Below are 63,310 nucleotides of genomic sequence, written 5' to 3'. Positions count from 1 at the left end.
CTCCCAACTCCAGAGATTCTCCCAGGAGGCAGGCCGGCCTCTGATCCAGTGCTTGATCCTGGGTCTGTAACAGGCATTTAAGAAGTAGAGGATGTCTTTCCTGCACATAAAAGTGGTGGTCCGCAATTTAGTTTAAATCAATTTTGATCATACTTGTGTTCGTTATGGAAGTAATGGCAAGATTGTGGCCATGTCATGTGTCACCTCAGTTTCTGTTGAAAAGCAGAACAAGTGACAACTTTTACTTCAGAGCCACTGTCCACTGTCACGAGGCAAGCTTTTGAGTCTGTCCGTCTTGAGGCTGTGGAATGAACTCGAGCATGATTCTGGCAGGACCAGTGTTCGCTTTCTACCAAAGCATGTGGAGAATGTGCTTCTGGCGGAGGTCGGGTCCCTGTCTTCACCCCTTCAAAAATGTATACGATTAGGAGGAGTTTGAAACTTACTTGGTAGAAAGAAAAGGAGGACATTATTGTCATACTATATGTCTTAATATTTAACTTATTCTGAAATGTGTTCCACTCTGTTATACATGTTTGCCACTGTAGAAAGGAAGTCTCGTCTGCCGGTGGCGTGGGACCCTCTCCTGCACTGTCATTCACATTATTCTAAAAGAAATTGATTTTGTACTCAGAATTCAAGTTAACTTGTCTTTTAAACTCTGGTTGACTTAATTTAAAAAATCCTTAAAAACAAAGGTGAGCAGTATTACTCTGGTGGAAAAGACCAACAACTGTTACCAATCCTTTCAGGTTTTTTATTTTAATAAATGTGACCACTTAAAGCGTATCTCTGCTTAAAGCAAGATGTATGTTTCAACTGTTTTGTTATCCAGATGTTTAATATTCAAGTTCCCCTCAAATGAAAAAATTTGTATACAGGTGTTTTCTATGATTTAATAAAAATGTATGGCACCTCTTTTGTTTAAAAAGGCAAATGTTTGTAAGAATGATTTTTGTTGTATGTGTTGGCCTTTTGAGTCCTTGTACATGCGTGCATATGTGCACACACACACACTGTCTTTTTTATCGTTCCATAGCTTTATTATTTCTGATATGATGCTAAGGTTTTACAGTATTTTATAACCATTAAGAGGACGTTAAATGAACCACTGGGATTATGACAATTTCTGGAGAAAATAAAGTCCCTAACACAAACAGAAGTCATAAAGGTGCGGTCAGCCCCAGGTTTCTTTGCAGGATGTTATAGGGCCAGTTGACACACTGTAAGTTTAGTGCAGCTGAAAACCACAGGCAGTCTGGTGAACAGGGAATAGTGTTGGTAACTGCTGCCACACTCAAGCGGATTGCTGCCGCCAGTGAGTTCAGAAAGATAGGAGGTGCTGCTTCGTCGATGAGGAGGGCAAACTGCAGATTGATCCTGTGCACATAACTTGATTATTCTTATAAATACAGTGCTGTCCAAAGATAAGTCATTCAGCGAATGCTGAGAATACACAGAGCTTTAAACTTGCGTTTCTATAACTTTTTAAAGTAAGTTTTAAATATACAGATATTTTGACTTACATTTTTATAATTTTTCTATTTAAGTTTTTCTGCCGTCCTGAATCCAGGGTCCTGGTTACACAGGTTATTCCCTGGAGATGAGGCCCAGGAAACCACCTGTCATTCAAATGGTGGCGCTGAGGACTGTGTCACTTTGCTGGTCCTTGCTAATTTCTGACAAGCAGTGGAGGCCCATGGGCCACTGTCCACTGTGGAGAGGAGAAACCAGATCCTGTGGACCCGTGAAGCCCCTGCCCTCCCCTCCCCTCCCCTTCCTGTCCCTCCCCTCCTCTCCCCTCCTCTTTCCTTTATTGCCTTGAGTGAAGGAGGGAGGGAGGGAAGGTTGGGTGGAAGCATCACGATCCTTGCTCAGTCTGGGAGGGGTCAGCAAGGCCCCGGAATCCATGGCTCAAGGTCAGCCCTCACAGGAAAGGGCAGCAGCTCTGTGCAAACAAATCTGGGAGTTCCCCTCTGAAGCCCCTATGTCCTCTTCCAGTGAGTCTGGACCTAGACTCTGAAGAAAGGTTCTAACGCTGCGAAGCCAGTTTGCCCCCCCTTGCCCTCGGAGTGTCTCTCTCGCTTCTCTCTCCTCCTCAGTATCACACTCATCCTCCTCCCACCCCCAGCTTTTCAGTCCACACGTTCCAGTCTCATCCTGATGATTAAAAACGAGATGTCGGGGCTGGGCAGGTGGCTCAGTGGTAGAGCACTTGCCTTGCATGCTTGACGCCCTGGGTTCAATTCCTCAGCACCACATAAGCAAAAAGAAAAAAGCCGGAAGTGGTGCTGTGGCTCAAGTGGTAGAGCGCTAGCCTTGAGCTGAAGAGCTGAGGGACAGCGCCCAGACCCAGAGTTCAGGCCCCACTACCAGACCCAAAAAATAAAAAAATAAAACGACACGTCGTGCATGGTGGCCCACACCTGTAATCCCAGATTCTTGGGAGATGGAAATCTGAAGGATCTGCGAGACAGGCCCGGGCAGAGGCCAGATTAGTGACCTAACAGAAAAGTTAGGTGTGGTGGTATGCGTCTGTCATCCCGTATGATCTGAAACAGGTCCAGGAAAAAACATGAGACACTACCTAAAAATAAAGCAAAAAGCGGGGCTGGGAATGTGGTTCAAGTGGTAAAGCACCTGCCTCGCAAGCATAAGGCTCTTGAGTTCACAAACTCTAGCACTTTAAAAAAGGAGTGAGGACGGTGGGAGAGGGAAGAAGCCCCGGGCTCCCCTTCGGTGTTGTCTCCCCTCTACCAGCAAGTCCTCTACACTCACGGCTCATCCCTTACCCCGACGAGGGCTCCATGCTCCAGTGGGGCCCCGTGTCCACGGCCCTGTCCTCCCCTCCCCCCCCCCCCCCCCCGTTCCTCCCACGGCGCACTCATCTCCATGTCTGGCCCTCCAGACAGTAAATAAACACCCTTAGCTGTCGGAACAGCCCGTCTCCAGTCCAGCTCAACTCTCGCCTCCTCTGCCTCAGGCCGAAGGAGAAGTGCCATCCCCAACCCAGATGCACAGCGCAGACCTCCTAGGCACCCCCCTTCCCTGCACCCACACACCCAACAGTGGCTGTCTCCTCGTGATCCTCCACATCTCTACCTCCTGAGGGGCTGGGATTACAGGCAGGAGCCACCATGCCCAGCTCAGACTTTAATTGAGAGAAAATTGTATGTTGGAGGAACTGCCAGACTGTTGTCTAAGATGGCTGATTTATTTTTTGGTCAGTCATGGCACTTGAAGTGAGGGCCCGGGCGCTGTCCCTGGGATCTTTATGTCAAGGCTGGCGCTCTACCACTTTGAGCCAGGCCACCACTTCCAGTTTTCTGGTGGTTAATTAGAGATAAGAGTTTCATGGACTTTCCTGCCCTGGCTGACTTTGAACCACCATCCCCAGATCTCAACCTCCTTAGTAGCTTGGATTACAAGAATGAGCATTGGCGCCTGACCAAAATGGCTGATTCTTAAACATAGCCACCCATTGGAATTCCCTTGGTGGCTTTCTATGTATTTATCTTGGTGGTATTGGGGTTTGAACTACATTAATTTGCTAGATGTTTTTATCAACTGAGCCAGACCCTTCAACACTTTTTACTTTAGTTATGAAATAGGTCTCAGGATTCTGCCCCATCTGGTCTGAATCCTGATTCTCCCGTTTACCCTTCCCACCTATGTATGCAAACATGCCCAGTTTTTTATCGGTTAAAATGGGGTCCCAAGTCCCTTTTCTCTAGGTGGACCTTGAGCCCTGATGCGCCTGATTTCTGGCCCCTGTGTGCTAGGGTTATTGATGGAGCCATGTGGCTGGCTTGGAAGCCTCATCTTAGGTGAATCTCAAACATGTGGTCCAGAAGCAGCATAGCAAATCACCTGGAACTTGAAATGCATCCAGATCAGAATCTACATTTTAAAAATTCTGCAGTTAGTGTGCGCGATTATCTCAGAAGCACAACACCAGACTGCAGCGTGTCTCTAGACAGGTGTCTCGGGCTGGAGCACGTGTTGCATTGCCCGGAAGACACAGGGACACACAGGTTGCTCCGGGAGCTCTGACTTGGTGGGTCCGTGGTGGGCCCTAGCGTCTGTGTGGGTAATGAGTCCTCAGGGGATGCTGACACAGTAGATCTGGGGACCACACTTCGAGAATTGCTTAGTCCTATGTCTAGACCGTAGTTTCTGAAATTCAGCCCTATTGATATTTTGGATCAGCTCCTCCTGCCTTGTCTGGGGCACTGAGGGAGGAGTCCCACGGTGCAGCTTATGCCTCGTTCCCAGCCTGGACATCTCTGCCTCTCCTCTTCCCCCCTTAGATCATGGGACAACTACAGATGAGCTTGAGATCCACGGTCATGCCTGGGAAAGCTCCTGCCAATGATGGGCTGAAGAAAAGCATGTGACTGACTGTCGGGACACCGTCCGTGTGGTCCTGGCTCCTCACCCACAGCCTTCTTCTGAGAGGTAAGCTTTGCTTACTCATTAAAACTAAATCTGCTCAAGAAACTTGAAGCAGCTGTAGAGAAATTTGATGGAGGAAGATCTGCCTATGGTCACCTGATGCTTTCAAAACTGCGCTCTAGATATTAGTACAATTGCTAAGGCGTAACTGGCTGTAATGGCACATGTCATGTTCTTCACGGAGACCTAGGAACACTCTGGTTCTAAAGCAGCACTGGGCTTGCCATCTTGGAGGGTTTCGTTTCAGATTGTTAGGGTATAGTGCCCTCTGCTGGAAGTTTTGGCTATTGCAGCAGGCATTGTGTGGCACCACAGCTCCACCTGCAACTTTTTTGTGGTTACTTGGTATAAGTCTCACGGACTTTCCTGCCTGGCTGGCTCTGAGTCTGGATCCTCAGATCTCAGCCTCATGAGCAGCTGTGAGCCACTGGTGTCCAGCTCATCTCTCTCTCTCTCTCTCTCTCTGATCAGTTGTGGGGCCCAAACTCTGGGCCTGGGCACTGTCCCTCAGCTCTTCACCTCAAGGCTAGCGCTCTACCACTTGAGTCACAGTGCCACTTACTATTTTCTGGTGGTTTACTGGAGATAAGAGTCTCACGGACTTTGCTGCCTGGGTTGGCTTTGAACCAGGATCCTAAGATCTCATCCTCCTGAGTAGCTAGGATTACAGGGATAAGCCACCAGTGCCCGGTAGGTTCATCTCCTTTTAATGTATTGTTGAGTTTAGCTTACAGGCAATTTACTGAGAATTTTGCATCTATGTTCATCAAGGAAGTTGGCCTGTAGCTTTCTTCATTGCTGCATTCTTCTCTGGGTTTGGCACCAGGCTTTATAGAATGTGTTTGGAATTTGTTGAAGCGTTCTGAGGAACTCTGGGGTTGTGGTGAATCTATCCAGTGCTAGCCTTTTCTTGGTTGGAAGACGTTTTATTCCTGCTCCTTATTGATCTGCTTAGGTTCTGATTTGAGTAGGTTGTTTGCATTTGGAAGTTTCTCCATGCTCTTCATGTCTGCTGGGGTAGCACTGGGAAGGGCCGAGTCAAGCGACTAAGCAAGCCCACCTTCAGAGACGGAAATGCCACCTCCCCCCCCCACACACAGCCTGGCTCACCCACGTGCCAGGGGGACTCCCTGGGGGCTCTCTGACTTTTCCCCAAAAGCAGCAGTACCCCGCTCTGCAGTGGCCTCCTTCTCCTCGCAGGCGTCCGTGCGGCGGCATCCCCCAGTCCTGTGAGGTGCTCCAGCCACAAAGCCTCCCGCTGTTCTCCATCTCTCTTCTGAGGACCCTGCTTTGCTGGATTTGATGCCCTTTTGAGGCCCTGAGAACGCCCACAGTAATGGTGGCTGGACAGTGCTTTCCGTTAGCATTTCCCATATCTATTTGAAGTTAATTTTGCCCTACTCTGAAGACTGTGCCAGGGACAGACCCAAGCAGAGAAACTGGCCCACGGGTAACAAACAAAGGCATGGTTCCCCTTCGTCCCCAGACCCAAAGGTGACCTGTCTCCCTCAGCTCTGCTCAGCTGGCCTCAAACCATGATCTTCCAGACCTCCACCTCCTGCGTGTCTGGGATTACGGGCAAGGGCCACTATGCCCAGCTTAAACTTAAATTTTAGAGAATTTTTTTCTAAATCAAAAGGAACTTTACATGAAGTACATACTAAAGGGTACACTCCAATCAAAATATAAATAAAACATCAGGACACCAGAATAGGCTGAGAGGATGGTGCACACCCAAAATCCACTAGGTAGTGGAGGCAGAAGGATCTCAAGTTCAAGGCCAGTCTATGCTTCTCTCAAATATGTATGTATGTATGTATGTATGTGTGTGTCTGTTGCTTTCAAATGAAAGTTACTTATAATTTTCCAATGCAATACTTTTTTTTCTTACCCTATTTTACAGGTTAAGAACTCTAGTACAGTCATGAATACAAGATATCCTTGTCAAAGCCAGGCACCAGTGGCTCACGCCTGTAATACTAGCTACTCAGGAGGCTGAGATCTAAGGATCTCGGTTCAAAGCCAGCCCAGGCAGGAAAAGTCCATGAGACTCTTTTTTTTTTGGGGGGGGGGTCCAGTCCTGGGGCCTGAACTCTGGGCCTGGGCGCTGTCCCTCAGCTCTTCAGCTCAAGGCTAGCGCTCTACCACTTGAGCCACAGTGCCACTTCCGGCTTTTCTTTTTGCTTATGTGGTGCTGAGGAATCGAACCCAGGGCCTCAAGCATGCAAGGCAAGCGCTCTACCACTGAGCCACCTTCCCAGCCCCGTGAGACTCTTACCTCCAGTAAACCATTAGAAAACTGGAGTGGCACTGTAGCTCAAGCAGTAGAGCACTAGCCTTGAGCTGAAGGGCGCAGGGACAGCACCCAAGCCCAGAGTTCCAGCCCCACGACCAACAACAACAACAACAAAAAAAAGATATCCTTGTCTTATTCACAATTATGGGAAATTTTTCTAATACTTCACCGTTAAGTATGATATTTCCTATAGGTCTTTAGAAGATAACTTCTGTTCTAAGGAAATCCCTGGGCCAGGTGTTGTGATAACTGCCTGTAATCTCAGCAGATCGAGAGGCTGAGGTAGGAGGATGGCGGTCAGGGGCCAGCCTCAGATAAAAATGCAAATTAAAGGAAAAACTGAGAACAAACTAAAGCAAAAAGGCTAGCGGGCTGGCTCTCATAGCAGAGTGCCTGCTGAGGAAGCAGGGCCTTAGCTTGACGCTCAGTACCTCCCCTCTCCTTTTGCTGGCGTGTGTGAGTGTGTGTGTGTGCGCACACGCACGCACACACGCATGCATACCTTATTTCAAAAGAAGTTAGGACATGTCCCCTCTTCTTCCACCCTGCATTGTGACGTAAGGGCTCTCTCTCTTCCTAAAAACGTTTGATGTGATTCAGGTCTGAAGTCATCTAAGCCTGGGACTCACAGAGGCAACTCTCATCTACAGGACTATTCACATTCATGTCTGCTGCTGTTCACGCAGCGAGACCCAGAACGCAGCTTCTGGAGGCAGAAAGGGGCCATACCATGCGGGTATAGACAAAGTTTATTGAAACATCGTCTGCTTTTATACGGCATAGGGCATAGAAGGTACATCTGTTGTCACGGGACAGAAAGTTGACCTTAAACAATTTTGGGGAAATGTAGACAGTTAGCCACCTTAGTCGGTGAGCGAGAAGAGTTGTCAACAAAGCTGGAGCAGTTCTATGTGATCAAAGATAATAAAGAGGAAGCAAAGCCGGGCGCTGGTGGCTCACGCCTGTCATCCTAGCAACTCAGGAGGCTGAGATCTGAGGATCATGGTTCAAAGACAGCCTGGGCAGGAAAGTCTGCGAGCTCTTATCTCCAATAAACCGTTCAGAAAACCTTGAGCTGAAGAGCTGAGGGACAGCACCCAGGCCTAGAGTGTAAGCCCCACGACCAACCCCCCAAAAAAAGAAAAAGAGGAAGCAAGGTGCTGGTGCTCCATTGAAAAACATGAAAGGAATCCTGAGGCATTGTTCTGCACGGTTAACCAGGAGGAGCCCGACGGGCACTGCCCGCAACCCTCACCTGAGTCTGGTGCCGGGCACAGGACCTTTGCCCTGACTGGGAGGAAGGGCCGGCCCCCCTCCCCCAGCACACACCCCCTCGGCACCCAGGAGCTCAGATGGGTCACGAGAGTCGAAGCCTTGGACAAATAGATGAACGCAAGGTGGCCCTGGTAGCCTCTCGTCGCTTCAAGTATCTGACCGTCTAACTTCTTGAGATGGCCTGTTCATGGTTTTGTCCCCCATCATACTCACAAGTCTCTAAACAGCTTTCATTTTATCTAACAGGCTTATAGACATTGAGTTTCCAATATAATTCAATTCAGAGAATATCTTAATTTCCATTGTAATTTCTTCCTTGAATCGCAGGTTATGTAAAACTGGTCATAAAAATACTGTTTAATTCCCAAGTATTTGGGAATTTCCTAGTTAAGTTCTCAGGGTCAAGTCCAATTTTAATCCTTGGGAAGCTATTGGGACTTTCCAGCACATGGCCAGTTTTGATAAGTGTTCTTTTGTATTTGGAAATAATGTATCTTCAGTAGATGCTTGGTACTGCACTCTAAATGTTTCCATAAGGGTTTCTGAGTCATCTATAGTCTTGTTTTCCCCCCACTGCACTAGGGTGTGAATTCAGGGTTCTGTGCTGAACCATTTGAGTTATGATCACAGCCTTTTTAAACTTCATGTTGAGGAAGTGGCGCTGTAGCTCAAGTAGTAGAGCGCCCGCCTTGAGCTGAAGAACAGCGCCCAGGCCCAGAGTTCAAGCCCCACGACCGACAAAAAAAAAACAAAAAAAAAAAAACCAACTTCGTGTTGATTTTTAGTCATGTTTGGATGGGGCCTTACAGTGTTTTTGCACGGGATAGCCTCAGACTCCTCTTCCCTCAGCCTTCCCTCTTCATCCACATACCGGGACAGCAGGCACCCAACTTGCAGTTAAGGAGAGCCTTACTAGCACTGTCCCCACCATCAGCCTGATCTCCATCTCCAGAGTGGGACCAGGGTGTCTGGGACTACAGGCATCAACCACTGAGCCTGGGTACACACTGATTTTAAATCCATCAGTTCCTAAAAGAATGATAGTGGTGAAATCTTGTGGATTTGTTTCTTTTAGCTCTTGTCTGGTGTGTGTGTGTGTGTGTTTCAGTCCTGGGACTTGATCTCAGGGCCTGGGGGCACTATCCTTGAGCTTCTTTGTGCTCAATAGCGCTCTACCACTTGAGCCAGAGCAACACTTCCGGCTTTTTCTGGGTAATTTATTGGAGAGAAGAGTCTCAGGGACTTTCCTGCCCATGATGGCTTCAAACCGTGATCCTCAGATCTCAGCCTCCTAAGTAGCTAGGATGACAGGCGTGAGCCACTGGCGTCTGGCGCAAGCTTCGTTGTTGTTTTATGTGTTTTGAAGCGATGCTGCTAGTGTGCCCAGGCTGAGCACTGATAAACTGGCCTGCTTCTCTATTACCCCTCTTTGCAGCAGTGTTTCTTAACCGTGTCCTGCTGACCTTTAGGACAGGAAGTTCTTTGTTGGATGGAGGTGCGGTCCTGGCCTGGGAGGAGCTTCATCCTCTGCCCACTGGATGTTCCCACGGCTCAAGATAAATGTTCACCTGAGGGAAAAATAGCTCTTGGCTGAGAGCCGCGTATACTGAACCTTGTGTCTTTATTTCTTCTTTTCGTTTTGTTTTGGGTTTTTTGTACTCAAATCTGGTACCTGGCTGGCACTCTACCAACGGGGCCATGCCTCCAGCCCCAAGCTCCTGTCTTCAAGTCTGTCTACTGTAACATACACTAGGCTCCTTTAATGATATCTCCATAGAGTTACCTATGACTGGGAAAGTAACCAGTCTTGCATAAAGCAGAGGAACTAGCCTGAAAGCCGGAGGACACTGCTGCATCCCCAGCAGTGCTGGGTGACGTGCTCAGTATCTAACCTGGCTGCAGGCACAGGTGACTTTGTGCATGTGCCAGAACCTGGGCCTTGGATGCTGTCCCTTGACTTTCTCTGCTCAAGGCTGCAGCTCTACCGCTTGAGCCATACCTCCACTTCTGGCTTTTTGCTGTTGAGGGACTTCCCTGCCCAGGCTGCCTTCACACGTCCACCCTCAGATCTCGGCCTTCTGAGTAGCTAGGATGACAGACAGGAGCTGGCATGCTAGCAGGCTCCTGGTGCTCACTGGAGGGCGCCCGAAGGGCTGTCAAGTCAGTCTGATTTGGTTAGTGGATGAGTCAGGCTGAACTGAAGCATGAAACTGAAGCCAGGACAGAGTCCACCTTCTCCCAAACCCCATCAGCTATCCCTGTCTAGCCTCGTCTGTAACCCTTACGCATCAGATTTCTCCTGAGTGTGAGTGTGTGTGTACACACACAGATAATCATCACAATGGAGTTTGCTCCCCTCATGCTTTCTTGCCCTCTGCGATGCCGGGAAGCTGTCTGCCCTCCCTGCCTCCACACAGGCTTCTTCTCTTTCCAGCAAGGTCACGGTGACCTTGACCCCTGCTAGTCACCTCCTCCAGCGGACCAATGGGCTTCAGCATCTGCCAAACACCTCCTTTCTTCAGGAAGTGTTGTAACTTGGGTCCTCTGACACTGAGCTCTCTCTCTGACCCTTGACCTCTTCATGTTGGGCTACTGCCAATCCTGGCCTCTGTGCTCCTGCTGCTCCAGATGTCTGGAGGCGTCCCACGGATCTCTCTATGTGCTCTGCTCACTTCCTCTACACCCGCTGCACCGCTACTGATGGAGCTCTCAGCGGCTGCCTGGAAACCTTCCTGTGTCCCGACCACACGCCTGACCTCCCCTCCCCTCCACACGCCTGACCTCCCCTCCCCTCCACACGCCTGACCACCCCTCCCCTCCACACGCCTGACCTCCCCTCACCTGCACACACACCTGACCTCCCCTCCCCTCCACACGCCTGACCTCCCCTCACCTCCACACGCCTGACCTCCCCTCACCTCCACACGCCTGACCACCCCTCCCCTCCACACGCCTGACCTCCCCTCCCCTCCACACGCCTGACCTCCCCTCCACACGCCTGACCTCCCCTCACCTCCACACGCCTGACCTCCCCTCCCCTCCACACGCCTGACCTCCCCTCACCTGCACACACGCCTGACCTCCCCTCCACACGCCTGACCTCCCCTCACCTCCACACATGCCTGACCTCCACTCCCCTGCACACGCCTGACCTCCCCTCCCCTCCACACGCCTGACTTCCCCTCCCCTCCACACGCCTGACCTCCCTTCCCCTCCACACGCCTGACCTCCCCTCACCTCCACACACGCCTGACCTCCCCTCCCCTCCACACGCCTGACCTCCCCTCCCCTCCACACGCCTGACCTCCCCTCCCCTCCACACGCCTGACCTCCCCTCCCCTCCACACGCCTGACCTCCCCTCCCCTCCACACGCCTGACCTCCCCTCACCTGCACACACGCCTGACCTCCCCTCCACACGCCTGACCTCCCCTCACCTCCACACACGCCTGACCTCCACGCCCCTGCACACGCCTGATCTCCCCTCCCCTCCACACAACTGACATCCTCTCCCCTCCACACGCCTGACCTCCCCTCACCTCCACACGCCAGACCTCCCCTCACCTCCACACACGCCTGACCTCCCCTCCCCTCCACACGCCTGACCTCCCCTCCCCTCCACACGCCTGACCTCCCCTCACCTCCACACGCCTGACCTCCCCTCCACACGCCTGACCTCCCCTCACCTCCACACACGCCTGACCTCCCCTCCCCTGCACACGCCTGACGTCCCCTCCCCTCCACACGCCTGACCTCCCCTCCCGTCCACACACCTGACCTCCCCTCCCCTCCACACGCCTGACCTCCCCTCCCCTCCACACGCCTGACCTCCCCTCACCTCCACACGCCTGACCTCCCCTCACCTCCACACGCCTGACCTCCCCTCCCCTCCACACGCCTGACCTCCCCTCCCCTCCACACGCCTGACCTCCCCTCACCTCCACACGCCTGACCTCCCCTCACCTGCACACACGCCTGACCTCCCCTCCCCTGCACACGCCTGACCTCCCCTCCCCTCCACACGCCTGACCTCCCCTCCCCTCCACACGCCTGACCTCCCCTCACCTCCACACGCCTGACCTCCCCTCCCCTCCACACGCCTGACCTCCCCTCCCCTCCACACGCCTGACATCCCCTCCCCTCCACACGCCTGACATCCCCTCCCCTCCACACGCCTGACCTCCCCTCACCTCCACACACGCCTGACCTCCCCTCACCTCCACACACCTGACCTCCCCTCACCTCCGCACGCCTGACCTCCCCTCACCTCCACACACGCCTGACCTCCCCTCACCTCCACACGCCTGACCTCCCCTCACGTCCACACACGCCTGACCTCCCCTCCCCTCCACACGCCTGACCTCCCCTCACGTCCACACACCTGACCTCCCCTCCACACGCCTGACCTCCCCTCACCTCCACACACGCCTGACCTCCCCTCACCTCCACACACGGCTGACCTCCCCTCACCTCCACAAGCCTGACCTCCTCTCACCTCCACACACACCTGACCTCCCCTCACCTCCACACGCCTGACGTCCCCTCCCCTCCACACACCTGACCTCCCCTCCCCTCCACACGCCTGACCTCCCCTCACCACCACGCATGCCTGACCTCCCCTCACCTCCACACACGCCTGACCTCCCCTCACCTCCACACACGCCTGACCTCCCCTCCCCTCCACACGCCTGACCTCCCCTCACCTCCACACACGCCTGACCTCCCCTCACCTCCACACACGCCTGACCTCCCCTCACCTCCACACACCTGACCTCCCCTCACCTCCACACACACCTGACCTCCCCTACCCTCCACACACCTGACCTCCCCTCACCTCCCCACACTCCTGACCTCCCCTCACCTCCACACACTCCTGACCTCCCCTCCACACGCCTGACCTCCCCTCACCTCCACACACGCCTGACCTCCCCTCACCTCCACACACGCCTGGCCTCCCCTCACCTCCACACGCCTGACCTCCCCTCACCTCCACACGCCTGACCTCCCCTCACCTCCACACACGCCTGACCTCCCCTCACCTCCACACACGCCTGACCTCCCCTCACCTCCACACGCCTGACCTCCCCTCACCTCCACACATGCCTGACCTCCCCTCCACACGCCTGACCTCCCCTCACCTCCACACACGCCTGACCTTACCTCCACACGCCTGACCTCCCCTCACCTCCACACACCTGACCTCCCCTCACCTCCACACGCCTGACCTCCCCTCCCCTCCACACGCCTGACCTCCCCTCACCTCCACACGCCTGACCTCCTCTCACCTCCACACACGCCTGACCTCCACTCACCTCCCCTCACCTCCACACACGCCTGACCTCCCCTCCACACACCTGACCTCCCCTCCCCTCCACACACGCCTGACCTCCCCTCCCCTCCACACACGCCTGACCTCCCCTCACCTCCACACACGCCTGACCTCCCCTCACCTCCACACACACCTGACCTCCCCTCCCCTCCACACGCCTGACCTCCCCTCACTTCCACACACGCCTGACCTCCCCTCCCCTCCACACGCCTGACCTCCCCTCCCCTCCACACGCCTGACCTCCCCTCCCCTCCACACGCCTGACCTCCCCTCCCCTCCACACGCCTGACCTCCCCTCCCCACGCCTGACCTCCCCTCACCTCCACACACGCCTGACCTCCCCTCACCTCCACACGCCTGACCTCCCCTCACCTCCACACGCCTGACCTCCCCTCACCTCCACACACGCCTGACCTCCCCTCACCTCCACACACGGCTGACCTCCCCTCACCTCCACAAGCCTGACCTCCTCTCACCTCCACACACACCTGACCTCCCCTCACCTCCACACGCCTGACCTCCCCTCCCCTCCACACACCTGACCTCCCCTCCCCTCCACACGCCTGACCTCCCCTCACCACCACACACGCCTGACCTCCCCTCACCTCCACACACGCCTGACTTCCCCTCCCCTCCACACGCCTGACCTCCCCTCACCACCACACATACCTGACCTCCTCTCACCTCCACACACGCCTGACCTCCCCTCACCTCCACACACGCCTGACCTCCCCTCACCTCCACACACGCCTGACCTCCCTCACCTCCACACACCTGACCTCCCCTCACCACCACACATGCCTGACCTCCCCTCACCTCCACACACGCCTGACCTCCCCTCACCTCCACACGCCTGACCTCCCCTCACCACCACACATGCCTGACCTCCCCTCACCTCCACACACGCCTGACCTCCCCTCACCTCCACACACGCCTGACCTCCCTCACCTCACATGCCTGTGGTTCGGCAGGAGGAAGCTTCATGTTGACACTGTGCCACCACTTAACACGGCCTGGGCCCTCTCTGGCCTGCGGGTGCCCAGAGTTGGGCTCCCACGTGCCTCTCCCCAGGGCCTCTACTCCTGCCGCCCACGGCCCCGGACCAGGCCGTCCACCCTCACTGGACCCCCTGCCTGTGCCTGCAGGGTGGAGCAGGCCAGGGAGTCGGGCTCAGGGAGATGCCCTGGGACCGCCCGAAAGGCACGGGTACCCCGCCCGGCCCGGGGAGGCCGGGGACCCTGGCAAGGCGGGCGGGCCGAGGCGAGGGGCAGGAACCGGGAACTGCGCCCTGTGCCTGAGGACGGCGGGGCATCTGAATCCTGGCCGTCCACGGCCCACGCGGCTCCTCACCACGGCAGGCACCGCGTCCAGGATGGCACGGGCCCCGTGCGGGTGAGAGTTCGAAACCCGCAGAGCAGCGCGGCCCCTGCTGCTGTCCCCCTCCCGCGTGGTGCTGGCGGGGGGTCGCTCACTGGGTGCCCTGCGGGAGGTCAGCCGGCGGGGCGCGGGGTCGGGCGCGCGGGATCGGGCGGGAGGCGGGGCGCGGGGCCGGACGGGAGGCGGGGCGCGGGGCCGGACGGGAGGCGGGGCGCGGGGTCGGGCGCGTGGGGTCGGGGCGGGACGCGGGGCGCGAGGCCGGGCGCGCGGGGTCGGAGCGGGAGGCGGGGTGCGGGGCCGGACAGGAGGGGGGCGCGGGATCGGGCGCGCGAGGTCGGGGCGGGAGGCGGGGTGCGGGGCCGGACGGGAGGCGGTGCGCGGGGTCGGGCGCGCGGGGTCGGGCGCGCGGGGTCGGGGCGGGAGGCCGGCGCGGGGTCAGACGCGCGGGGTCGGACGCGCGGGATTGGGCGCGCGGGGTCTGGCGGGAGGCGGGCGCGGGGTCGGGCGGGAGGCGGGGCGCGGGGCCGGGCACGCGGGGTCGGGCGGGAGGCGGGGCGCGGGGCCGGGCACGCGGGGCCGGGCGGGAGGCGGGGCGCGGGGCCGGGCGCGCGGGGTCGGGGCGAGAATCGGGGCGCGGGGTCTGGCGGGAGGCGGGGCGCGGGGCCGGGCGGGAGGCGGGGCGCGGGGCCGGGCGGGAGGCGGGGCGCGGGGCCGGGCGCGCGGGGTCGGGGCGGGAGGCGGGGCGCGGGGCCGGGCGCGCGGGGTCGGGGCGGGAGGCGGGGCGCGGGGTCGGGCGGGAGGCGGGGCGCGGGGCCGGGCGCGCGGGGTCGGGGCGGGAGGCGGGGCGCGGGGCCGGGCTGGAGGCGGGGCGCGGGGTCGGGCGGGAGGCGGGGCGCGGGGCCGGGCGCGCGGGGCCGGGCGGGAGGCGGGGCGCGGGGCCGGGCGCGCGGGGTCGGGGCGGGAGGCGGGGCGCGGGGCCGGGCGGGAGGCGGGGCGCGGGGCCGGGCGGGAGGCGGGGCGCGGGGTCGGGCGGGAGGCGGGGCGCGGGGCCGGGCGGGAGGCGGGGCGCGGGGCCGGGCGCGCGGGGTCGGGGCGGGAGGCGGGGCGCGGGGTCGGGCGGGAGGCGGGGCGCGGGGTCGGGCGGGAGGCGGGGCCGGGCGCGCGGGGCCGGGCGGGAGGCGGGCGCGGGGCCGGGCGCGCGGGGCCGGGCGGGAGGCGGGGCGCGGGGCCGGGCGGGAGGCGGGGCGCGGGGCCGGGCGCGCGGGGTCGGGGCGGGAGGCGGGGCGCGGGGTCGGGCGGGAGGCGGGGCGCGGGGCCGGGCGGGAGGCGGGGCGCGGGGCCGGGCGCGCGGGGTCGGGCGGGAGGCGGGGCGCGGGGCCGGGCGCGCGGGGTCGGGCGGGAGGCGGGCGCGGCCCCCGCGCGGCGCGGACGGCGGGCCGGGGGCGGCCGGTGGTGATTGGCTGGGCGGCGGCCGGCAGTCGGGCTGAGAACAAAAGAGAACCGGCGGCGGCGGCGGCGGCGGCGGCGGGCGGGAGTGGGCGCTGCCTCCCGCGCCCGCGGTTCGGAGCTGGGCCGGGGCACGCGCACCGCCTCCCGCCCCGCGAGCGCCGCGGCGCGCACGGTTTCCCCGCGGACGCCGGCCGCGCACCCGGCGTTAGCGCGGCGCGGGCGGGCGGGCGGGGCGCGAGGACGGCCGCGGGGCCGCGTGTGCGGTCGCTGCCCGGGGGGATTGCGCGGGGCGCGGCCCGGCGGAGACTCGCGGCCCTCGCGGCGCCCCCGCCCCCCGGCCTGCGCGGCCACCGAGGACGATGGCGCGGCCGCGGCCCCGCGAGTACCGAGCGGGCGACCTGGTCTTCGCCAAGATGAAGGGCTACCCGCACTGGCCGGCGCGGGTGAGTACGGCGGGGCCTGGCCCGCGGGGCGCCGCCCGCGCCGTCATTGTCCCCGCGGCCCCGCGCGGGCGGGCGTCGGCGCGGGCCCCGCGCGCGGGGCGGGGCGGGGCGGGCGCGGCGGAGGGACCGGGCCGCGCCGGGCGGTGTCCGCAGTGCCGGGGACCGGGGAAGCTCGTCACTGGAGGAAGTGACATCACGCGTGGCCGGCCGGGGCCGCGCGGGCAGGGTGCGGGCGGCCTGCGCAGCACGGTGTCGCCCACGCGTGCGCGCGTGGACGGAGAGGTCTGTACTGCGCGTTGCGTGCGCGCGCGGCGCTGCTCACGCCGTGATGCCGGGACACAGCCAGCCCGCGCGAGCTCGCACCACCAAGTCATCACCCCGGGGCTCTGCAGCCCGCACCTCAAGACGCAGCCCCGTGAGACCAGCAGGCCCCGAACCCCCCTGAGACCTGCAGGCCCCGAACCCCCCTGAGACCTACAGGCCCCGAACCCCCCTGAGACCTGCAGGCCCCGAACCCCCGTGAGACCTGCAGGCCCCGAACCCCAAGTGAGATCTGCAGGCCCTGAACCCCAAGTGAGATCTGCAGGCCCTGAACCCCAAGTGAGATCTGCAGGCCCTGAACCCCAAGTGAGATCTGCAGGCCCTGAACCCCAAGTGAGATCTGCAGGCCCTGAACCCCCCTGAGACCTGCAGGCCCCGAGCCCCCATGAGACCTGCAGGCCCTGAACCCCCCTGAGACCTGCAGGCCCCGAACCCCCGTGAGACCTGCAGGCCCCGAACCCCAAGTGAGATCTGCAGGCCCTGAACCCCAAGTGAGATCTGCAGGCCCCGAACCCCCCTGAGACCTGTAGGCCCAAACCCCAAGTGAAATCTGCAGGCCCTGAACCCCCATGAGACCTGCAGGCCCTGTACCCCCCTTCCAGACCTGCAGGCCATGTAACCCCTCCCCCCCCCAGTGAGACCTGCAGGCCCTGTACACACACACACACACACACCCAGACCTGCAGGCCCTGTACCCCAGACCTGCAGGCCCCGAGCCCCCGTGAGAACTGCAGGCCCTGTATCCCCCCCAGGCCTGCAGGCCCCGAACCCCAAGTGAAACCTGCAGGCCCTGTACCCCCCTGAGACCTGCAGGCCCTGTACCCCACATGAGACCTGCAGGCCCTGTACCCCACATGAGATCTGCAGGCCCTGTACCCCACATGAGACCTGCAGGCCCTGTACCCCACGGGAGATCTGCAGGCCCTGTACCCCCCTGAGATCTGCAGGCCCTGTACCCCCCTGAGACCTGCAGGCCCTGTACCCCACGGGAGACCTGCAGGCCCTGTACCCCACGGGAGACCTGCAGGCCCTGTACCCCACGGGAGACCTGCAGGCCCTGTACCCCACGGGAGACCTGCAGGCCCTGTACCCCACGGGAGACCTGCAGGCCCTGTACCCCACGGGAGACCTGCAGGCCCTGTACCCCACGGGAGACCTGCAGGCCCTGTACCCCACGGGAGACCTGCAGGCCCTGTACCCCACGGGAGACCTGCAGGCCCTGTACCCCACGGGAGACCTGCAGGCCCTGTACCCCACGGGAGACCTGCAGGCCCTGTACCCCACGGGAGACCTGCAGGCCCCGAACCCCCATGAGAACTGCAGGCCCTGAACAAGACAAAGATCTCCACATAGAAACACCAGAGTTGTGGGCTTTTGTTGCTTTAAAATAGGCTTGAAAATAGTATATGTCGCTTAAAGGGGCAAGATTGGCGTTGAGTCCTTAGGGAATCTCGGATATACTTGCCAAGTAAGGAAACTAAACGGCCCTAGAGGCCATGTGCATATATTAGAGCTGTTGGTCATACCGCCAGCACAGGGCTTCCCTGCATCTTACCTGTGAAAAATACCCCGAAAGAGCATAAGCTTACGTTTTCAGTGCCACGCTGCTGGCACAGGTTGTCCACCTGTGGTCGTTTGTGAAGCAGAAAATCGCTGCAGAAGTGATTCTTGTAAATCTTGGAAGTTAAGCCAGCAGCTCACACTTGTAATCCTGGCTCCTCAGGAGGCTGATATCTGAGGGTTGTGGTTAGAGGTGTCTGGGCAGGAAAGTCTGTAAGATCCTTATCTCCAGTTAGCCAGCACAAAGCTAGAAAGCGAGCTGTGACTCAAGTGGTAGAGCACCAGACTTGAACAAATTTTCAAACTAAACTCTAGTACACACACGCACAGTGATACTATAAAGTTGTTCCTGGAAGTTACTATTCCAAGGCAAAATGGAAAATAAGATGAGAAAGCAAAATGCATCACATTTTTACATAAAAGAAAAAATAGGCCTGTTTCTATTTAACATGAACTCAAAGAGAAGGTTCTGAGACTTTTTAAAATTGCATGTTGCAGTTCCCAAGGTAAAGGTTAGAAGAAAGTATGTGAGTCCCTGCTCTTGATTATAGATGCTTCCCATATGCTTGCAATGCAACTCGGTAATTTGAGGTACTGTCCTCATTTTAAGCTATTACAATCAAATCTTAACTGGAAAATAAATCCTACTTGCTCAGCCCTTACTTCATGTGAAGTCAGTCATGGAGTGTAGACTCTCTGCAGCCCCAAGAATTAAACCTTGGAGGAGAAGTGGGGAGATGGCTTGCATTGGTTCTGTAGGAAGGAGTTTTCCCACAGTAAAGGGCCGGTCCTCCCAGGAGTGGCAAGCACCTGGGAGGAAGATGCTGGGCCTCTGCAGCCTGGTGCGATGTGGGTCAGGAGGGGCCCAGGTCGAACTGGTTGGATCCAGCTCCTGGCTGGGCTTCCCACTTCTGACCCAAGTACATTCCTTAATCTTCCTTACACATACTCACCAGTCTGTGCCATGAGGGTAACTCCCACCACAAAGAGATTGCAGAAGGCCCCTCTTGCCCGTGGCATTACCTTCCATAGTCCAGCAGTACAGTGCCAGAAGAGACCACAGTCAAGTGACTACCACCTGTAGCTTTAATACTTAATGTCTCACTGTGCCTGGTTTGTAAATAAGACCTTATCATAGGTATGTATGTACAGGGAGCAAAAAATCATGGTATTGCAGTTTGGTAATAAACAGTTTCAGATTCCCACGGAGGGCTTGGAGGCTCCTGGGAAGGGCCGGCCGTCCCCGGACAGCCCGAGTGGCCTTGCACACCCCTCCCTGCCTTTTCCCCTTCCCACTCTCCAGTGTACTCCGCTGTATGACTACACCGCTTTTATTTGTAGATTTTCAGCGCGTGACCAGACTTGATACTGTTCTCAGTGTGCGGGTTGAGGAATCTTTTACTACCTGGTTGTAGAATAATAGGGAGAATGGACTTTTCTTTCTTTTTTCCTTTTGTCAGTGGTAGGGTTTGAACGCAGGGCCTGGGTGCTGTCCCTGAGCTTTTCTGCTCAAGGCTAGCACTCTCCACTTTGAGCCACAGCTGTACTGCTGGTTTTCTGGGGGTTAGTTGGAGATGAAGAGTCTCACAGACTTTCCTGCCCAGACTGGCTTCAAAGCACAGTCCTCAGATCTTAGCTTCCCGAGTCACTGGGATTCCAGGCGTGAGCCACCAGCAACCAGCTTCCTTTTCTTCTACAGGATCAACTATTATTCATGAAAGAATTGTTGTCTACTTAAGAACCTAATAATTACCTCCTAAGGACACTAAACATTTATACCACGCAAGGACCTCGTAAAGTCTGAGTGAGTGCTTGTGTGGCTTGGCAAATGCTTTCCAGCAGTTTCCTTATGGTTTTGGATTTTTGGTGGTTGTTGTTTTAGATTGACTCTAGGTTCTGAGAATTGTTGATTGAGGTTGATTGTTTGATTCCCAAGAGAAATAGGCCGTTTCTTATGATTCTCCATAGCTTGGGGGTTTGTGGACCACTTGGCACACAGACCAGACGGGTGTGGGCCACATCCTTTCCTGCTTGCTCACAGGGACTCTGACTCCACGGATTCTGATCATAGCGTCTAGCTTCAAAGCTGTTCGGAAGTAGAGATTTCTGGTTTTGGGTAGCACCAAGGTTGCCTCCCTGGGGATTAGGAGATTCTTGTTAGCACAATAACTGCAGTTCCTAATACAACAATATGTTTAAGATAAGACTTGTGCCAGTGGCTCACACCTGTAATCGCAGCTACTCAGGAGGCTGAGATTTAAGGATTGGGGTTCAAAGCCAGCCTGGGCAGAAAAGTCCCCATGAGACTCTTTATTTCCAGTTAACTACTCAAAAACCAGAGGTGGCGCTGTAGCTCAAGTGTTAGAGCTCTAGCCTTGAGCACAAAGAGGCTCAAGGGCAGTGCCAGGTTCTGAGTGTAAGCCCTACAGCTGACCCCCCCCCCCCCAAAAAAAAAGAGTTGTTATAACTGACTGGTTCAGTGGTAGTTAGCAGTTATAAAAAAGTTTCACCAAAGACTAAAGAATTTCGTGTAGATTAGTCAGAGAATAACAGTTTTCAGTCTTTCCTTTTTGATGCTGACATAGAACTTTGGTACCAGTGACATCTTGAATTTGGAAGGAAATGTATATTTACAAGGAGCAGTATTTTAAGTTCTTATTTTTGGAAGTCTTTCAAAATGAGATCAACTCTTAAGGTTAAAATTTTCTTCTTCGTGGAACTATTACATGCATTCAGTAATTTTGAAAAAGTATTTGAACCTGGAAATGAATAATAATGAATTGATTCTAATACGGTAGCTTTCAGACTTTTTTGGGGGGGGGTCCGGTCGTGGGGCTTGAACTCTGGGCCTGGGCGCTGTCCCTCAGCTCTTCAGCTCAAGGCTAGCGCTCTACCACTTGAGCCACAGCGCCACTTCCGGCTTTTTTTTCTTTTTTTGCTTATGTGGTGCTGAGGAATCGAACCCAGGGCCTCAGGCATGCAAGGCAAGCACTCTACCACTGAGCCACCTTCCCAGCCCCTCAGACTTTTTTTTTAATAACCCACAGTAAGAAATAAATATGAGGAATAAGAGTTATTTTATTTGAAAATAAATACATCCAGGAAATATCTCGGGACACAAAGACTCGCATTGGATTTGTGTCTGTGTGGCTAGGTGACCCTGGCCATTCGCCTCTTGTTGCTCTCGGGGTTTGCTGGTGAGCCTTTGATCAGAGCTAGGAAATAGGATGGTATCCCGTCTTCATTTCTAATAAGCTCCTGTCTAAGGCAAAAGTTTATTTAGCCACACAGAACCCATGTGCTTCTTGTTCTGCTGTTGTGGAAGCCAGGGGCATAAGTAGACCTGGGAAAGCAGAGTGGCAGTTGAAGGGGTTTGAAGTACACCGGGCCGAGGGTGCCCAAGTGGCCGCAAAAACCGCTTGTAAACTCAGACGAGACCCTGACACCCCATTCTCTTGTGGCATATTAGCTCCCTTCGCCCCGCTCCGGACCCATTAGACCTCGTGGCAGGTCAAACAGCACTCGCCCCGTCTCCCTTTTACTTTGATGCGTTCACCCTACGGCCTCTGCCTCTGCTCCCGCACGGATGGGCCGCGCTGCCAGCCAGCTTCTGGCAGAGAAAGTAGATGCCAGTGCGTCCCGACTACAGCTTCCTGTCTCGCTGTACATGAGAATCCTCTTCCTCCTGCCCTTCCTCTACTCTCCTCCTCTGCCTTTCCTCTCTCCCTGGCTTCTAGGACGCAGGTGGGGCAGCGAAGAAGTCAAAGCCTTGTAGGCAGAGGAGCTTCTGCGTATCGCCTGGCCCTGGCAGATGCCTGGTCTCCCGCAGACTAGCTGTCCCCTAGCTGTCCCCACAAAGCTCCGTGGGTTCCCCAGCCAGGACAGAATGCCTCCTTTCAGCCTCATTCCGAGGATGGTTAGTTTGTCCCCTTCACCCCTTCCTTCTCCCTTTGATGTTTGACCCTACCTTTTTCTTCCTCCATTAAAAGTCAACAGATTATTTTGTTGTTGTTTGGGGGGGTTGTGGTTTGGTTTGGTTTTGTGCTGATACTGGGTCTTGAACTCAAGGCCTCATGTTCCAGCTTGGCTTTTCCACTCACTTTTTTGCCAGTCCTGGGTCTTGAGGTTCTTTTGCTCAGTGCTGTCATGCTACCGTTTGAGCCACAGCACCACTTCCGGCCTTTTCTGTGTATGCGGTGCTGAGGAATGGAACCCAGGGCTTCATGCATGCTAGGCGAGCGCTCTACCTCTGAGCCGCCTTCCCAGCCTTCCACCTTTTTTTTTTTTAATGCATTCTAGTGCTAGAGCCAAAAGATGACCTGAAAAGGTCTTTTTCTCATTTGTCAGCCTCTTCCTTGACTCACCCTCTCTCTGCAGACTAGAAATGACCTGGCGCTGCTCACCGCCCTGCTTCCCTTGGTAGCCAAGCCTCCATGGGGCCTGGCCTTCTTGTGCTCCTTCACCTGCTCTCAGAGGCGTCTGTGACCTGCTCCTATGGATTTAACACTGCACTTAAAAGTCTCTCTTGTCTCCCTCCTGTGCTGCTTTTTTGAAAGGTTCTTGCACGTCTCTGACGGTGCTTCACAGGTCTTTCAAACCTGCTTCAGGCCCAAGGGCATGACTGAGAGGCTCCAGTTCGTGAATCCACTCTCCTTAGAGACAGGTCATCTGCCTGTCCCTTGGGTAGCACAGATTCATGGTTAAACATGATCTAGCAGCCAGGTGCCGGTGGTGCAGGTCTGTAGTCCTAGCTACTCAGGAGGCTAAGGGCTAGGGGCTGTGGTGTCAAGCCAGCCTAGGTTAAAAAAAATGCAGGAGACTCCATCTCCAAATTAGCCAGCAAAAAGTAGGGCTGGAGGTGTGACACAGTGGTAGAGTGCCAGCCGTGCTAACACACTGAGAAAGCCAAGCAAATGCAAGTCTCTGTGTGCAAACCACATTACCCCTCCAAAAATACTAATCTAACTACCCCTTCCCACCCAAGTATTCTTAGTAAAAAAATATTGTTCAGCCAGTTACCTACCCCTCCCCCCAAAAAGTTGGTGAGTCACCCCCGATGGCCCTTCTCTGCACGTCCCACAGCTTACTGCACACCTAATGGTGTTGCGTGAGCTGTGCAGAACCAGCATTGTGGTTTTACTCATGAGCCCTGATTCATCACACCACTCAGGGCAGTATGAGCATGCCAAACCCAAAAGCAGATGAGGCATATGCACATGGGACTGGAAGTGGCTTCAGTTGAACAATGTCAGTGCCACAAGAAAGTATTAATTTTACCAGCTTGATTTTTTTTTTCTCTGTCATGGGATTGAACTCTGGGCCTGGGCACTGTCCCTCAGCTCTTCAGCTCTAGGCGAGCACTCTACCACTTGAGCCACAGCACCACTTCCAGTTTCCTGACTGGTTTATTGGCGATGAGAGTCCCACAGACTTTTCTGCACTGGGTGGCTTTGAACCTCGATCCTCAGAGCTCAGCCTCCTGAGTAGCTAGGATGACAGGCGTGAGCCACCAGCACTTGGCTTTTGAATTTTATTAGTCATATTTCCATTTAGTCTACAGATAATATCTTGTGTGATTGTAGTACTTTAAGTATAGTATAAAGAATTTGTACCTATCAATTATATTTGTATGTATTTCAGAACATTAATGATATCGTTTTGTGACAGCTTGAAGTCAACAGGGTTTTTTAAATTGTTAATTAGAGTATTTTTGTTTTTCATTGTTGTTATAAAGGTGATACACAGAGGGTTGCAGTTACATAAGTCAGGTAAGAGTTCCTTTCGTTTTGGCCAGTCTCACCCCTTCTCTCCCAGTTTTTCCCTCTGTTGCTCATTTTCAACATGGTGTCCACTGGGAGTATAATAATTTAAAAGATCTCAACAAACTCTCAGAGATTTGATGGCTCGGGAAGAGAGGAGATGTAAGAGCTGTCATAGCAGCCTTCAAATCATTGCGTGTCTCACATGAAGGAAGACGTAGATGGCAAGGGGGTGGGCCGCAAAACGCGCGGAAGCTCTGTCCCAAGGCGCTGTGGGTTCCGAGGAGAGGGCTCCAGCGTGGCCCGGGTGCGGTGAGGCTTCACTGAGCGCGGTGTCCTCCGGCCATCCGGTGGATCCTGTCTGAATCTTCTTCTCTGTCTGTTTGCCCTCTGGGCTGGTGTTGGGGTTTTGAACTCAGGCCTTGTGCTTGCTAGGCAGGTGCTTTCCCGCCCGGGCCACGCCCCCATCTCTTATTACTTTGAGTGCTTTTTGAGAGGACTCGTGTGTATGCCTAGGCCTCTCCTGGTTACATTTCTGGAGTGTCGGGTACGCGGCCCCACACCCAGCTTTGTATTGGTCACCCACTAGGTTTCACCCGTTGAGGTCCACACAGACTTTTCACAGCCCTGGCCTCAAGCAGCCATCCTCCCAGTCTCCTCCTGTGTAGATAGGATTAAAGCCATGCACTACCACACCCAGCTGCCTTCCTTCTTAGAGACTGAGTAGTAGTACACTATGGCATATGCTTCTGTGTGTGTGTGTGTGTGTGTGTGTGTGTGTGTGTTACCAGAATTGTAGGACAAGCCCAGCCCTACAAAGGTCCCAGCAGACCAGGCCTGGCCATTTATCTCCAAAAATAAATGCAAGTTCCTACATCACTATTACCTTTTCTGTTGTTGGCAGATAACAAATGAACACAGAGATGCCAAATCTGTATTCATTTAGTTTTGTTTACCTATTGGGCGCAAGGGGGAGGCCAGTGCTTTTTATAAAGACAGTCTCCAAGTTTATGCGTGTACTTACCCACCTGTCCATTGGTGAGCAGCTGAGTTTTTCCCACTTTTTGGCTGTGATGAATGATGCTGTTATGAACATAAGAGTGAAAATGTCTCTGGTGTCCTGCCTTCAGTTTTCAGGACACATAGCCAGAGATATTGCTTGCTCATATGGCAATTCTGATCATGTTGGGGGCGGGGGGAATGTGGGTGCCAGGGTTCCCCTTCCTCCAGTTCCTTACCCACACTTGCTGTCTTTTGTTACGTTTTATAGCTGCCATCCTAATGAGCGTTAGATGTCAGCTCATGTGGTTTTGATTTGCATTTCCATTGAGCATTGGCATTGAACATCTTTTATGTGCTTGTTGGCCATGTGTATGGCTTGTTTGAAATAAGTGCAGTTAGGTCATTTCCCCATTTAATCTGGCTGGACATCTTTCTTGTTGAGCTTTGAGTTTTTCCTCTGGCCTTGAATGCTGACTTCTCGTCAGATGCATGGCTTCCGTCGGTTATTTGCCTTCTCACTCCCTTGATTGGAGTAAGCACAGCAGTCTGGAGAGAGTGCTCTGATGCAGGGAAGGCAGGAGCAGTAGGCACAGCTTCTGGAAAAAGGAGTCCCGTGTGACTGTTGAGATTGTTCCAGACTCACAGACCAGGACAAAGATGGAAGTAACTGGAGAAGAAGACTTAAGAACCCCTCACCTGGGGCTGGGAAGGTGCTCAGTGGTAGAGCGCTTGCCTTGTGTGCCTGAGGCCCTGGGTTTGATTCCTCAGCAACACATAAGCAGAAAAAAAAGCCGCAAGTGGCACTGTGGCTCAAGTGGTAGAGCGCTAGCCTTGAGCTGAAGAGCTGAGGGACAGCGCCCAGGCCCAGAGTTCAGGCCCCATGACCTGCCCCCCCCCTCCCGCCCCCCTGAACCTCACCAGTTCAGCCCAGAGCTGGCCTCAAGCGGGGAGGTTAGGAAGACAGAGCAAGGGACCAAGGAGTGCTCAGACTCTCCCGTGATAGTCTCCACATGAAGTGGCTGAACTTCTGCTAACTTTATTTGTCGGAAATAGAATCAGTGTGGAACAGTTCTGCTTTGTGCCGTGTTGGGTAAAGCCTTCTTGTTTTACTGATGAATTTCGAGTTTGTCGAGTGTGATGGAATGCCCCTGGAGAGTTGAATGGCCATCTGCTCTACATGTAGGGGCTGAAGAATGGGTTGCGGGAGCCAGGCTGGGGTCGGGCAGGACCTGGAAGATGTGTTCGGAGGCTTTTGTAGAGGCAGAGGCAGGAAATGAAGCGGAGCGCACACGGGCAGGCCGGGCCGCTGCCCTGCTGGGAAGAACGGTTAGTGTGACGCGGCACTGACAAGCCAGGAGGTCGCTCCCAGGTCTAGGAGACAGCAACGCCAGGCTGCGCTGAGCAGGGTAACCCACAAGATTAAGAGGTCGTTTTAGAATTTTAAAATTTGAGCTATCTTTGGGATACCCCCAGGTGCGAACCCGAAGCTCAGAAGAAAGCCCTGGAGGTGGGATTAGAAGGTGAGCAGTCACAGCCGCCTGCCTCCAGGTGGCCCTCTTGGACAGGATTTAAGACTGCCCACCCTTGGCTGAGCCCTGGGGACTGGAGCCAGCCAGCGAGCCAGTCGTGGGCATGCGGACTTTCTCAGACCTTCCAGTGCCCGCGGTCACCCGTAAAGGCCCACAGAAGAGCCCTGTGCCACAGCCAGGCCCAGGGGTGGTCTGCCTCCTCTGGGAGGCTGATCGCATTGGCTCACCTCTTGGATGCTGGATGCTGGTGGCTCACGCCTGTAATCCTGGTCACTCAGAAGGCTGAGATCTAGCCAGCCCACACAAAAAGCTAGACAGGAGGTGTGGCTCAAGTGGTAGAGCGCCAGCAAGCAAACCACATGAACACAAAGCCCTGAACTCAAAGCCTGATGTGCCTCCCTCCCCCCAAAAAAGAACAAAAAGTAAGTGTCTGTTATTCGGGGCCTTCAGCAGAAACGGACAGTGCTGCCCTAAGACTGCGGCTCCGTCAGCCCGAGCCTTTCTCCTCTCTTGCCTTTGCCGTGTGTCCTTTTCAAAAGTGTACAGCTAGGAAAGTGGTTGTGCGTTTATTACACCAAACACTGGAGGGGAGGCTAATAAAGAGTGGGAAAAGGAAGAGCGGGAGAGGGAGGGAAACACCAACTCCTTCAGATTAGAACTAATGAATAGCTTCTTAATATTGAATAAATATTACTGTGCTAATAGTATCTTTTAAAGTATTAGAAGTGCTGATCAAATTTTAATGAAGTATTTAAAATTTATAATTTGTAGAATAAAGATACACCAGAAGAGAGAAATCAGGCATAAAAAAGCTAGGTATTATATTAAATATATAAATGGTTTTCATTTAAACTAGTAAAACCTAATGGTATAATGGTTATAGGGGGACTACCTAACATAAAAGAGTAAAAGACAAAAATTAGCCAAATTGAAAACACCTATTTCTCAGACTAGAATAAAACGAAAAGAGAGAAACCGGCATTTATACCACGTCATGTTTTTTTCATATCAGACATAAAAGATGCATGTAAATTGGCCTGTGTCTTATAAGTTAAATACATAAGTATAGAAATGTAGTATCTCTTTTTTTTCTTTTCTTTTTCTTTCTTTGTTGTTGTTTTTGGTGGTCGTCGTGGGGCTTGAACTCTGGGCCTGGGCGCTGTCCCTGCACTCTTCAGCTGAAGGCTAACACTCTGTCACTTGAGCCTCAGCACCATGTCTCATGGACTTGCCTGTCTGAGCTAGCTTTGAACTGCGATCCTCAGATCTCAGCCTCCTGAGTAGCTAGGATGACAGGCGTGAGCCAACGGCACCTAGCATGAAATGTAGGTTCTTATAGTTTATTTTCTTATTTTTATAACTAAACACTCACTTTGTGTCTCTGAAAGATGAGACGTTCGTAACTATAAACACTCACTTTGTGTCTCTGAAAGATGAGACGTTCGTTCGGCCATTAGAGTGGTTGTGAAGGGAAATTGCATGTCTATAAACAATGCTATGTGGTTCCCTCCTTGCTAACCGGGAGCTGGGAAAGAGGAGCGACCGGAGGGCAGATGGACCAGCGTCTTCCTCCCCCTACCCTCCCTTCTCCACGCCTCCTTCTCTCCCTCCCCGCCCCCCCCCCCACTCCCACCTCTTTCTCTCAGTACTCTTGCAATACTGGAGAGCTAGGCTCTATGCTGACTAGTTCTGTACCACTTGATTCATGGCCCTGGTCCTGTTTCCTTGACTTTGTTTCTCCCATAGTCTTGGGCTCAATTTGCACCAGCTGTCCTCAAACCATGACCTTTCTCTCTACCTCCTGAGAGGCTGGGGTGACAGCTGTGTGCTGTCATGCCCAGCAAAAACATTTCTTGAAACATTCTCAGCAAGTGTGTGCGTGCGTGTGTGTATGTGTGTGTGTGTGTGTGCACGCGTGTGTGTGTATTCTAAGGAGTTTAGTCCTTACTCTCCTGGAGGCTCTCAGCCCAGGTGTGTATAAGAACTGGTAGATCTGGGGAAGGGCTGGCATTTCTTTTAAGAGATACAGAAATTACTTGGGTATACAGCTAGGAATGCTGTAAGCAGTGAACAGTCAGGGCAAATCTGTAGTAGAAGAGTCAAAAGTACATTTCAAAGCTAATTCCAGCTGGGACAAGGAGAGAGGCAGCATTCAGGCTGAGCCCGGAGGTGACGCCCTTGGCCACCACGTGGTACTTCGTACGTTAGTGTCTATAATTCTCCCTCTTAGCAACATGTCTCGGTCTAGGGATATATGGATATTTGCTATTGCTCCAGAAAAGTGCTTTTTTTGTTTTGTTGTTTTCAATTATTTTACAAGGATGGAGTTCCAGGAATATAATTCTGTTGGCCAAAGGAAATGAGTAGCTTGGGTCCTGCCTATGAATTGTCATGATGAGTATAATCAATTTATAGTCTTAACTTCCATGTGGAAGTTAATAAGCACTGAAGAAACATGCGCATGGTTTAAGAAAAGAACGCTTGTTAGGATTGTAATGAATTTATTTTAAAGTTAGCAATAAATGATCGACTCTGCTTACATGGCATTTATGGTCACTGAAAACTCAGTTTGTCTTTCCTAGATTGATGAACTGCCTGAGGGAGCCGTGAAGCCCCCCGCAAACAAGTACCCTATCTTCTTTTTCGGTACTCACGAAACGTAAGTAAGGAAAATACCTTTATGTTTCAGCTGCATTAGTTTGATTCCTCTGGACTTCGTTATTAAGGATGCTCTTCACTGCTTCATGTATTTTAGTTTTTCATTATAATTGATGATAGGAAGTTACCAAGCTTAATACATTTTTCTTAACGTAAGGATTTCTCAGGTATTGGGAAGGTGCTCAGTGGTAGGGTGCTCGCCTAACACCCATGAAGCCCTGGGTTCCATTCCTCAGTACCACATACACAGAAAAGACTGGAAGTGGCGGTGTGGTTCAAGGGGTAGAGCGCTATCTTTGAGCACAGAGAGGCTTTGGGACAGCGCCTGGGCCCTGAGTTCAAGCCCTAGGACGGACACCAAAAAAAAAAGATTTTTCATCCACAGGTGTCTGAGTGGCATGAGGTGTATCTTGGCTTCTGAATGTCATTCCTGTTTCTGAGTAAATGCTGGCCATTAAGCAGAAGTCTTCCTGGGGACACTTACGTGCTTACTCTCCCAGGAATTTTATAGCTCCTTCTAGAGAAACTGTTTTCATATTTCACAGAACAAGGTTTTGTTCTGTGAGAAGCTGTTTTGCTTGTTGCCCCTTGGAGCCAGCACCTACGTTTCTGGAGTTTTCTAACTGTACGCATTCATTTACAACCTCAAATAATAGAGATGTTCGTTTCTTTCTTTTGAACTCAGTTGCAGGTGGATGTGTCCTGGAGGACCGAGGACCAGGTCCCTCTGGTCTTACTGCCCGTCCTTCACCAGTATTCCCTTCTTTGCTTAGTTTAAAGATAAACAAGCCAGTCTCAGCAATACACAGCCTCCTCTAGGCCAAGAGAAGAGGCAGAGAAGGGCAGAGAGGAGTCACTCCTTGTAAGGAAAGGATAGGAAGTTGCCAGCGCCTCCACGCTCATTTATTCCATTGGCCAGAACCTGATCAATGACCACATCTGGCTACAAAGGACCCCTCCCTTCCCCCCTCCCCCCCCCAGTTCTCCTTTGAATGTTAGCAGGTAGGGACTTGATAGAAACACTTTATTAGTTCATTGCCTTTACCACTCTGGCATCTTCTTCATTTTTTGTCTTGGCAGAACCAGGAAAGGGGTGTCAGGTCAGATCTCTGTTCCTGGGTAGACTCTTGTGCTTCTTTCAGGAATGTGTCTTCTGTGGGTTTTTATTACTTTCGTTTTGTATTGTTGGGGGTTTGGATTAGTGCAGTTTGATTTTACGCTGCTCGGTCTCAGACCCAGGGCTCCAGCGTGCTTAGCAATGCTCCGCCTCCCGCCGCACTCAGTCCCATGTTTACTAGCACGTGCTATGGTGCTCTCTCCTTTTAAGAGGTCGTAGAAAGCTTAGAAGTGAACGTAATAAGTACATATGCCTTTGTGATATTTCTTTCCCACTTGACATGTTGCTGCATTTTTAGGATGAAGCAAGATTTAATAAACACCTGAGCTCGGTGCCTCAAGCCTATAATTCTAGCTACTTGAGAGGCAGAAGGTGGAAGGTTAGGGAATTGTGGTTCGAGGCCAACCTGAGCAGAAAGAAGTTTACAACACTCTATGTCAACTAATGGCTGGGTGTATCTTTTTTTAAAGTATGTGTCTATAACATCTTGTAACTGCAGGTGCCCCGCTCAGGGTTTATATTTGCTGTAATATGTTCCTACACCTTCACTGATCCTGATATTTAAAATCTTTTCTGTTTTTCATGTCTCTGCAGTGCATTTCTAGGTCCCAAAGACCTTTTTCCATATAAGGAATACAAAGATAAGTTTGGAAAGTCAAACAAACGGAAAGGATTTAATGAAGGATTGTGGGAAATAGAAAACAACCCAGGAGTGAAGTTTACTGGATACCAGGTGACAACGATATCACTGTCATTTTTACATCTTGTTTGCTTGGTCTTAAATCTTTTTCACATCTGTGTAATCACACCTATGTCCTTTATGCTAATAGCTACTAGCCATCCATCTGAAGTCAGGGTTGTTTGTTGTTGTTTTGGCTTTCATAGACCTTTGGTTAAATGCAACTCTTTTACCTAAAAGAGGTCAAGCTAAATGGCCCCTGGAAAGTGTGTCAGCCCTTGGCTGAGTGTAAAGCAGCAATCGCTGCATCGCCGCGTTTGTCTTCAAAGCCTCATCCCGAGTAGCAGGGATTACAGCTGTGGGCTCTGGTTCTCATCACCTTTTATGTTGCAAATATTTTTTTCAAAATGTAGTTAGCTAAGCTTTTTTTCATTAGGCAATCCAACAGCAGAGCTCTTCAGAAACTGAGGGAGAAGGTGGAAATACGGCGGATGCCAGCAGTGAGGAGGAAGGCGACAGAGTAGAAGAAGATGGAAAAGGCAAAAGGAAGAATGAAAAAGGAGGCTCAAAGCGGAAAAAGTCCTATGCTTCAAAGGTTACTGACACTCCTGGGTATTACGGTTGCACGCATACTCGCTAAAAGCGCTTAGGTGGGGCCAGGTGTGGAGTTCACGCCTGTTCAGGAACTATAAGTAGGAGTCACAGTCCATCCGGCCTCGGCATAGAGTGAGACCCTATTCCCAAAAATAACAACAGTGAAAAGTGCCGTGAGTGTGACTGACTCAAGTGGTCGAGCTCCCGCCTGGCAGGCAAAGGCCCGTGAAGTCAAGCCTTTGAAACTGATGTTTGGGCTCAGGTGGTAGTAAAGTCAGATAGAAGCACTTAAATCACATACCTTGTCACTAAGCTAGACCATATTTTTTTTTCCATGCATTTAAAAAACTTGTGAGGAGCCGGGCGCCAGTGGCTCACGCCTATAATCCTAGCTACTCAGGAGGCTGAGATCTGAGGATCGCGGTTCAAATCCAGCCCGGGCAGGAGAGACCATGAGACTCCTATCTCCAGTAAACCACTAGAAAACCGGAAGTGGCGCTGTAGCTCAAGTGGTAGAGCGCTCACCCTGAGCTAAAGAGCTGAGGGACAGCACCCAGGCCCAGAGTTCAAGCCCTATGACCGCCAAAAAAAAAAAAAAGGGAGAGAGAGAAAAAAAAAAACTTGTGAGGAAAGTCCTAGATAATTTAGTGTTGTTGTTTGGTGGCACTAGAGTTTGAACTCAGGGTCATAAACGTGTGAGGCCGGTACTCAGCACTGAGTTACTTTGGGTTTTATTTGCAGTGTACTTAGAGATCTTTAAAGTTTCTTCAGGTATTGGGAAAGCTGTGTTTTCCTGTTTTGACTGAGACACACTCAGAGGCAGTGTTTGCCCTTGCGTGCCCCTGCTAAGCAACTCCGGCCACAAGCTTTAGATGTCTTTCTTTTTCTTTTCTTTTTTTTTTTTGTGGGTGGGTCCGGTCGTGGGGCCTGAACTCTGGGCCTGGGTGCTGTCCCTCAGCTCTTCAGCTCAAGGCTAGCGCTCTACCACTTGAACCACAGCGCCACTTGCGGCTTTTTTCTTTTTGCTTATGTGGTGCTGAGGAATCGAACCCAGGGCCTCAGGCATGCAAGGCAAGCGCTCTACCACTGAGCCACCTTCCCAGCCCTAGATGTCTTTCATCTTCCTGTAGGCCTCATTTCAAACGCTGGGTGAACAAGGAAAAGGACTGGCTCACATTCAGCCTTGGGTGCTTGAGAAACTAAGGATGATTTAAAGTATTAAAGTTGATTTGTCACACTGCTTGTAAAGTTTTGTAACTTTTTCTGAGTTCGCTCTTCACTCAGCAGCTTCAGCAGGTATTGCACATGAACGTCTGTGTATTACCTTCGTTTCTGTTGGGGCGTTTTGGTAGCATTGGGTTTGAACTCGGGACCTTGGGTTTGACGGGTAAAAGCACTTTGCCACTTGAGCCATCCCTAGCCTTCCATATGCATCTTGGAAAGTCTTCCTCGCTTCTCTAGACCTTGACTTCTCCTACTATAACACAGTGGGAAGAACAAAATGGTCCCTTACGTTGGGTCTACCTCTTGGTCCTGTCCCACTAGTTAATCTGAGGCCAGTGAGAGAAATGACCTATCCAGCATAACCTAGCCCCGCCTTGACAGGCTGCACATCACACCTGCTTGCGCTGCGTTCAGCTGAGAGTCCAGGGTGTTGGGTGGGGGCTTGAGATCAGGGCCTCTTGCTGTCATTCTCTTCAGGCTGGCCCTCTACCATTTGAGCCATACCTCCACTTCCTGCTTTTTGCTGGTTGATTGGAGATAATGAATGTGTCTGCCTGCTGGCTTCAAACCTCATTCCTCAGATCTCAGCCTTCTGAGTAGCTAGGATTAAAGGTGTGAGCTACTGGCACCTAGCTTGTATTTCTGGTTTTGACTATAATTTTAACTCATCTAAATATTTAGAAATCCTCTAAACAGTCCCGGAAATCTCCAGGAGATGAAGATGATAAAGACTGCAAAGAAGAGGAAAACAAAAGCAGCTCTGAGGGTGGAGATGCCGGTAATGACACAAGAAACACAACTTCAGACTTGCAGAAAACCAGCGAAGGGGTATGTGCTTTCGATTTCCTTTATCACCTGTCCATGCAGAAGACGCAGGGTCCCTGTCTTAGCAGGAGTAAACTCTGTGCTTGTGAGACATGGCCTCAGCTTGACACCTCTGCTCATGAAGCCAAGGGGGATCATACCGGCCTGACAGTTTGGAGCTCATGAACAGGCATTGTCTTTATTAAATTGTCTGTTATTGAAATGAAGTGATTATGAAATTTCTAGTTTCACAAAATTAATGGTAGCTTCAAAATACGGCATTATGTATTGTCACTTCTTTCTCAGAAGCAGCAGGTAATTTGATGTATCCCTGGTGACTCTAGATGTTTAAATATTCAAGCAAATATTTGAATATTGATGTATCTAAATACCTGTGAGGTAGATTTATCTGTCTTTTGTCCTGCTGACCTCTGTTCACATTTTTAGTGGAGCTTGGGGTTTGGTTGTTCTTCGGCAGTGCTGGTATTTAAGTTCATAGTCTGTTTGCTAGAGGAGCGCTCTCTACTTGAGCCACGCTGAAGTACCTCTTGGGTTTTGTCTTCAGTTTTATTTTTCAGATAGCCGCTTTTGGCCTGCCCTGCCTCAGACCATGATCCTTCTCTCTGCACCTCCCACATAGCTAGGATTACAAGTATACACCCCCATGCCCATCTTGTTTCCAGATAAGACCTTGCGAATTTGGGGGGGGGGGGGCTGGGCTAGTCTTGAACTGTGATTCTTCCATCTCTGCCTCCTGTGTGGCTGGGAATGCCGTCGTTTTTAAGATTCTTTTACGTGACTACATATAGCAGCAGCTTTTATTCATTTAATCATTGCTGTATGAGGAGTTTGTATTCGGAGTGTAGTGTGCTATGTGAACACACCACAATTTTTTAAAGTAAGTTTTTTATTGTGAACAGGGTTACAGTTACATGAGCAAGGTAATGAGTACATTTCTTATCCAGCATCGTTGCCTCCTCCTCTGTTTTTCCCCTACCATCCCTTCCCTCCCATCTCCTCAGCTACACCCTCCACCCCTCCCCCTCCCCGGCCTAAATTGTAAAGTTCATTTTTTGACATAGCATCTTGTTCATCTCATTGTTGCAATGGATCAACCTGTATCCCTATTTAGACAATTTGTTTTTTCCCTTCCGCTCCCCAAATTATACCAACATCAAATACGGTGAAATCAGGTTATACTGTGGGGGAGCATACCACAGTTTATCCAGCATTCTGTGAGGGGTTGTTCCCATCTTATGCAGTTAAGAATTCCCTTGCTATAGGCATTCTCGTTTTTATCTTCTAGTGTACACGTGTATTAGCTTCCTTACCTTATATAACTAGAAATGAATGTCTAGAGATATTAGTTATGAGTTTTTTTTGTTGTTGTTGTGTTTTTGTTTGTTTGTTGTCGGGGGCTTGAACTCTGGGCCTGGACACTGTCCGTGAGCTCTTCAGCTTAAGGTGAGCACGCTATGACTTGAGCCACAGCGCCACTTCCAGTTTTCTCAGGGTTAATTGGCTTCTTTTTTTTTCTTTTTTTTTTGGGGGGGGGGTCTGGTCGTGGGCCTGAACTCTGGGCCTGGGCGCTGTCCCTCAGCTCTTCAGCTCGACTAGCACTCTACCACTTGAGCCACAGCGCCACTTCCGGCTTTTTTTTTTCTGCTTATGTGGTGCTGAGGAATCGAACCCAGGGCCTCAGGCATGCAAGGCAAGCGCTCTACCACTGAGCCGCCTTCCCAGCCCTCTCATGGTTAATTAGAAATAAGAGTCTCTCAGACTTCCCTGCCCAGGCTGGTTTTGAATTGCGATCCTCAGATCTCAGCCTCCTGAGTAGCTAGGATTACAGGCGTGAGCCACCAGCGCCCAGCTGTCCACGAGATTCTTATCTCCAATTAACTACCAAAAAGCTAGGCATGGAACTGTGGCTCAAGTGGTAGAGTGCTAGCCTTGAGTGAAAACGCTAAAAGGACAGTGCCCCCAGGCCCTGAGTTCAAGTCTCAGTACTGGCACCAAAAAAGCAAAAGTCACTCATTTAAAAATAACTTATTACATAGCATAGACCACATTTTAATGAAATACAGCCAAATTTTCCCAGAAATGTTTTGTGGAAGATGACACTGCCTTCCACTTCTGCAAGTCTCTTTAATGTCTAAAGTGGTAGAAGATTCTGTGGCTCCTCATTCTATCTGCCATGATGCTAATTTGGGTAAAGATACTAACCAAAGATACATAGGCAAAGATGCCCACCAAGATATATAGCTAGATAATAAAAAGATCTTTCAGATCAGTATCTTCAGTAATTGTGACTCTTCTTGTTTAACATTTCACTAACTCGGTATGTGGTTGTTTATTAAATGTTGGACAGCATGTGCAATCTGAACTTGCCATATTTTGGTTTTGGGGTTTTGTTGTTGTTTTTTTTTTTTTGGTTGGTCGTGGGGCTTGAACTCTGAGCCTGGGCGCTGTCCCTGCGCTCTTTAGCTCAAGGCGAGCACTCTACCACTTGAGCCACAGCACCACTGAACTTGCCATATTCTGTTATATTAAAGTCTACTGAACTACCTAGCATCTCAAATATCTGAGTTTATGTTTTGTTTTGTTTGTGCCAGTCCTGGGGCTGGAACTCGGCCTGAGTACTGACCCTGAACTTTTGCTAATGTTCTGCCACTTGAGTCACAGCTTCACTTCCAGCTTGTTTGGTAGTTAATGCAATATAGATTTTCTTCCCTGGGCTGGCTTCAAACTGTGACCCTCAGTACTCAGCTTCCTGAGTAGCTAGAATACAGGCGTGAGCCACCAGCACCCGGCTTTCCATGAACTTTTTGATAGGAAAAAAGCAAAGCCTCGGAAGTTGCTTTTGCTAAGTACGGTTACTGCCACAATTCAGATCAGTTGCTTACCCACTTGTATACTGTGTACTGCAGACAGTTCTGTGAAACCCTAAATCACCTAACGGCTTGTTTTCTTTCTTTTTTTACAGACCTAACTACCATAACGAATGCTGCATATTAAGAGAAACCACAAGAAGGTTCATTGTTGGGTTGTCTAATATTCTTGGATTTGATATGAACCTACACATAGTCCTGTTGTCACTGGCAGCCCAGTTTGTACGTACATCGTCCATATTCCTCTGTTGCGTTGGAAAAGACATGTTAGCCTTTTTTAAGGTTATTGATTTGATTTCTTGTTACTTGATTGCATGAAGTTGCCCTTAGCCACTGAGAAACACTGAGGTTTTGCGCAGACTTCTACATGTCTGGGATCCTTTCGTCAAGTCCTGCCTTGGCCTCTGTCGACCAAGCACTCAGTTAACTATGAGCATTTTTGTATGACCACCCAGCACAGGCATAAAGACAGGACGTCCTCTTTGACAGAACTCAGGAGCTAATCCCTACATACATAATTGGTAAATTGGAGAGTAAATTGTCCTTCAGTTTTGAGGCTATGTGTAAAAGTTCAACCATCTTGTACAATGTCTATTCTATATTAGAAATAGCTAGTCAGCAGCTTACACTTCTCAAAATACACGGTGTGTACACAAACTGAGTTTCTATATGTGAAGATAGTGAGTCTTCTGTGTTACTCCAAATTAAAGGCAGGGATTTATCTTTCCCCGATGCCAGTACACGCTGAGCCAGCACGCGAGATGGATCCTTGACGCGTGGACCTGCGGAGCTCAGCGTAGCCCATGGCAGCGACAGGGCATTGACTCCGCCTAGGGGCTTTGAAAACGGACTGTTTCCTTCTGGAACTAGAATTAGAATAGTGAAATAGCCATCCACAAACCATTACTCTGTGTACATGATTGTTGCTATTGTGATAATAGAGAACGTAATTTATTTTTATGCCAGCCTATATCGTGAGCACACATCTAGTCCGTTGGGGTTTTATCGATCCTGTTTTGCTCGTCCTTTGAACATTTTTCGAGTACTCGAGGTTTGTAGTTGAAAAGTTTACTGTAAAAAAAAAATCAAAAACAAAAAAATGTATTGTTTTTACAGAATAAATATATTGGAATGTGTACTGGGAGTAAGATTGAGGTTGTGAACCATCGAGTCAGTGTAATTTGGCTTTATTGTGACGTGAGGTATTAATGTAACTCGTTATTAAAGCAAAACTTGCCAACAGCCAGTTGACGGTAGTCGAGTGCAGGCAAGGCTTTTTTTTCTCCCCTCTTGTATGTTTAGGCTCTCTGGGTTCTAGGTGAACACTGGGGAGGTTGAGAAGCGATCGCATGTCTTCACACTCAGCGGACCCTAAGCTCACACCTTGGCATCCTGTCTTCTTTTGGTGAAGAATTGATAAACATAAAGAGTATGTGATAAGTACACACCGGGGCCGTTGGTGCTGGCGGCGGCGGCGAGATGTCCACGCTGGATGGCTGGGCGGTGGCGAGATGTCCACGCTGGATGGCTGCTGCCCCGCCCGTCCCGTCTGCTCCAGGCACCAGGAGGCAGCCCTGGAGCTGTTTGTCTCTCATTTAACAAATCCTAGCTTCCTCTATCAAACTCACTTCCAGATTCAAAATGACGACAAAGAGATAGCAGGGAAGACAATCGGTCTTTAAAAGGTACTTCTAATTCTAATTTTGAATATTTTATTTCAAAACTAATTCAGTATTGGCTGGGGTGTGGCTCAAGTGGTAGAGCACCTGCTTAGTAAGTGTGAAGCCCGGAGTTCAAATCCCAGCACCTCCAAAATAAATAAGTAAAATTAATGACTCTTAATTCATCAAAAGATTTCTTCATTGCTCACACTAAAACCTGAATATAGAAGACATTTTTTATTGGAACATACAATACACATATATGTATACTATATAGGATAGATTTTGTTAAATAGTCAAAGCTTATGAAATATATATATTTCAAATTAACACAATTTGTTTTCATAAAGGCAAAAATAATTTTATTAAAAATATGCACAGAAATACAATAGATATATTTCCAGTCACCAATAAAACAAGTATTTACTAAGGGTAATGATAGGCTATCTCATTTTGACTATTTAGATTCACACAAATATTTTTAATAGTAATTTTTTAAAGCAGTTAACGTACTTTCCTTGAAAAAAAACGTTTTAAAATATTCCGATAGCCTTTTATATTGAGGTTGATAATGAAGCATATACATTTTATATGCAAAAGCTGTATCTCCAACCTGCAACTGCTGTTTTAAATTATTTTATATACATCAACCATATTCACTTCATTTTTATGCTCAGTTGTGGGCATTAAATTGTAATTTTTCACACAAAATTTAATATGTGCAAATGGAATATTGAAATATATGGTCAGGTTTATCCACAGATAATTTTGAGGTATTTCTTTAAACAACTATTCCCAATTGCTTCAATTTTCCATAAAAGAAGAAAATTAACCTGCACAATACTGTAGTTTGATCACGCGGGCAGTGAAGATCGAGAACCTGTGCCTGAGTGTCTGTGTGGAAAGGAAGTGGCCGAGGCGTCTCCCTCATCGGGCAGTGCGGCCGGTGAGTGGAGTGACCAGAGGAAGAGCTCGAAGGCGTGTCTATTCCGCTTTCTCATCTGCCTTTGTTTTTACGAAGAACTCCGGTCTGTAGACACAGCGATAGGCCAGGAGCTGAGGTAGAACTCCATATGCTATATTTAATGTTAAAAAGAGAATTTTTGCTTCGTCAGGGACTCTGTGGGCATAGGCCGTTCTCGCATGGAGGGACGCGCCAATGTGAGAAAACTGGGCCTGTAGTATCAAAAAAGAAAAGCAAGGAAGGGGTGAGTGTGGCGTTCGTGTCCACTCAGACGAGCGGTGGGCTCCAGGCAGCTCATCCGCACCTCGTGTGCTCCCAAGACTGTTTGCTCGCAGGCAGAATACCTTCACGCGACCCCATTCAGTGCAGGGTCATTCGCAATATAACTTCAAATAAAATACACTTTCTTTAATGTGGTTCTATTATGTCCATTTTTTATCTCACCCCGTGCCCCATACCAAACATTAGGGTCTGGCTTTTTAATAGACAAACCTAAATAAAACTTCCATTTCTCTTCTGATTTGCACCTGGAAATCTTGTGAAGCAATTCCAGGTGCCAGTGGTTCATGCCTGTAACCCCAGCTATTTAGGAGGCTGAGATCTGAGGATGTGATTTGAAGCCAGCCCAGGCAGGAAAATCCATGAGACTCTTGTCTCCAGTTAACCACCAAAAAGCTGGAAGTGGAGTTGTAGCTTTAGAGGTAGAGCATTAACCTAAGCTCAGAGATACTGCCCAGGGCTCTGAGTTCAAGCCCCAAGACTGGCACCAAAAAAGATAAAAAGGACATTGACATTATAAAATACATTTAGCATAACAGTCAATTTAAAGAAAAACCCTGTTGAGAACTGGTTACTCATGCTGATAATCTTAAGCTACTCAGGAGGCTGAGATCCAAGGATCAGGGATCGAAGCCAGCCAGGGCAGAAAATGTCCCAAAACTCTTATGGCCAATTAACCAGCAAAAAGAAAAAGTGAAGGTATGGTTCAAGTAGTAGCACACTAACCTTGAGCCAAAATCTAAGCCAAGAGTGTGAGAACCCGAGTTCAAGCCCCAGTACTAGCACAAGAAAGGAAGCACTGAGAACCTCAACTTCTTTTATCATTCTTGTATTCTTGGAGCAGGAGCTCGAACCTTCTCATTGTGTAGTTTGTTTATCTGTGTATTTGTTTTCTGTGATAGCAGTTAGAAGAATGATTGTTCTTTATAAAGTTATAAATACGTGCAGGCAGGCTTTTCAAATCAAACTGTAATGTATTTACAAGTATGACTTGCAGCAGGCTGGGTGCGGGAGGGCCTCCCGAGCCTGGCGTCTTGGGAGCACACATCCCTCTTGGGTGGGTGGTTGTGGGGGTGGTTTCTGATACTTTGCCTAAGCACAGAGGAAAATGATAGTAGATCAGGCAGTCAAGGCGGGAGGAGGAGCAAAATCTGTGAGGTTTCTGGGAAGTTATGCCATTGTGGAATGCAGCCCCAAGTCTGCATTTCCATGTCCTGCTGAAATTCAAGGCATGCGTGTGTAAAGGACTGGGAACCTAAATGTGATAAGTAATAATCAATAGTTTGCCAGGACCAAGGTGAAGAGATACGATACTACGACCTAGAGAAAACAGAAGTAACCGGAAGGAAGAGTGGGTGTGAAGCAGTGACTGCCGAGTGGTCAGCAGATGACCGGCTGCAAGCGTCTGAGCCCGAGGAGGCACGGCCGCCGGCTCTCCCGAGCAGCGTGCGTGTGAATCCGTATCCCTGGCAGATAAGCGAACGGGCTGTCGCTTTCTAAATCACCTGGACACTCTGCATACTTCTGGTACGTGCTTGCTATCCTCTGGGGAAAGGAAGTGGATTACTGTTGGCTGCCAAGGACCAACAAGTGGATCATCTGCCTGGTGACTGCAAGGCGGAGTGTGCCCTGCCCACAGACGCCTCCCTGGGCAGATGCCCACACAACCCAGAAAATACACTTGGAACTCTGGGCCACAAGGACAAAAGGACCGTGAGCCACGAGCCCCTGGGGGCCCTCCCCCCGCCCCCCCAGCTGCAGCTGGGACACTCAAGAACTCCCTAGGGCCCATTTTGAATGCCTTTTTCTGAATATATACCTAAACCTTTTCTTCTGGACTAGAGGCCAGTTTTCAACCCTATTTTCTCAGAAATGTGGGTTTGGTGACATTATGGACTTGTGCACATTGCAGAATTGACCAGATTCGGAAAAGGCACCATCTGTGCTTTCAGAGTAAGGACCAGGCGGCTGTGCCTCCTTGTGTGGGAAGTCAGCCGCTTCGCGGCCCGGCCCGTGCTCTGACGCGCTGGCCGGTGCAGCTATACCTCATCCTCACCACAGCAGACTCACAGCAACATGGAAAAACGATCATGTCCTTAGGTTAGATTGTAAGCCCACTGGGCAGGAACTGTGTCAAATGTTTTGTGTGGCACCTATCACATTGTTAAAGCTCAATAAACGTTCAACAGTAAGAGTCTTGTGCCTGTCAAGAATCAAAATGGATCTATTAAGAACTTTTCTATTTTCATACGTCCATGAGGCCATTCTCGGAAATGGAGGCGCTGCCCTGCGCCTCGTTAGCAGAGGGGATCCCAAGGCCAGTCACCTGCCGCTCCTCGCGCCCACCTTCTCCCCTGAACCACAAGCTCAGGCTCATGTGCAGAGGGCTGTCCCCGCCCCAGCACTGGCCTGTCGGGCAGCCGCCCCTGGGCAGCACTGCAGGCACCCCAGGCCTCCCAGTGCTGGCTTTGGGTCCAGTGGGTGAGTAAGCTCAGAGCTGCCCAAGTTCTGCATCTGTAATCGCTTCACTTCAGTGACGTGAACTGAAGGTTCACGGGGTTGTCCTCTTATTTCATTCTAAATTGTCTTCTAGTTATGCAACTAATTTACAGAGATATGCTTTTTTTCTTTTTAAGGTGGCTTGAGTGGAATGGAAAATGTGGCACTGAATGTGAACAAAGTTGCATTTCCATCGCTCTCCTAAGCTCTAGACCAGCAACCTAGAAAGCATGGCTAGAAACTGCAGTTCTGCCTGCTCAGTGGACTGTGGCATGGATGTCACAGGGGAGAAGGGACGTGGCCCTTGGGACCGGGGCCGGGTTGTTTAGCTGAAAGGGGACTTGTCGCTAACCCGGATGCTGCTATCTTAAGGACTTTCTGAGAGCCATAGCCATGCGTCAGCACTGACTCTGGAAGCAGGTGCCAGAGTCCATTCCACCCCTGCCCGACAGACAGCAAGGTGACCCTGGGCCAGGTGTGTCACCTGTAGAGTGGGTAGTGACAGAACCTCTCTCCCGACAAGGTAGGAGTTCTAACGAGGGCTCAGAGCGGCGCCACAGACGGGGGGCTCTTCTGTGATGCCTGCTCAGGACCTGGCACTCTGTTTTGGTGAAAACTTGGGCTCCCTTTGTTTCAAGATCCTCTTGGGGGTGTTTCCCTCAAAGGAAAGAAGCACAAAAAGATGTTAGACCCAAAGTCTAGCTCGAATAGTGAATGTGTCTAGTAATGAGTCAGACGTGTGGGGCAAAGGCATAAATAAGGTTTGCATTAGTCCCCTGATGACGCGTGCTCCTCCCGGTCTTGACTCCAGATAACACTTTCCTGAAGGAACGCCTTAGGAAACTCCTAGGACGGCCATCCAGGTTTAATCCGATTATCCACAGGTGAGTGCTCGCAGCCCTGCACAGAAGGGGGGCGAGGTCCCTGACTCACGGGGCTCATTCTGCCTTGATGGCAGCAGGGAGCCCACAGCAAATAGGTCCCTCAGCTTTTGCCCAGTTTCTTTGGTTTCGAGGTGATTATACGCCGCTAAAATTGTCTTCAGGTTCATTACTCTCTAAAGGCCTGTCTCCTCCCCGCTTGCGTAACGGTGACGTGCCAGGTACTGCTGTGAGCCCTACGCTCATACAGCACTGAGCAGCAATACACTCACATCACCAGTCAGCCCTCCATACCTGGGCCAGGCCTCCGGCGTGTATCAGTGTGACGTCCCGCATCCAGGAGCACCCTGGGACCACGAGGCCGTAAAAAGCGATCACAAAGTAGGGGACAGAATAGAACATGTACGCCAGCATCTGCATTGAACAGGGAGGGAACGTCAGTAGATGTGTGATCTGAATGAAAAGAAAAAAATGGACATTTGCTAATGGGCAGTGTAACAAGTACTCAACCTGAACTTTAGGGTAAGCCACGGGGTCCTTTAGGTAGGGCTCCTGAAACTGTGTGTATAACCGGCAGAGCTCAGCGGGGCAGTCCAACGCAACCTGAAAACAAAGTGAAGTTGTTCCGCAAACACAGCCACTTCTGAGCCCAGGGTTCTCTGATAAGGCTATAAGGGCATCAGGTTTAGTCACAGCTGTCTGGCTGTTGAACCAAAACTGCACTGAAGAGGCTCATCAGAGAAAAAGCAAAGAATGGAATTATTCTGCAGATTTATCTAAGGAGATTGAGCAGAGGTTAATAATGGAGCAGGAGGTAGAAACTAAGACTATTATCAGTAGCTTGCACAGGCTCATAAAGGATCTGGGTTTAGTAGCTGAAACCTGGTTGGCTTTACATGGCAAGTTCCTCCCTTCTGGGACATAAAGCACCTGTCCATATCAAATGCACCTTATCATGCCTTGTAAGACTCGGAAATGGTGTTTTCCCCTCTCCGGGAACGCAGATCAAGCCCAAAGGCCCATCTGCAAATGCGCTGCGCACCACACACACATGCACATTTTCCCTCAGGTGCAAAGGAGCTGGAAATGGCTAGGCGGGAACACCACCCGTTGCCATTACTTATTATCTGCGTTTGGAGAACTGGAGCAAACTAACCAAAGAACCATTTCAGCGGTCTAAGGAAAGCCTATGGCCTTGCCTTCTGTATTTCTGTCTCTTGTGTCCTAGGCCAAATTCTTGTGGAAGATTCGGACAGTGCACAGACCACACTAAGAACGGCGTCTCATCCTGGGTCAGGGACACCGGCTGGCACCTGGCACACCGTGCCTCAGCTCTGCAGCGCCAGCAGTTGTGGGATGGTGAGCCACTGCTCCTGAAGCTGAATGCACCAGCCACGCAACGCGGCTCAAATGTAACAAGTTGTAAAACGGGCAGCTCACAGGATCACCGAACAGGTAAGAGCTCAACAGCAGTCACTTATTATTTGCTATGTATAAGACTCTCTTCTGATCGTTTAGGTCCAGTATCTTAATCTCCAGAACAAAGAAGGAGTACTAGTTTACAGAGGAGAAAATTATGGGTCGGAGATTAAGTAATTAGGACAGGGCCAGGATTCCAACTCCAAAACTTATAGGTCTGTCTTTTAGCTACGGCACTAAGAAAATGATAAAGGGAAAGACCAAAGTGACATGCCCGTGTGCCTTTAATGCCCATTACCCACATCAGGACAGAGACTCCAGAGTGAGCGTAATTTACCCCACATTATTCTCAGCAAGGAGAAGTTCACATGGCCGTTCTATGTGGTCCTACATAGGTGAAAACTTGACCCTCGGTTCCATTGCTCCTACTCATTTCTTGGTTTGGTTTGTTGACTTTCTGAGATAGGATCTCAGCCTAGGCTGGCCTTGAGCTTTCTGTGTAGCCCAGGCTCACTCAAACCCCTGGTCCTCCTGCCTCAGCCCCCCGAGTGCTAGGATTTCTGGCTGGCAGCACCGTGCCCGCCTCCCTTCCCCCCACTCCTGGAGAATATGTGGTGCCTGGTGCTAGGGTTGTACTGGAATCAAGACATCACCTTACCAAAGACACTTAGCTCTAAATAAGAAACATCCAAGCAACCACAGAAAACAATTCTAAAGGCTGAATTTTCACATCCTAAAACTAGGAGAGGAAGACATGGATAGAGTTTGATCTAAGGACTAGAAGAAGGCTGTGTGAAAACTCGGGACGAGCTGCCCTTGGAGGCAGGGAGCAGGTCTGAGGCTCCAGGCTCTGATCAGATTTTAATAGATTCCCGAGAATTCTAGCCTAAGAAGGGCACTGGTGGCTCACACCTGTAATCCTAAACACTCAGGAGGCTGAGATCTGAGGATCGCTATTGAAGCCAGGCAAGAAAGTCTGTGCAACTCTTATCACCAATTAACTACCCAAATAGCTCAAGTGGTAGAGCACTAGCCTTGAGCAAAAAGCATCAGAGACTGTATCCAAGTCCTGAGTTCAAACCCAAGGACAGGCCACACACACACACAGAGTACCCCAGAACTTATTTCCAGGTGTTTCCCCACCGGAAGCACTGGCAGTGTAGTTACGTTACATATTGATCCGTTAGGCATACCAGGCGTCTGAGTTCAAACCCTAGCACAGGCCACACACACACACGAGAGTAGTACCCCAGAACCGGGTGTTTCCCCACCAGAAGCAGGCTTACCAGGCCTCTGAACAGGCAAAACCCAGTGGCCAGAAGGAGACACAGGACCAACATCAAGTCACAAGGTCTTCTCAGCAGGCCCTTTGCTTGTACCTCTTGCACAACCTAAAACAGAATTTGTAACTCAGGAGCCAAGTCCAGAGTTCAAAGAACTCGAAATCTACTGAATCGTTTGTTTGTATTTGTTGTGCTGAAGTTTGAACTCAGGGCCTCAGCGTTTATTATGTGGGAGCTCTTCCACCTGAGCCACAGCCCCAAACCTTCTTTGCACTAGCTATTTTTGTGAAACGATCTCACTTTTGCCCAGCCCATAATCTATTTTATGCTTCCTTTTTTTCTTTTTTGGTGCCAGTACTGGACTAGAACTCCTGTTTCTCCCAGCACTGCGTGGCAAAGCTCACGTTGGTCCCTTTGCCATGTTTTAGCGTTAAGGATGACACTAACGAAGGTCTTCGTGGGTCTCGAGACCTGAGCACTCCATTGGCACTCACATGAACCTTTGAAAACAGGCAGGCCAAGGCTAAAGCTAGAGTTACTGTTAGCTTTTTCTTTTAAACAACTACCTATGCAGGAGCTGATAAGAGCCAGTCTTGGATAAGACCACTACCACAGGAGTTCCCAAAAGTGAGGCCTGGCCAATAGAAGGGGGCGTTCAGACAGAAACGGGCCATCTGCAGTGTGGACTAAGATGCATACAGTGCTGCACTCGGCACGGTCAGCTGACCAAATGACTCAGTGCTCCGCTCCTCAGAGGCTCAGTTCTGTTCATGGCGCATGGACCTAGGTAAGCTCTGTGAGTTGAGAACAAGCTACGTTTAAACTTCATACAAGCCACCAGCTTTTTAAAGTTCAAAAGTGCTGGTGATTCACGACTGTAATCCCAGCTACCCAGAAAGCTGAGATCTGAGTATTGAGCTTCAAAGCCAGCCCTGGCAGAAAGTCTGTGAGACCCTTTATCTCCACTTAACCACCAGAAAACAGGAAGTGGTGCTGTAGCTTAAAGTGGTAGAGCACCAGCCATGAGCAAAAGAGCTCAGGAACAATGCTTAGGCCCAGTGTTCAAGCACTATGAATGATCCCAAAAAAAAAAAAAAAAATCACACTCTTAATAAAGTTACCTTTGAAGGATAATTGTAATTTTCTGATGGCTGATTATAGATTCTGAAACCGGCCCAGATGGAAAGACAGCCATATGGTATGCTTAAAAAAAAAGCAGGACAAATTTGTACTCCAAACTTCCCTGTTTAAGAGAGAGAGAAAGAATCAATAGTTTATTCAAGCATGTCAAAGTACAAGCAATAGTAAAGACATAACCCCATCTCAAATCATCTAAAATTTTGCTATGGAAAAAGCTTTATTTGCATGAGATAAAAGGTCAATTTAAACCTATTAAATTATAAATATATCTACACACACATAGATATGTGTATTTATGTATGTATAAAGATAGCATAGTGAAACCCTCTACAGCACTGTTTAAAAAGAGGAAGAAGGCTGAGAGAATATAATAGAGGGATAATGTGCTCCAAGTACACTGTATGCATCTATGGAAATGCTACAGTTTTCTTTGTACAATTTATGTGTACTAATAGAAAAACTATCTGATGCTTATTAACAGTCATGTCTTTATCTACAATATCAAGAAGCACATCTAAGGGCTGGGAAGGTGGCTCAGTGGTAGAGTACTTGCCTTGCATGCCTGAGGCCCTGGGTTCGATTCCTCAGCACCACACAAGCAAAAACAAAAAAGCTGGAAGTGGCGCTGTGGCTCAAGTGGTAGAGCGCTAGCCTTGAGCTGAAGAGCTGAGGGACAGTGCCCAGGCCCAGAGTTCGGGCCCCATGACCAGACCCAAAAAAAAAAAAAAAAAGCACATGTAACATCCTAATTTTCTACACTCATAAATAATGTCTTACATAGCCTTCAAGAGTCTTAATTTCTGTGTACATTTATGAAGTTCTCATAGAGTGTCAGGAGTTATTTAAAATACAAAGAGTTGGAAGAAATAGCTGCACAAATGCCGTAGTCAGCCTCTCTATCTCCTTCTAGAAAGTAAAAATAGCCAATTACTTGACAATGTAGTCATTCAGTACATTTCTTAAGAGCTGAGATTACAGAGGAATAGGAACAACTTTGCCAAATTGTTTTTTGTAAGCTTTGAATTACTTGGTTTTCCTACATCCAAATAATTTCTCTACTTAAAAAAGTACTGCAGGCGGGGGCTGGTGGCTCACGCCTGTAATCCTAGCTACTCAGGAGGCTGAGCATGGTGGTTCAAAGCCAGCCTGGGCAGGAAAATCTGTGAGACTCTCATCTCCAATTAACCACTAGAACATCGGAAGTGGTGCTGTGGCTCAAGTGGTAGAGCACTTGCCTTGAGCTGAAGAGCTCAGGGACAGTGTCCAGGCCTAGAGTTCAAGCCCCAGGACTGACCAAAAAAAAAAAGACAAAAAAAAAAACTCCAGAAAAGAAAAGTGAATGTTAAGATAAAGTTTCTTACCTACGATGTTTCCAGGCACAAAAACCACAGTGCTCATTACAATGGATCCAACCCAGTATAGGCCAACAGTTCTGTAACTCTCCCTGCAACAGAAAACCTTGGCTCCGTGCACTTGTCTTAAAATAATACTTGTAGCAAAAGGTGATACTCAACGTTATTTTTCCTCACTAGTGAACTGCACGCATAGAAACTTATTGAATCAAGAGCAATAAACACAAGGGACCATTTCTGTGTGCAATAGACTGTGTACAGCCTCCTTTGCAACCTTTTGAACAGAACTCTGCCTGCCACACTGCTCTGCCGGCTTTAACTACAGTGTGGCCCTCGCTGGACCTTGCATTTCCCCATAGGTACAAAACTCAGCACGGAAAGGGAAAGGGGCTGAAGCATAAAGGATGCTGAATCCAGATTTTAAGTCCTTCTAAGTGTGGGTGGCTGATGTAAAATGGACCTTCCTTAGTAGCATGGAGTTTTGGCCAGAGCCCCGAAGGGGAAGGTAATTCCTGACCCAACTCCACATTCTAAAGCGGCTGCCAGACTTTGAGCCCTCATGCCCGGTAAGATGTTCCTTCCGCGGCTGATTCAGTATATATGGAAAGCTAGGAGGCATTCAGAAGGAACAAGTGGAGAATACTGCACTTAGTGGCCGGCTCAGCCTGCTGACCCCATGAGAACAAAGCACAGTGTCTCAGGTTACTGCAGGAGGAGAGACGGGAAAAGGCGCGGCGGCCTTGAGGAGAAATGGGCCGCCAGCCAAGCATTTCCATTTTGAATGGGACTTGTTTGAGTGAAAGCCGGGGAGAGTAGCTGGTTTAAGCCACCTTGAGAGCCCCTCCCCCAGAAAGGCTTTCTGAGACCCCAGAAGGAGCTGGCTCTGGGGGAGCCATCAGTTCTACAGAGAGCACTGCCAGCTTCCCAGACGGCTGTGATGCACAGATTCAAGACATCGGGGTCTCGGGAAGGCCGGGGCCGCTTGTGCACCCCACAGGACAGCCAGCATTCCCAGCAGCGAAAACAACTCGGGCCTGAGCCTTCCCACAGACAGTACCAGTGGAGGGCCACAGACCCAGGTCCCAGAGCCACAGCTGAACTGGGGGAGAAGCTTCACCCTGCACCGAGACCAGAACTTTCCATTAGAATGTGTGCTTGAATTCTTAAAAATGGGACTGTTCTTAGAAGAGAGCATGACCTCAAAGCTACGGGGTCACTGCCTCAGCCGTCAGCAGAGTGGGGGCCAGACCGAGAGGACGTGTTCCAGAAGGCCGTGTGCTAGGAAACTCAGACCCACGACACCAAGCACAGCCGTCCGCGCGCCCCTGTGCGCACGCTTTCCTTATGGACTCACTCGCGTGTTGAGGTGGAGAGACCCCCACAGACTTACTCCCAGGCGATGGCTGCCACCATCACCAGGTACATCAGGTAGTGGGCCGAGCCGTCCCAGTAGCAGATCATGTGCCCGTGGGCCGTGTTCAGATAGGGCTCGCCCTGAGGAGAGCAGGGGAAGAAAGCCGCTTTGAGTGGGACGCACTCCGTGCGGAGCACCGGACCTCGGTTAGGGAAATAGCCACTGACTGGTGTGGACGGTGGCGGCCGAGCCACGGCCGCTGCGGGGAGGGCTTGGCCGGCGGCTCCTGACGGACCAACTCAGATTTGTACAACGCAAAGGCAGATGGCGGTGTGGTCAGTGTGATCATGCGACCAACTCACAGGCCAAATCTGTGCCTGGAGGAGCCTGGCCGCAGCTGGAGGGGTGCCCAGGGAAAACCCCGCTGGACGAAGCCAGGCTGGCCGTGGCCGGCACAGAGGCCTCTCCTGTGCACAAACGGGCGGTGCGCTGAGCCCCCCCACGCCATCCTCCATTCTGCCTTCCAGGCGGCGCGAGGAGACCAACGCACCGACTCCAAGGGGCCCAGGCTCCGAGGGGCCCACGCGGAGGAGAGCCTGCTGCTTCCCACCCACCTCTCCTGCCACCCCGCAGTCCCCAGCCTCACCCCGCACCGCACGCCTCTGCCTGAGCTCCCAGCTTCTCCTGGCTTCCTAGCCACCCCAGCTCCTGCCAGCCTCTCCAGGCTGCCTTCCAGCCCTCAGGGCAGCTGCTCCCGTCGGGGCGGACAAGCCCCACTCCCTCCTCCTCCTCCCCCCACCCCCCAGCCCTTGGAGACCTCCACCTAGACTTCTGCAAGCCAGCCAGTTGAGATGTCAGCCCGCGCTGAGCTCCTCTGCCTCGGCTCCAGCAAACACTTCCACTCCAAAGCCACGGTCTCCTGGGCCTGGCCCTCCCTGCCACCACCGTGGTGTCATCACCCTCATGCTGAAGCTCCCGACGGCTGGCCCTTCCCAGCACGGTTGCTGTCTGGCCCTGCAGAGGCTGCCTTGTTCCTGGGGTCCCGGCTGGAGACATCAACCCTTCCCCACGTGCCCATCCTCCTGGGTTGACCGCGTCCGCCCCGGTGTGAAGCCTCTGCCCGCACGAGGTAGCATCCAGACCCCTCACACGAGGACTAGACTTCCCACTGCTCCATCTGCTGTGTGACCTGGAGTGCGTGTCAGCCTCCCTGAGCTCTGGTCAGTCCCTATGAAATGGGGACACAGACCGACACCCCCCCCCCTGGGAGGGGCTGGGCTAACCCAGCAGCTTTCATACCTTGGCTGATTTGGTCTTCTGAGATTTTAATAGGCTTTTTTTTTGGGGGGGGGGGGGGTCATGGGACTTGAACTCTGGGCCTGGGCGCTGTCCCTGAGCTCTTCAGCTCAGGGTGAGTGCTCTACCACTTGAGCCACAGCGTCACTTCCAGTTTTCTGGGGGTTAATTGGACTTTCCTGCCCGGCTGTCTTTGAACTGTGGTCCTCAGATCTCAGCCTCCTGAGTAGCTGGGATTATAGGCATGAGCCACCACTGCCTGGCTTAATGTGCTTTTAATAGACACGTACTTACTGTATTCATGCAAAGGGACAGGGTGGAGGGAGCAGCTCCTGGGGAGCTCCGTGTGCGCCCAGCCCCAGCCTGCCTCTGAAGGGGGGACAGAGGAGGACCAGCACCCTAACGCAGTGGCTGGGAGGCCTACCTCTCTCAGGTAATGCGTCATGAAGCCATCGATGACACCGTCCTGCTCCAGGCCCGTGATGAGGCTCACCACGCTGGTGAATCCGAAGACTGCGTACACTGCAACAAAGGATGCCGCGATTCAGCACAGCCGCCCTGGAGACGGACGGCGAGCCAGGGGACAGACGCGTGGTACTGCGACACAGACTAGCAAACCCGGATCTCGCTGCCCATGCGGCCTCTCCCCACCCCGCACGGCGCACGGGCCCGAGGCCCCTGGCCCTCCAGGAGTCGCGGGGACGCGGTTACTGCACAGGTGAGTGGGGGCCTGGCCTGGGGCTCGCTCCTGCAGCTGCAGTGTGCGCCCAGCTGGAGGACGGAGCCCACGGGGAGGCGGGGGAGGTGAGTGCGGGGGGTGGGGGGAAGGGGGGCAGCGGGAGCTGAGCAACGCCAAGGGAGACAGGGAAAGGACGCGGCTCCGGAGTCGGGCGGCCCGCGCAGCGCAGCCTCCAGCCAGCCCCGACAGCGTAGGCCCTGAGGGTCCTGGCAGATGGCCTGGGAATCACGGTCCTCTGCACGCTCCTCCGAGGCTCACCAGGTAGAGGACTTCGTGGTGGAACTTTCTCTGCCCTCAGAGAGGAGGCAGAGTGCCAGCTCCAGGCCAAGGCCCTCCCGCTCCCCTCTGCACCTCTGCCCGCCCAGATGGAGGCCTGTGAGGAGACACATGGAACTGCCCGAAAGCCAACCCGGAGCCGGAGCCGGAGCCCCAGCCCCGTGGGCAGAGAGCAAGTGCTGAGGTAGGACACCTGAACTTGGGGAATGAGAGGTACCAGCATCACCACGGGAAGAGCCAGAAGGTGACATGGCCACCAGGGAGACACGCGGGTCGCAGGAGACACCGTGAACGGGCCAGGCAGAGGGGCTCCCCCACGGCCCCAGCTACTTCAGAGACCAGAGGTGCACAGCCACCACCCCAGCTTCCTGGGAAGATCAAGGTTTAAGACCAGGCAAAAAGGCTAGTGAGGGGCTGGGAAGGTGGCTCAGTGGTAGAGCGCTTGCCTTGCATGCTCGAGGCCCTGGGTTCAATTCCTCAGCACCACATAAGCAAAAAGAAAAAACCCGGAAGTGGCGCTGTGGCTCAAGTGGTAGAGTGCTAGCCTTGAGCTGAAGAGCTGAGAGACAGCTCCCAGGCCCCGAGTTCAGGCCCCATGACCGGACCCAAAAAAAAAGAAGCCAGAAGCGGCGCTGTGGCTCAAGTGGTAGAGTGCTCGCCTTGAGCTGAAGAGCTGAGGGACCGCGCCCAGGCCCAGAGTTCAGGCCCCATGACCAGACCTCCCCACCAAAAAAAAAGAAAAGCTAGTGAAACACTGTCTCCGTCGATAAGCCCAGGGGGATGGTGCCCTACGCCTGCCACCCCAGCTGCAGGGAGAAATGGGCAGGAGTACAGAGGCTGAGGCTAGCCCTGGCGAAAACTGTGAGACTCCGCTTGAAAAATAACCAAACCAAAAAGGTCTGGGGGCAGGACTGTCTAGCAAGGGCAAGGCCCTGAGTTCAAACCCCAGCGGGAAGAAAGGGAAGAAGGAAGGACAGGAAGGAGGGGGTCCGGCAGACGAGGCAGCATCAGTGCTGTTCTCACGTGCTTGTTGCTCCAACCACACTCCTGGGAAATCTCGGAGCTAGCCTCTTCATTCCTAAGTGGCAGGGCGTTTGTGAGGAGAGTTCAAATAATACTGCGGAAGTGCTCAGGGTCACTGCAGCTGCTCCCCTGTGCTGTGGCATTTGTTTGCCCAGTACTGACAAGTCTTGAAAGAACACACATGTAATGGTGAGTGCCCACAGTAGGAATGCTAGTCTCTTATTCAGGTGTACAGACCAAGGCTTCAGGCCATGCATCCATGCTCAGAAAAGGAGCTGCAAGTGCTGGCTAAAGGCAGGAGGCCCGGGAAGGAGGCCCAGTTGAACAGCATGCTGGGGGCAGGGTGGGGGGAGACCTAGGGGTGTGATGGAGAGCGCAGCCTCAAACAGCCCTGCACCTGCAGCTCCGGCACCCAGCCGGCTCAGAGGAGTCCTGCGGGCAGCCATGGCTGAAGGCTGAGGGTGGTGCATGACAGAGACGCACACCTGCTCCCTCCAAGCAGACCTTCCATAGGACAGGGGGCCCGACCTTCCATAGGACAGGGGACCCAACCTTCCATAGGACAGGGGGCCCGACCTTCCATAGGACAGGGGACCCAACCTTCCATAGGACAGGGGGCCCGACCTTCCATAGGACAGGGGGCCCGACCTTCCATAGGACAGGGGTCCTAACCTACCATAAGACGGGGGGTCAGACCTACCATAGGATGGGGGGCCCGACTTTCCATAGGATGGGGAGTCAGACCTTCCATAGAACGGGGGGGTCAGACCTACCATAGGACAGGGGGGCCCAACCTACCATAGGACAGGGTCCCGCCCTTCCATAGGATGGGGGGCCTGACCTTCCATAGGACGGGGGGGTCAGACTTTCCATAGAATGGGGGGGTCAGACCTACCATAGGACAGGGGTCCCGACCTTCCATAGGACAGGGTCCCGCCCTTCCATAGAACAGGGGGGCCTGACCTTCCATAGGACAGGGTCCCACCCTTCCATAGAACAGGGAGGCCTGACCTTCCATAGGACAGTGGGGCTCGACCTTCCATAGGACGGGGGATCCCGACCTTCCATAGGACGGGGAGTCAGACCTTCCATAGGACAGGGTCCCGACCTTCCATAGGACAGGGTCCTGACCTTCCATAGGACAGGGGGGCCCGAACTTCTATAGGACAGGGGGCCTGACATTCCATAGGACGGGGGGTCCCGACCTTCCATAGGACGGGGGGCCTGACCTTCCATAGGATCCCGACCTTCCATAGGATGGGGGGCCTGACCTTCCATAGGACAGGGGGGCCCAACCTTCTATAGGATGGGGGGCCCGACCTACCATAGAACAGGGGGTCCCGGGGTGGCTTTCTCGTGACGAGGACTCGGGCCACCAGGGCCACCAGAAGCAAGATGAGGGCAGCGACCCCTACGATTGTCCAGGAGCTGTGAGGACCAGAGCAGGAGGTGACCACTCACCACACACACACACACACCACCAGAGCAGCAGGTGACCACTCACCACACACACACACCACCAGAGCAGCAGGTGACCACTCACCACACACACACACCAGAGCAGCAGGTGACCACTCACCACACACACACACACACACCAGAGCAGCAGGTGACCACTCACCACACACACACACCAGAGCAGCAGGTGACCACTCACCACACACACACCACCAGAGCAGCAGGTGACCACACACACACACCACCAGAGCAGCAGGTGACCACTCACCACACACACACACCACCAGAGCAGCAGGTGACCACTCACCACACACCACCAGAGCAGCAGGTGACCACTCACCACACACACACACACCACCAGAGCAGCAGGTGACCACTCACCACACACACACACCACCAGAGCAGCAGGTGACCACTCACCACACACACACACCAGAGCAGCAGGTGACCACTCACCACACACACACACACACACCAGAGCAGCAGGTGACCACTCACCACACACACACACCAGAGCAGCAGGTGACCACTCACCACACACACACCACCAGAGCAGCAGGTGACCACACACACACACCACCAGAGCAGCAGGTGACCACTCACCACACACCACCAGAGCAGCAGGTGACCACTCACCACACACCACCAGAGCAGCAGGTGACCACTCACCACACACACACACACCACCAGAGCAGCAGGTGACCACTCACCACACACACACCACCACCAGAGCAGCAGGTGACCACTCACCACACACACACACACCACCAGAGCAGCAGGTGACCACTCACCACACACACACACACCACCAGAGCAGCAGGTGACCACTCACCACACACACACACACCACCAGAGCAGCAGGTGACCACTCACCACACACACACACACCACCAGAGCAGCAGGTGACCACTCACCACACACCACCAGAGCAGCAGGTGACCACTCACCACACACCACCAGAGCAGCAGGTGACCACTCACCACACACACACACCAGAGCAGCAGGTGACCACTCACCACACACACACACACACACCAGAGCAGCAGGTGACCACTCACCACACACACACACCAGAGCAGCAGGTGACCACTCACCACACACACACCACCAGAGCAGCAGGTGACCACACACACACACCACCAGAGCAGCAGGTGACCACTCACCACACACCACCAGAGCAGCAGGTGACCACTCACCACACACCACCAGAGCAGCAGGTGACCACTCACCACACACACACACACCACCAGAGCAGCAGGTGACCACTCACCACACACACACCACCACCAGAGCAGCAGGTGACCACTCACCACACACACACACACCACCAGAGCAGCAGGTGACCACTCACCACACACACACACACCACCAGAGCAGCAGGTGACCACTCACCACACACACACACACCACCAGAGCAGCAGGTGACCACTCACCACACACACACACACCACCAGAGCAGCAGGTGACCACTCACCACACACCACCAGAGCAGCAGGTGACCACTCACCACACACCACCAGAGCAGCAGGTGACCACTCACCACACACACACACCAGAGCAGCAGGTGACCACTCACCACACACACACACACCACCAGAGCAGCAGGTGACCACTCACCACACACACACACACCACCAGAGCAGCAGGTGACCACTCACCACACACACACACCACCAGAGCAGCAGGTGACCACTCACCACACACACACCACCAGAGCAGCAGGTGACCATTCACCACACACACACACCAGAGCAGCAGGTGACCACACACCACACACACACACACCACCAGAGCAGCAGGTGACCACTCACCACACACACACCACCACCAGAGCAGCAGGTGACCACTCACCACACACCACCAGAGCAGCAGGTGACCACTCACCACACACACACCACCAGAGCAGCAGGTGACCATTCACCACACACACACACCCCCAGAGCAGCAGGTGACCACTCACCACACACACACACCACCACCAGAGCAGCAGGTGACCACTCACCACACACACACACCACCAGAGCAGGTGACCACTCACCACACACACACCACCACCAGAGCAGCAGGTGACCACTCACCACACACACACCACCAGAGCAGCAGGTGACCACTCACCACACACACACACCACCAGAGCAGCAGGTGACCACTCACCACACACCACCAGAGCAGCAGGTGACCACTCACCACACACACACCACCACCAGAGCAGCAGGTGACCACTCACCACACACACACACCACCAGAGCAGCAGGTGACCACTCACCACACACACACCACCAGAGCAGCAGGTGACCACTCACCACACACACACACACACCACCAGAGCAGCAGGTGACCACTCACCACACACACACCACCAGAGCAGCAGGTGACCACTCACCACACACACACACACACCACCAGAGCAGCAGGTGACCACTCACCACACACACACACACACCACCAGAGCAGCAGGTGACCACTCACCACACACACACACACCACCAGAGCAGCAGGTGACCACTCACCACACACACACACCCAACGGGGCCTGGAGCATGCTTGTTTCCAAGCTATGTGATCCCCAGGAAGCGCCGCCTCTGCCACAGCTCCACAGCCAGCCCCGCCCTCGGTGCAGCTCATGAGGCTTGTCTAGCGCTCCCAGACCTTGCTAGGACACAGCCTGTGGCTTGGGGCCTCAAGGCCCAGAGCCTCATTCTTCATTCCTCTTGGCTTGTGCTCCTTCATTAAGGACCCCGTGTCTCCCAGCTGGGTCCCGAGCGGCCCCTGTCCCGCCCACCCTGACCCTAATATAGCTCCTGCCTGGCTCCCTCCACCCAGCTGTCGGGCAGTTCACAGCCGGCACAGGGCATCAGGGGGCTGGGGGTGGGGACGCAGCCCACTGCTGCCATGTCCCAGTGAGCACAGTGAGCAGCCAGGCCCTGTCTGCAGGGGGGGGGGGGACCATGTCCCAGTGAGCACAGTGAGCAGCCAGGCCCTGTCTGCAGGGGGGGGGACCATGTCCCAGTGAGCAGCCAGGCCCTGTCTGCGGGGAGACCATGTCCCAGTGAGCACAGTGAGCAGCCAGGCCCTGTCTGCAGGTGGGGGAGGGGGGGAACCATGTCCCAGTGAGCACAGTGAGCAGCCAGGCCCTGTCTGCAGGGGGGGGGGGGGAGGGACCATGTCCCAGTGAGCAGCCAGGCCCTGTCTGCGGGGGGACGTTCTCCTGCCCAACAGATCACCTCCAGTTCCTAAGCTGCGTCCCCCTCCCATGCCTGGCACAAAGAGCCAGACAGACCTCCCCCGATGGCCTGGCACATGGGAACTTCCCCACCACAGCTCAGAGCTGCTGCAGGCCACACCCCAGGGCTGAACCCCACAGTCCACACACCCCCAGAACCGACCCCCACAGCCCACACCCTCCCCAGGCCTGACCCCCACTGCCCACACCCCCCTCTAGGACCAACCCCCACAGCCCACACCCCCCCAGGACCAACCCCCACAGCCCACACCCCCCCCAGGACCGACCCCCACAGCCCACACCTCCCCAGGACTGACCCCTATGCCGGACACGGGGACCTCAGGAAAACCTTGGCCATAGATATGCCCCGAGAGCCACAGAGGGAGAAGAGGGACGGATGGATGGATGCATGCGTGCATAAGCTGACAGGTGACTGAAGGATGCGGGTGGGCGGCAGGTGGGCCACACCTATGTGTGGATCCACACCCACATTCTAGACAGACCTGATGGGTGCGTGGATGGGTGGATCAGCCATTCATGATAAGGAAGAGGAGGGGTGAACAGTGTGCAGATGAAGGACTAAAGGACTCTCAGCCCCATTCTCCTCACATGCTGGAGGGCAAGCACTGGAGGGCGCGCCCGTGTGTGTCAGGATGTGGTGCTGGCCTGGGAGAGACTGCGTCTGCTGAAGGTGATCTCACGGTGAGCAGCTTGAGACAGGTGCTGGTGGGCAAGGCCCGGCCCCAGCCCCAGCCACAGGCCCAGCCCCAGCCCCAGCCCCAGCCCCAGCCGCAGCCCCAGCTCCAGCTCCAGCCCCAGCCCCAGCCCAGCCTCTGCCCCAGCCCCAGCCCAGCCTCTGCCCCAGCCCCAGCCCCAGCCCCAGCCCCAGCCCAGCCTCTGCCCCAGCCCCAGCCCCAGCCCAGCCTCTGCCCCAGCCCCAGCCCCAGCCCCAGCCCAGCCTCTGCCCCAGCCGCAGCCCCAGCCCCAGCCCCAGCCCCAGCCCCGGCCCCGGCCCCAGCCGCAGCCCCAGCCCCAGCCCAGCCTCTGCCCCAGCCCCAGCCCCAGCCCAGCCTCTGCCCCAGCCCCAGCCCCAGCCCCAGCCCAGCCTCTGCCCCAGCCCCAGCCCCAGCCCAGCCTCTGCCCCAGCCCCAGCCCAGCCCCAGCCCCAGCCCAGCCTCTGCCCCAGCCGCAGCCCCAGCCCAGCCTCTGCCCCAGCCGCAGCCCCAGCCTCTGCCCCAGCCCCAGCCCCAGCCCAGCCTCTGCCCCAGCCGCAGCCCCAGCCTCTGCCCCAGCCCCAGCCCAGCCTCTGCCCCAGCCCCAGCCCAGCCCCAGCCCCAGCCCCAGCCCAGCCCCAGCCCCAGCCCCAGCCCCAGCCCCAGCCCAGCCCCAGCCCCAGCCCAGCCTCTGCCCCAGCCCCAGCCCCAGCCCCAGCCCAGCCCCAGCCCCAGCCCCAGCCCAGCCCCAGCCCAGCCCCAGCCCCAGCCCCAGCCCAGCCCAGCCCCAGCCCCAGCCCCAGCCCCAGCCCCAGCCCAGCCCCAGCCCAGCCCCAGCCCCAGCCCCAGCCCAGCCCCAGCCCAGCCCCAGCCCCAGCCCCAGCCCCAGCCCAGCCCCAGCCCCAGCCCCAGCCCAGCCCCAGCCCCAGCCCCAGCCCCAGCCCAGCCCAGCCCCAGCCCCAGCCCAGCCCCAGCCCAGCCCCAGCCCCAGCCCAGCCCCAGCCCCAGCCCAGCCCCAGCCCCAGCCCCAGCCCCAGCCCCAGCCCCAGCCCAGCCCCAGCCCCAGCCCCAGCCCCAGCCCAGCCCAGCCCCAGCCCCAGCCCCAGCCCCAGCCCAGCCCAGCCCCAGCCCCAGCCCAGCCCCAGCCCAGCCCCAGCCCCAGCCCCAGCCCCAGCCCCAGCCCAGCCCCAGCCCCAGCCCCAGCCCCAGCCCAGCCCCAGCCCCAGCCCCAGCCCCAGCCCAGCCCCAGCCCCAGCCCCAGCCCCAGCCCAGCCCCAGCCCCAGCCCCAGCCCCAGCCCCAGCCCAGCCCAGCCCCAGCCCCAGCCCCAGCCCCAGCCCAGCCCCAGCCCCAGCCCCAGCCCCAGCACCGGGTGATGCTCTTGGGAGCAGGAGGAGGCCTGTGAACTGAAGTGGATTGTGGCATCCTCAGGAAGTAGGTCGGCAGATCACAGCTGCCTCCTGAAGGTCCCCAGGCCCCAGGGCTGTGCGAAGGGGACAGGAGGGGGAAGGGCCGGGCGCCGGGGAGGGGACGGGAGGGAGGGAAGCTGGCGTGCGGGACAGCGGGAGCTCCTTCCTTCCCAGCTGTCCTCCCTTCCTCCAGCCAGGTCCACCTCTGCCGCCCTGCGCCCCGCAGCCGTCTTCCAGCCGTGGGGACGGCCGCCCCGCGGCCCGTCTTCCAGCCGTGGGGACGGTCGCCCCGCAGCCCGGGACGTGGGGACGGCCGCCCTGCACCCCGCAGCCCGTCTTCCAGCCGTGGGGACGGTCGCCCCGCAGCCCGGACGCCCCGCGGCCCGGACGCCCCGCGGCCCGGGACGTGGGGACGGCCGCCCTGCACCCCGCAGCCCGTCTTCCAGCCGTGGGGACGGTCGCCCCGCAGCCCGGACGCCCCGCGGCCCGGACGCCCCGCGGCCCGGGACGTGGGGACGGCCGCCCTGCACCCCGCAGCCCGTCTTCCCTGTCTGTCAGGGACGGTTGCCCCGCGGCCCGTCTTCCCGCCTGCACTGCCCCCTGGCCCGCACCCCCCCCCTCCCGCCCGCGCTCCCCGGTGCCCGGCCCGCACCCCCCCCCCCCGCCGGCCCGTACCCCCCCCCCCCGCCCGGCTCGCACCCCCCCTCCCGCCCGCGCTCCCCGGTGCCCGGCCCGCACCCCCCCCCCCCGCCGGCCCGTACCCCCCCCCCCCGCCCGGCTCGCACCCCCCCTCCCGCCCGCGCTCCCCGGTGCCCGGCCCGCACCCCCCCCCCCGCCGGCCCATACCCCCCCCCCCGCCCGGCTCGCACCCCCCCTCCCGCCCGCGCTCCCCGGTGCCCGGCCCGCACCCCCCCCCCCGCCGGCCCGTACCCCCCCCCGCCCGGCTCGCACCCCCCCTGCCCGCGCTCCCCGGTGCCCGGCCCGCACCCCCCCCCCGCCGGCCCGTACCCCCCCCGCCCGGCTCGCACCCCCCCCCCGCCGGCCCGTACCCCCCCCCGCCCGGCCCGCACACCCCCCCCGCCGGCCCGTACCCCCCCCCCCCGCCCGGCTCGCACCCCCCCTCCCGCCCGCGCTCCCTGGTGCCCGGACCGCACTCCCCCCCCTCCCGCCCGCGCTCCCCGGTGCCCGGACCGCACTCACCCCCCGCCGGCCCGCACTCACCCCCCCCCGCCGGCCCGCACCCCCCCGCCGGCCCGCACTCACCCCCCCCCCCGCCGGCCCGCACTCACTCCCCCCCCCCCCCCGCCGGCCCGCACTCACCCCCCCCCCCCCCCCGCCGGCCCGCACTCACCCGTGCCCCGCCGGCCCGCACTCACCCCCCGCCGGCCCGCACTCACCCGTGCCCCGCCGGCCCGCACTCACCCCCCCCCCCCGCCGGCCCGCACTCACCCGTGCCCCGCCGGCCCGCACTCACCCCCCCCCCCCCCGCCGGCCCGCACTCACCCGTGCCCCGCCGGCCCGCACTCACCCCCCGCCGGCCCGCACTCACCCGTGCCCCGCCGGCCCGCACTCACCCCCCGCCGGCCCGCACTCACCCGTGCCCCGCCGGCCCGCACTCACCCCCCGCCGGCCCGCACTCACCTCCCCGCCGGCCCGCACTCACCCGTGCCCCGCCGCCAGGAGGTTGAAGACGGAGGTGACCGGGATGGCGGCGAGCGACAGCGCGAACACGCCGGTGGCGGCCGAGGCGCTCATCGCGCCCGCGCTGCCGGCTCCGCCCGGCCCGCGCCGCCCACCGGCCCGCGGGAACGGCCGCGCCCGGCGCTGCGGGGAGGCGGCGCGGAGCGGCGCGGGCCGGGCTTGATTGGGCGGAGGGCGGGGCGAGGGCCCGCGGGGAGGGGGGGAACCACAGGGCACGGGGAGACCGGAGACACAGTGGGGGGCAGTGGGGGGACTGGGGGACAGCGGGGGGGGGGGCTGGGGGACAGCAGGGGGGCAGTGGGGGGACTGGGGGACAGCGGGGGGGGGCAGTGGGGGGACTGGGGGACAGTGGGGGCCAGTGGGGGGACAGCGGGGGGCAGTGGGGGGACTGGGGGACAGCGGGGGGGGACTGGGGGACAGCAGGGGGGCAGTGGGGGGACTGGGGGACAGCGGGGGGGGCAGTGGGGGGACTGGGGGACAGTGGGGGCGTGGGGGGACTGGGGGACAGCGGGGGGCAGTGGGGGGACTGGGGGACAGCAGGGTGGGGGACTGGGGGACAGCGGGGGGCAGTGGGGGGACTGGGGGACAGCGGGGGGGCAGTGGGGGGACTGGGGGACAGTGGGGGCCAGTGGGGGGACTGGGGGACAGCGGGGGGCAGTGGGGGCACTGGGGGACAGTGTGGGGGCAGTGGGGGGACTGGGGGACAGCAGGGGGGCAGTGGGGGGACTGGGGGACAGCGGGGGGGGCAGTGGGGGGACTGGGGGACAGCGGGGGGGGCAGTGGGGGGACTGGGGGACAGTGTGGGGGGCAGTGGGGGGACTGGGGGACAGCGGGGGGGCAGTGGGGGGACTGGGGGACAGCAGGGGGGGCAGTGGGGGGACTGGGGGACAGTGTGGGGGGCAGTGGGGGGACTGCAGGGGAGACCAGACCAGGGGACGGCCGGGCACAGGGGAGACTGGGGACACAGTGGGGGACAGTGGGGGAGACCAGGGGATGGCAGGGCACAGGGGAGACCAGGGACACAGTGGGGGACAGTGGGGAGACCGGGGACACAGTGGGGGACAGTGGGGAGACCGGGGACACAGTGGGGGACAGCGGGGGGGACAGTGGGGGAGACCAGGGGACGGCAGGGCAGGGGAGACAGGACCGCCACCTGCCCGCCTGGACTGGGCCTGGCCACAGACTCCGCCGGCCCAGCGGCCCGTGCTGAGGGTGACTCTCAGATGTCAGGAAGCATGGGCTTGCCCTGTCCTTTAGGACATCCATCTCACAGGCTGAAGGCGGACACCATAGCTGCCTTCAACAGCGAACTCAACTCCAGGCCTCCCGGGGAAGCAGAGATGAGCATTTCCCGGTCAGCTGAGCCTGCCACGGGGTGGGCACTCCTGAGGCTGGGCCCGGCAGGCCTGCAGGAGGAAGCGGAACCTGGGGGAAGCAGGACGCTGGGTTTGGAGGAGGCAGCAGGGCGGAGGGAGGACAGCCCGCCGGCCTGGCAGGGTGAAGCAGAAGCAGGCCAGGCAGGCCAGCTCCCCCCCTCCCCCAGGGGGTGGGCTGCTGGGGGGAGGGAGGGCCCAGAGCAGGGTCCTCCAGCTCCTGGTGATCACGAGTAGGCTGAGGGGGTTTATGTAGATTGGGGGGGGCAGTAATGCTTCCGTGTCCCCCTTTTAACATGGGCCAGGCCTAGAATAGAGGTTCAACCGATATCAGCCACTGAGGAGAGGAGAGAGGAAAAAGGACATGGTGATGGGCTGAGGGGGACAAAACGTACTGCAGAGATAAAGGGTGACTCAGCTAGCCACTCAGGAGGCTGACATCCCCCCACGATTGTGGTTCAAAGCCAGCCCAGGCAGGGAAGTCCCTGAGACCCTTCTCTCCAGTTAACG

At 54.7% G+C, this 63,310-nt stretch overlaps 2 protein-coding genes across 2 annotated transcripts; one reads left to right on the top strand and one right to left on the bottom strand.

Moving 5' to 3' along the window:
- The first annotated feature begins 16,524 nt into the window (after positions 1-16,524).
- On the top strand, positions 16,525-38,015 carry Hdgfl3 (HDGF like 3). Its single transcript, XM_042671777.1, has 6 exons — positions 16,525-16,623; positions 29,377-29,453; positions 31,164-31,302; positions 31,685-31,843; positions 33,748-33,894; positions 36,854-38,015. The coding sequence occupies exons 1-6, from the start codon at positions 16,540-16,542 to the stop codon at positions 36,857-36,859; spliced, it is 612 nt and encodes a 203-aa protein (XP_042527711.1). The 5' UTR covers positions 16,525-16,539; the 3' UTR covers positions 36,860-38,015.
- Positions 38,016-38,516: 501 nt separating this feature from the next.
- On the bottom strand, positions 38,517-61,503 carry Tm6sf1 (transmembrane 6 superfamily member 1). Its single transcript, XM_042671776.1, has 10 exons — positions 61,390-61,503; positions 54,249-54,352; positions 51,311-51,408; positions 49,627-49,730; positions 48,246-48,328; positions 46,866-46,987; positions 45,748-45,852; positions 43,553-43,645; positions 43,337-43,456; positions 38,517-39,595 (listed from the first exon to the last, which is right to left on the bottom strand). Exons 1-10 carry the CDS (start codon positions 61,479-61,481, stop codon positions 39,404-39,406), a joined length of 1,113 nt encoding a protein of 370 aa, XP_042527710.1. The 5' UTR covers positions 61,482-61,503; the 3' UTR covers positions 38,517-39,403.
- Positions 61,504-63,310: the final 1,807 nt, after the last annotated feature.

The sequence above is a fragment of the Dipodomys spectabilis genome, unplaced genomic scaffold, assembly GCF_019054845.1.
Source record: "Dipodomys spectabilis isolate Male_0828 unplaced genomic scaffold, ASM1905484v1 ptg000668l, whole genome shotgun sequence".
Classification (NCBI taxonomy): Eukaryota; Metazoa; Chordata; class Mammalia; order Rodentia; family Heteromyidae; genus Dipodomys; species Dipodomys spectabilis.
The sequence above is the reverse complement of the archived record's forward strand: the minus strand, read 5'-3'. Positions and strand labels throughout refer to the sequence as shown.

Excerpts from the sequence above, each read along its gene's own strand:
- Tm6sf1 (XM_042671776.1), bottom strand. The coding sequence starts at position 61,481 with ATGAGCGCCTCGGCCGCCACCGGCGTGTTCGCGCTGTCGCTCGCCGCC. Across the intron at positions 43,457-43,552 it reads TGGCTTACCCTAAAGTTCAG|ATGCTGGCGTACATGTTCTA; the intron begins GTTGAGTACTTG and ends TGTTCAATGCAG. Across the intron at positions 39,596-43,336 it reads ACGCCGGAGGCCTGGCCCAG|GCCCAGTTTTCTCACATTGG; the intron begins GTATGGAGGGCT and ends TTGATACTACAG.
- Hdgfl3 (XM_042671777.1), top strand. The coding sequence starts at position 16,540 with ATGGCGCGGCCGCGGCCCCGCGAGTACCGAGCGGGCGACCTGGTCTTC. Across the intron at positions 16,624-29,376 it reads ACCCGCACTGGCCGGCGCGG|ATTGATGAACTGCCTGAGGG; the intron begins GTGAGTACGGCG and ends TGTCTTTCCTAG. Across the intron at positions 31,844-33,747 it reads AAAAGTCCTATGCTTCAAAG|AAATCCTCTAAACAGTCCCG; the intron begins GTTACTGACACT and ends CTAAATATTTAG.